The sequence below is a fragment of the Helianthus annuus genome, chromosome 9, assembly GCF_002127325.2.
Source record: "Helianthus annuus cultivar XRQ/B chromosome 9, HanXRQr2.0-SUNRISE, whole genome shotgun sequence".
NCBI classification, from domain to species: domain Eukaryota; kingdom Viridiplantae; phylum Streptophyta; class Magnoliopsida; order Asterales; family Asteraceae; genus Helianthus; species Helianthus annuus.
This window is the reverse complement of record NC_035441.2, coordinates 173,647,472-173,719,067: the sequence shown is the minus strand read 5'-3', so window position 1 is coordinate 173,719,067 and position 71,596 is coordinate 173,647,472. Positions and strand designations below refer to the sequence as shown.

The following is a 71,596-nucleotide window of genomic DNA, read 5'->3' as shown; positions in this document are numbered from 1 at the left end:
ATCTTTATAATTTCTTATTCCTTTGGTCCCTCCTCTATACATACACGGGGTAGCTGGCTTTATCTACGCTGCAACCCTTCTGTGGTTCACACCACAGCTTTCTACAAGATCCATATCCTGCAAAACTCATCTAATTAATTAGTTAGTTATATTTATTTTCAAATTGATTGTAAATATTGATAAAATAATATCTGTCTAAAAATGCTAGCTAGCTTATATATGTACAAAGATATCATTGACCAACCTTGGCACTTTGAAATTGTGCCTTCTATATACTTATTTTGTTTCAACCAATTTAAGAAGTGTATTGTAAGATTATATATTGTTAAAAGACCATAAAATTAGAAAGAACACACATGACACTAATAAGAAATGAATGTACTAAGCCAAAATAGTGTTCAATTCAAACAGAATTTCTTTTCTCTAGATGTGTAGGTATGCATCTTTTTGCATTATGTATTTTTTGAGTGTGGATGATCAAGCATGCATATGTATACCTTAGAATTGACTGGTGAAGTTAGCTATATGTGGTTTTCATTATAGCATTAAGCTTCTTTTTCAAAATAGGGTGGTCCAACGTATAATTGGAGTTTTTTTTATACTGTCTACATATAGATACTGATTGTTTTAATCATACACCATCCTGTATCATTGATATATAACTATCTGATTACTAAAGGAAAGACTATTAGAACTTTCCTCACTAACCAGAATGATCAGTGTGTGGTATGCACTTATCTAACTTGCGTGTGTGTGTCGGCTGACAAAGACATCACATGGTTGCAAATTCACCATTCCTTTTTCTTTACTTCCGCGTGCAACATGGTAAAGATTCTACGAAATGTTATCTTTTCACATTAATAAAAATAAAATAATATGCATTTATTGGAAATTTTAAGAATTATATATATGTAGATCAGTGTGTGACATACATATAATGCTTCCTTGTATTTGCAAATAACAGGAATCAAATTTTATTACAGCTTCCAAAGAACTTGCTTACAGATTCTTCATCAATTTAATTCCATTGGAAGATTGGAGCTTTTTCTTGCTCTACGGAAGAAACTTTTCGATTGAATGCTTCCTGATCTGCAGTACCAAAGGCTGATAGTTTTACTAGCTGCGAGTTAAATTTTATGGCCTTCGGTACCTTTTGATCGAAGTACGACCACATATTGAATTTTGATTTGCAGGTCTTTATTAGCATCACATGTAATAGGATCTCAATTTTACTTTCTTGTTCAATTTTATATTCTCAACTTTTATCAATTGCTACAATAATAAGAGAATAGAATGTTCTAATTTAGATCTGCAAAGAAAACCCTAGTTTTCTGTTAATATATATGTGCAAGGAATATCCAACTCAGATTTCATTCATCTACTTGTGATCTTAATTCTTATCAAGCTAGGCTGGAGAAGCAATTGCTTAAGTTATAAAATGGCTTTTGAAATTCAAAATTCTAGTGTTTAATCAACCTAGCTGGTTTTGTTAGTAACTAAACCTAGCAAAACAAGCCACAATGATTCAGAAAATTGTAAAACATATATGAAAATCATGTACATCTCACATGAAGATAAGTAACCTGTGACAGTTGTGTGCTAATTAAGCTGATTTCTTGCAGCCAGATGATGCAAGAAGTAAGATGTTCAACAATACGTCGTCGTCAGGAGGAAAACACTTTCAAGCAAAGCAAGAAGGCGATAGCAATGAGCCCATGTTACCAAAGTATACATCATCTTCAAGACAATGGGGAGGTTTTAAAAACCCGCGAATCGTAAAGGTATCTAAGGCTTTTGGAGGTAAAGATAGGCATAGCAAGGTTTGCACTGTAAAAGGATTGAGAGACCGAAGAATTAGGCTTTCGGTTCCTACAGCAATTCAATTGTATGATCTTCAAGATAGGCTTGGGTTAAACCAACCTAGCAAGGTTATAGACTGGTTGATTGATTCAACTAAAGATGACATAGATCAGCTTCCACCCCTCCAAATGCTACCTGGAGATTTCAATCAATTTCATCCAGTGCCACCAGCCTTAAATCCACAAGATTCGAATTCAGCTCAGGTTTCCTTCTCCCAGTTTCTTAGTACTCCAAATGCAACATTTGTAAAAGATGTTGGAAATCGAACCTTACTTTATACCAAACAAGGAATCAATCTTGACCACGATAATGACATCAATGGAGATCATCAAAGAAAGAAAGGGAAGGAAGCACTAGTCGAAAACAAGTGGAACGAACAAGAAAATGGAGATGGAAATGGAAATGGAGGTTTGAACTTCTTTCCCATACCTCAATATTCTTATCCAAGATTGTTTCCATATAGTCCTTACTATAATTGGGAACCTTCTTCAAACCTATCAATTTCCCAATTCGGAAATCCTGGACTAGTTTCATCTCAAAATGATTCTTCAATGATTCTACCTTCTGCATCCCAATTTTCATTGTGTCCTCCTGCCATCACACCTTCACCTTTCCCTCCATATCCCATGCCTAGAATGGGAGAAAACCATGATCTTATTAGACAAAACAATCACTTCCATTTGTTAAGCTCAAGTTCCCAACATGTACCAACAAATTCTCTCATGCCACTATTTAACCTGAGTGATTCTCAAGATAAAGTACCCTTTGGTTTGGATGCCCATCTCAATGTTCGGTCGCATAAAAAAGATGATAGGTGATCATCTTCAACAGAGATGACAAGAACAACACTCCATATGCTTATATGTTTAATTACCCAATACATATATATGATTTCTTGTAATAGATACTAAGGGTGTGTAGTATATATGTGGTGACTGTATTTAGTACCTGATGTTTCAGTTATTTGTTTTGGCATCTTCGTTTCCATAAAGGGATCATAAACTTTTAATTTGAATTATTGAAGATATGGGAGATTAATAGCTTGCTTGCATCAATAGCAAGAACTTCTACTTCTGCCATTCTTGTAAGTTCAAGTATTTTATTTACATAAAAGGATTTAATATATATGCTATGCATATCATCTAACTTAAAAAAGATTAGTAATATCTTTATAATCTTGTGAATGTGAATACTATTTTCGCAAGAGTTTCTTGACTCCTTGTTTTTGTGGTTATATTTATTTTGATTCTATTTCAAATCCATCCTCATCAAGCAATTTTGATTTTGGAGTAAAACAGTTTGTTTATAATAATTTGCATTTCAATAAATGTCAGTGTTTGTTAAAATGGTCTCTTAATTATTATCTCTTTGATATCCGTTTATTGATTAACACTCTTTTTCCCCAAGACCCGGATAAACTATACAGAAAGGTATGAAGGATTGAGTAACGTTGCTTGAATGTTATGGTAGGAGTTATTTGCTGATATATTGTAGTGAAGATTGCTCATATCAACATGTCACATAGCAATATGAACTGAAACTTCGTATAAGATTTAAAAAAAAAAAAAACCACAAATATGAACTAATTCATTCTTTGATATTCGTTATTGATTGACCTTTTTTGGGTGGCCTGCAATATAATGCTGTGTAATATATTACTATAGCCAAATACTTAAGCAGCTAGCTGCTACAAAGAAGCTGTGGAAATGCAAGGGCATCTGATCGACTGCCTCGGTCGGTGCCTCCATGGCTTTTCTTATTATCTACACTTATAAATATACTATGGGGCAGACCTAGGTAGAGCCTTGAGTAGGCGGGCGCACCCTTGAAAAAAAAGTTAGTATATTTTACAGGGCAAAATCCTGATCGCATCCCTTGAAAATTTGGTTAAACCTCTCGTTTGCACCCTTTGAAAATTTTTTCTGGGACCGCCTGTATGTAACTGTAAAACTTAACACATCAAAATAATATATGAGAAACTCACTAGGGTGACAGTAGACATATGTGCTAGGGGCCTAACCATGAATGTGTTATTGTGTATAATGCCTATGTGTCAACATGAGATCGCTAATATTTTGCCATCCATCGTGATTTTATGGTGCTTGAGACATTGATGTTGGGCAACATGCTCTCTATTCCTTGAAATCTGAACTAGTTAATTCTCCTACTACAAATTCATTAAAATCAACCGTGATAACTACTGTTCACCCTAACTTCTTTTTTATTGTGAATGTGAATGTGAATTTGTGTAAATTAACTTGGGATATTCATAAGAGTGCAATCTCAAAGCATATTCATGATAGCCACCTCTATGAGAGAATGTTTATACTTGATGATTGTAAGGATTAATGAGATAATGTTTATACTTGATGATTGTAAGGATTAATAAGTTTTTCCGCCCTTATGTGGAGGGAATAAACCGCTGGAAATAGAACAAACTATAATAATTTACAATAATCCTCACAAAAAAGGAACCCGAAGTTAAGAGGTTTAGCAATACATATTCATCAAAAAGAAGTACAAGGCAAAGTAAGATCGTCACATAAAAAATGTAATGTTTCAAGCAGTCACTACTAGAAAACGAGGCAACTGCGATCACAATTTGCGATCTACATGAGGCGGTCGCAAAATTAGCGACCGGTTTGCGACCCAAACCAAAGTAGTTGCAAATTTAAAGACCGATCCGAATCGGTCGAAAAACGGTCGCAAATTTTGTAACCGCATTTTTTCAATCGCGAATCAGATGACTAGTGGTCGGAAAACGGTCACAAATACGAAAAAATAAAAAACAAAAGTTGCGACCGTTTAAAGTAAAGTGGAGAAATATATAAAACAACAAAAGTTGCGACCGTCTAAGGTGGTCGCAAATACGAAAAAAACATATATAGTTTATGGTTTACAATTCGGTATCAAAATTAAGGTTAAATGTCGGTCTGAAAAAACATTAATAATATATCTAGTTTATGGTTTACATATTGTTCCTATATATTAATTTCAAACATCACGAGGAAGATGAGTATATGTTCAGTTTTATGGTAAATTGATAGGCTAAATATCAATTTAAGCAGATTTTGGAATTAATCGATGGCCGCTTCAACCTCCACTCATCCACTCACAATGCAAATTTTGGTTAATTGATTACTCCTCTCACGATGCAGATTCTTGTTAATTGATGGCAGTTTTTGGTACAAATTCGGTATAAACTTCGTCTATCTCATTGATACAAATTTGAAAGATAACTCTGGTCAATACAGATTCGTTGTTTCACGATGAAATTAATCGATAACTCTAATTTATTGATTTTGTAACTCTAGTTGATACAAATTCGTTGATTTTCTCTGGTTAATTGCTAGTTCAGCTTCAAAGGCTTGGAGACAAACTTTCAAAAATCAAGGTACTCGTCTCACTCCAATTCAAGTTTTCTAATATGTAAAGCAAAGATACATTATTTTGGCTAGGGTTTCAAGTGGGTGGAATCTGATGGCTATTTGTACAGCGAAGATGCACTATATGTTGCACGATTTGTGTATTATCATGCTATGCTTCTTCTTTTCTTTTTTCTCAAACAGTCAAACGTATTATCACATTACATGATTTGTGTGTAAATAATTATTTGAATATGGATTGAAGCTCTGAATTATTGTTAATTTAACTGAAGGAAGAGATTAATCGTCACCTACAACTAGAAAAACAACATTATAGGATTCATGCTAGTATCCGAGCAATAGCTCTTTTTTTTTTCATGATATTCGAACTTTTGATTAAAGTATTGAACATGCTTACAACTGTGATATATGGGTTGTTGATGCCAAGTTGGTTATGGAGCATTTTTGGCTTCTTCACTATATATGCCTTCTTAAATCTTTTTATTTAAACAATTAGATTATATTATATGGGAAGTTTGTAAAGCCATAAATTGCGGATAAATCTATTATTGACATTGTATGGGAAGTTTGAAAAGCCATAAATTAGGGATAATCTATGCAATCCGAACTTTAGTCACTGGTCATGATAATTTGAGCTATTGTTGTATATTTTATTGATACAAAGCCATGGTTTGAATAACTAGGTGATCGATTGTGATGGTTGGTTAATTCTCACGTTAGGCGCACCGCATTCAACTAAACATTTTTACTTATCTCATCTACCCTGTTGTTTCCAAATTCAGAATTCCATATTCAGGCTCCTGTTTCGAGTGGGGTGTCAATAAGTGTACTAGTGAATGCCCCTAATGCTAAGTTAGATGGGGCTACCTATAGGGGCGGACCCACATAGGGTGGGTTGGGGTCATTTGTTCATCTTGATGAATGTAATTACAACAAGAATGAAAAAAGCATGTGTTATAAATATTCATATATTATGTTTGAAGCCTCCATATTTAGTGGAACAGAGGTATTACTTTGTTCATGTTTTGTGTTCTTTACCATTCTTCGTATTTTTATATTTTTTGTTATGATGATTGACATGTTCAGTTATGTTTAACATCTAAATGTAAATATCAAGGTAATGGGTTGTTGCGTGTTCCAACCAAACTACGTAGGTCAAAACGGGCTGTTTAAAAAAATTGGTCCTTTTGGTTTGGATCTGGATAGGTTTAGGCCGTCAGTCGGGGTAACGGGTCGTAGCAGGTTAGGGTCTGAACGTGTTCCGACCAATCTGGTAACTGGTCAAAATGGACTATTTTTAAAAGTGGTTATTTTGGTTTTGGGTTTCAGACCAAAATAACTAAGAATGCGTAAACTCATAATCATCATCTTTCAGCACAAAATTTATGAGGGGCGATGACATGTGCGAGGTGATCAAGAAAGAAATCGAGAAGATGTGTCTGAGGCAACAAGCAATGTCTTACGAGGAACAATGAAACGAATGACATCAACACCTTTTTATGGGTACATCATGTTTCACAAAATGGTTACTTGGTATTTTAGTCCTTTGCTATTACATGCTAACTTCTCACTTACATGTAGGTGCTAGTATAAATTTTTTATAACACTTTTGACACGAGAGGTAATTCTTATTTGAATTGCCACATGTTGAGTAAATTACAATTTTTGTTCTTTATGTTTACACCAAATTGCAGGTTGTGTCCTTTAGCGCAAAAGTTGACAAGTTCTGTACTTAATGTTCCAAAATCCTGCAAGTTATGTCATTTGGCCCTAAGCCAGTTAGATTTTTTAGTTAAATCTGGTCATGTGCCTTGCACATAAGGGTATTATTGTCATTTCATCTCTTCAAGGACTATTGTGTAAAACAACCTATAGTTAGGGACTAATTTATAAAAAAACATAAAAAAGATTTATAAATAGGAAACATCTGCCCTCTCTCTCTCTATCTCTCTCTAACACATGCTCTCTCTCTCTCTCATCTTTCTCTATCTCACCTCAAAATCATTCTGACACTTCAAATTTATTCTTGCATATTCAATCTTCAACTTTTAAATTACAATCTTCCACCATTTCAGGTTGATTATAACTAAAAACGTAAATGCATTTAGTGTGATGATTATACTCAAATCATTCTAGCAATTAAATTTACACTTGCATATCTCCATCTTCTAAATTTTATCTTCCGTCACTGTCGATTGATTATCTACAGATTGATTATGACAAATATCCTAAATGCAATTAGTTATGGTTTCAACACAGAAAACCTAAAAAATAGATCAAATCATTCAGGCACTACAAATCATTCTGACACTTCACATTTACTCTTGCATCTGTAATCTACGGAAGAAAGTTGGATGCAGTTGCCAGAGATGGTGAAGAACGACGGTTACCGGAATTTGGTTGGATCCAGATAGGGGAGAATAGTGATATATGCTGCAGCGTTGAACAACTCTGATGCACACATCATACCAAAGTGAGTATTTCGTAGATTTGGATTTGTGTTGGTTAGGAGGCTGAAGAGAGTGGCGGTGGTGAAGATTTGTGTGGTTGGTGGCGGGATTGGTGGTAGTGGTGGACTAGATTGAAGGTGGGTGGTTGATGATGGTTGTTAGCGGCGATGGTGGTGGTGCGTTGGCAGGTGGCAGTGGTGGGTTGGTGGTGGTGGTGGTGGTGGGAGGTGGTAGTGGTAGAGAGAGAAAGAGTCATAGATATAAAATAATAATTTTAAAATATTTTGTTTTATGCTTTTAAATAATATTAAATAAATGGGTTAAAAGACTAAAATACCATTTTTTATAATTTGATTTAATCAAAAAATCTAACTAGGTTTGGTCTAAAGGACATACCGTGCAAGATTTTGGAATATTAAGTACAAAACTTGTCAACTTTTGCGCTAAAAGATACCGCCTGCAATTTGGTGTAAGCATAAAGGACAAAACTTGTAATTAAACCCACATGTTTCCTTCCTCCCTATATACTTTTATTTTTATGATTTTGTATATATGTATAGATTAAAACAACTAGCTTGAATAATGGAACTAGATACTATATTATGTTGGTAACTCCAACAGGCTTTATTCTCTTACTGTCATGTCTTCGAAGGATTTGAATGTTAGAGCAAAAATATTCATCATGACATTAAACCATCCGGCCACCGGTGATCTGTTAAACTGATCCGAGCCTCATAAAGGTGATCTAATAAGCTAATTCGAGCCTCTTTTCTATAACTAATTGTAAGTTTATTTTATTTGTTATTGTTGCTGCTCATTTACCTTCTTTGCTTAAAGTTGTTGATGTAATTACAATTGGGCAATTGCGAGCAATGTTTTTCCAACCGCGTGATCAGTTGCAAAACAGTCGCCATAGGGCAATTGCGAACATTTTGCAACAGGAAATGCGGTCGCAAAAACCCGATTTTCTAATAGTGAGTATTAGATAATGTGTAACTATTAAAAAAATCATATTACGAATATAATTAAGTAAATTCTTAAAACATTTCACAATCTATTACATGAAATGAAAGGAAACACAAAATTTTCATGTTTTATTACTAAACTAAAGTCTTTTTTATAACACTCTTCATAATCTTACAACAAATCCACTTGAATAATGGATATTGTCATTTTTTGATAATGAATCTTCTGAGTTTTGAATTTTAGGGACCGAAATCATTATCTCAACCAAAATTAAACCTGATGTAAACATCTAACAGCTACAAACTTTCTTAATCTCGAAACAAATAATTAAATTGTAACAAAACATTTAACAACTCTTAATCTCAAAACAAATAAGCTAATTGTGATCAACGACAATAGTGGGTTCCCGCCGCCGACGACTACATCAACTTTCACCATTGTCAAAACCGCAATCAACAAACACCATTATCAAAACTGTAAACAACCACCATCATCATCCACCTCGGTTAAGGTCAAAAACTATTGGAAAGTATAAGTTGGGGAAATAAGGTGTTCACCTCGTCACCGACCACTGACCGGAGTAAGATTATACATCGTTGTCGTTGACCACCACCACATCAGTATCATCATCTCCATTAAGCCCTAACCACAGTCATCATCTCTGGCTATATCCACCACTTTTGCTGCTTACCATCAGAATCCTAACACCACCAATACTATTAAACCCCGTCATAAATACCCTCGTATTCCGTCACTCCCGTACACCGTCACTGTACCATTATCAACGCCGTTAACCTTAATCACTAGTGTCGCCTCCATCGCCCACAACTAACCATGTTCTCTACAACAATCTAATTGTTAGGGTTTTTTATTTGTAGCATGATAGAAAGGAAAGCCTGGCTTAAGGGAAATAGGGGGAAACCAAAATCCCGCTCACTCACCAATTCTCTGACTTTCCACCAATGCAACATTGCTTTAGTATAGGAGAGATAGATTTGCTCCCCATATGGAATATTATTAGGAATCTCGGAAATTAGTTCCACAATTTTACCAACCCAATCATTTACATCAATTTGAGATTTTGAGATTGAACCTTCCAAATCCCAAAGTTGAAAAATACTTGTCTTTCCTATTTCTGGGTGACAAGATTAGACTTTCTAACACTGAGCAATTCCGACTACCTCAGCGCCACCCATGGCCACCGCCTTATCACCGATAGCCACCACAATACCATCATTATCGGTTGTTGCATCCCTTAAAAATTCATCAAAATTACCTACAAACAGGGGCGGCAGGGGGCGGCCGACCCCCGAACTTTTCGCTCAGTAGTGGAGAGTATGTAGTTTACGTATAGAAATTTTTAGGTATATACGTTTTTTACCCCCCGGTTTTATAGAAATTTTTGGGTATATACGTTTTCGACCCCCAGTCGGAAATCTCAAGCTTTGCCACTGCCTGCAAATGTATTCGCGTATTTTGTAATTTCTGTCATCAACAGGTTACCATCTTCATCTTCTTCGTGTGCTTTTATTTGTTCGTCCCCTTGCCTAGTAGTCCTGTTAAGAACCTTTTGCACGAACACACATTTTTCCTCACCGGGTTCAATCTCGTCTGCATCGAATTTCGGTTCGTTTTTTGACGAACACTCCGGATAAATCGGTTCGTAGAACCAGGGTGGGTGATATATGACCGGATGCTCCTCTCCGTCAACACCTTCGTCCCAGCGAAGGTTCTCGACTCGGTTTCCATCTTGCGTGTATTCCGCTGTAATTTAAGATCTCGGACTCGCTAATGGAGCCGTCTGATCTCTTCAGATCTTGGACTCGTTGTCAAAGTCGTTTGATCTCTTCAATATCTTGGACTCGTTGTCGAAGCCGTTTGATCTTCAGATCCCATGGATAGGGATAGACTCCATCACTGCCTCGGTCGGCGAATCTACGAGTAAGGTGTCGATCTTCTCCATGGGCATGTGAATAGAAAACACTCATGATGTTGCCTCTATCGGCGACTCTACGGGCAAACAAGTGTTCACCTCCACGTCGAGCCATTTGAGAACTAAAAGCTCTAATACCAACTGATGCAGTTTCGGAAACAATCAAATGACTCAAAAAACAATTGATAATCAAAGACGATAAATCGAACCAAATGGTTCAAGAACAATGTTCTTTAATTCTAAATCAACCAAAAACTGAAAAACAATAAACCCTAGATGCCCTACTTATACTAAATGATTAAAAGATAAACATGGAAAATATAATTCAAATAATAAACCCTCGATGAGTGGCGGACCTAAGATTTCTTTCCAATGGGGTCCATTTTTTTCAGTGTTCAAAATTTTCAAAATAAAACGTTAAAATTTTCAGTTCGGTCCTCATTTGGGTCGGGTCAGAACGTGGTTTGAATTAGATTTATAAAAAACAGAAAAAGCAGACTATGCAATGATTGAACCCATGACCTTTTGTTAAGTAAAGAAAGGGTTTGACCACTACAAGTGTCTTTTTCTTTTAATGGTGTCCACCTAATTGTCTTTATGGGAACCTTACAAAATTTAATATACCGAACCTACTATTTTTTTAAAAAACATTGGGGTCCAGTGACCCCGACCCGCTCTATGTGGGTCCGCCCCTGGCCTCGATCTCTTCCAAGTAGGTTTCCACTTTCCAACCAATGGACATTTACTGACAAAACCTTCATTTCATTTTGTCTCTCTTCTCCTTTTCAGTTAGATTGATTTACAATATGTGAAAAAGGTGAGACTACTATAGGTTATTTTTTAAGTTGGGACCGTTGTTGGCAACGACTAATAATTGAGACTAACTGGACAAAAAAGTTATAATAAAGTTCAGGCTAGGTGATCATAACTTCAAACGAACTAAACACACATAAAATCAAACTATAGTCCCAATTAACTGGACAGAAAAAGTAAGAAGTTACCTCGTGTTTATATTAGACAATATTATTTTCTGGTTCGAACTACATCCCTAAAAAAAATTGTCACCTTCTGGCGCAATCCCCAAGGCACCCTGCTGGGCCCGTTCTTTCCAGCTTTTGGCTGTCTCTCGGCTCCAACCGGCAGCTTCCACGCAGCAGCCAATAGCATTGAGCCCTAGTTAACCGTGCCAAGCCTCAAAAAACTGTCGTATATTATTTTGTGGGCTCGTGGGCTTCTCTTCTCAATATTTTTATTTTTTCATTTCTCTTGGGCTACCAACAAATTACGTTAGCAAATGGGTTAAACCCATTAGTGTAATTTAATGGATCAAAACGAAGCTCATTTGATTTAACTGTTGTTTTCTGATTCGCTTATTTTTTATTTATTTTTCTGAACGGCAAATTGCCAAATTTATATCACTGACGGACCATTAGAGCATCCATTAGGCAAAATGCCTATACACCAAGTCATGAAGAAACCCAATAAATCTAGCAAAAAAAAACATTTTTGTTCGGCAAAATGCCTATATACTAATTCAGGAGGAAACTCAATAACTCTTGAAAAAAAACTTACTTGTGGGAATTGAACACAGGACCTCGTGGTCCCTAAAGCTTATCACACCTTTTATCCTTTTAACATAAATTAAAATGATAAAACAATCATGAAACTAAACTCAACAATGAAAAGATTTTAAGAACGATAACAATTAGATGATGTCATTATAAGGAAGGTTGGTGCTATCATTATATTTGTGCCAACCCACGAAACTAAAACATGTAAAAATCAAATTATTTTGCAAAAAAAAAAAAATAAATAAAAAATAAAAAAAAATAAAAAAAACATTTTATTCATGTTTGATGGAGGCCAAATGCAAATACAAGAATACAAAACTCACATTTATGACATGACTTATTTGAAATTTTCTATAAACAAAAATCACAAAAACCCAATGTTTTAAAATCCAAACAATATATCTTGTGTATCGGATAGTTCAACCGGGTGTACTGTGCGATTTAATCGGTTTTAACAGACGGTTCAACCGATACAAAAAAGTCAGTTTAAACCGGTTTTTAACACATTTGAAAAACCCATTAAATATCACAGCTGATCCAAAGCGGTTCATCAAACTGACCCAACAACTTCTCACCCACACTATTCAACCCCAACTCCTTTTCACCACCACCATGAAACCACGCCGGAATTCCATTCTCATAACCGTTACACGTCAGCCGCCGGAGACCACTACCATCCAACCTCACCACATGCAAATCACCGTACGGTTGAAACTGATTCGGCAATGACACCGGATCCGCCGTCACTCCGCCAATATTCGCCGTAAACAACAACCACTCACCGTCGCCACTGAAACACACATGATTAATCCTCTCTCTATCCACCTCCTCAGATCCTTCCTCTCCGGCAACATATATCCGCCGTACGTCACTCCCGTTGGAGCACATTACGTAGATGCTAAACGCATTAACGTTCGCCGGATTATGCCGATTTGATGAAAACGCAATTAGCTTACCGTCCGGCGACCAGCTCGGCATCGTATCGATCCATTCACCGTAGGTTACTTGCCGGATTCCGTGTTCGTTAAACTCTCCGTCAACAGCGTCTAATATGTACAGGTTTTTGTGTCCTGACCGTCCAGATCTGAACACTAACCGTTTTCCGTCAGGCGAACATGACGGAAACGCATTGTTGCCGGTTTCTTCTCTTGTAAGTATCTTAACCTCAGCTTTTACATCTATTACATCATCTGTTACATCGTTTTCGAGTTGTTCTAGTTCGAACGAAACCCTAGCGATTTGCACAGTAGCTTTAACAGTATCAAATATCGGTCCGATTGATGTGAATATCACGTTCTTTTCAACTGGACTCCACGAATTGTAAAATGTTGTTCGTCCGTTTAACAATCTCCACCGTTTTGAACCGTCGGATTTCACGATATCTAAACCGGCTTTTGAATCGAAATCAGGATTGAAAGCTATCAGATCTCCGTTTGGAGAAAACGACGGAAATGCACCGTTTAGTCTTAACATTCTAAGCTCGTTAATCGGAGATGAAACTAGGTTTAAGTGTGGAACAATTGATTCACAGTCACTGACACTCGATTCAGTTTCACCTCTAAACCGGTGATAACCAAGATAACCGTTGTTCGGAGAAACAAACGGATTATAGTGATGAAATTTAGGGTTTAACAACTTCGTTACCGGATAAAACTTTTCAGAATCGAGGTCGTAGATCTCGATATGCCGGTAGTTTTCGCTCTTCCGCCGTGTCGCGACGGCGATTTGCCGGCGGTTATGCATAGCAGCCGGTGTAAAACAATGAACACCAGGAGGAGTCACACGTCGTGGAGCGGTTACGTGAACGTCAAAACCTGACGGTAACTCTGCAACAAAAATGCTCCACCAACCGTCGTCTGCTTGCCGGTGGAAGTAAATAGTACTCTCGCCGGAAAACGTAGGCCAACCGCCTAGCGAACAAACGTTCCAGCGCTTATTCGGATCACTTAGCCGGAAAACCACAATATCCGTTTCTAGATGATGAAACTCACCGCTCCACCGGCGAGAACCGTACGATGCGACGGCGATGAGGTCACCGGATTGAGAAACTGACGGACTGTAATCAACACATCCGTACGGCGTCAATCGAGTTACCTTACTGTTACCGGAACCGTCTAAATTAACGGTGTAAAGTGCAGACCAGCTTTTGAACGGTGAATCAGGCGGTTCGTGAGCGGATATGAAGAACAGACGGTTGTTTTTGATGATCGGACGGTCGTGAAACAGGCTCGCCGGAGCAGAAGGTAAGAGGTCTGAGTCTAGGTAGATTTTAGGTGAGCCGGTTCTCTCGGAGACGTAGACGATGCTGCTGTGGTTGTTATCGTCAGTTCCAACGAACTGAGCATTGAAATTGATGGAAACGCCGTCGGTGAGGCGGTGTTCGGAGGGAGGAGAGGAGAAGTCGGTGAGAGTGGGAGGTAGTGGAGTGGAGAAGATGTCGAAGCCGTAGTGTGGGCGGCCGACGGTGGTGAAGATGATGGTGCCTGTAGGGTTATCCATTTGTGGTGTAGATAGATGATGGTGGATAATGGTTGAGAAGAAGTTGGAGAAGATGAAATATATGTAGTGTAGACAAGTGAGGAGTGCGTAGGGCGGTTAGTAGGAGAATTCAAATTGCACTTGTTTTCTTTACATTTTTAGTTTTTTCTTCACTTCTGTTTTCTTAACGAAATACATTATCTTTAGGCCATCCGGTCCTTACTCATAAAGGCTCTTTGTAGGCGTTATCCAACATGTGTCGTGTCACGTCACAGGGGTTTTATGAAGCATTATCTCACTTGAGCCCATAGTCATAAAGCCCCTACATCATCATTACTCAAATAATTAATTTTCAATTTTTTTAATTAATTTCTAACTTTTTTTAAATTAAAAAATCATTTCATTAAATAAAAAAAATTACAATAAAATTAAAAAAACAGTAAAAAAATTACACTAGAATAAAATAAAAAATAACATTACACGATCAAAGGTTACATCTTTTTCTATTCGTTCCTTTTGTGCCAACGCCATCTTCAACGCTTTTCCCGTTAGGTAGTCGTGCGGTTTCGAGTAGAACTCAAAGTCGTGAGCCCATTGTCTATCCTGCATAATCTCGGTCATTTCGCGGTTCTCCTCCATACGTTTAGTCCTGAGTTCGTGTATGTCTTGAAGTCATTTGTTTATCTCCGAAAATGCGTTACTCATTTCGGTTCCCATCGACATCGACGACGACTCGGGCCTTTTCGACCAGCTTCTTCTTCCGGGGGGTCGTGGTAGCTCTTCCTCCGGAATATATTCGTTCAAGTCGGTGTTTCGAGCGTCGGAGGTTGGCGTTTCGGGTTCACCCGGTTCGTTTGTTTTGGATCTCTTTGACGGCCTTTTATTTTCCGACCGACCGCTAGGAGTAGAGATGTTGGCCCAATTAGGGCTATGGCGAAGGTTTGCCAACACCTTAGGTACGGGAAATTGCCTTGACCATTTGTATACTCGACAAACGCCGCTTGGGTAATGTCATCGCCCTTGCTTCCACTTTTCCATCCGGCAAAATTGCGTTGGTACACGGTTTGAAAATTCGTGCACTTGTTGTTGATATCAGTCCACTTGCCCGATATCGAGTCCGCCGGCCGGTATTCGTCTCCTTTACCCATGAGATCGAAAAAAAGTTCTCGTATTCGGCTCCAAAAAAAGGGTTTTATTTTGATTGTTTGCTACCAAAAAAAAAATAATTAGTCCGAAATTAAAAAAAAACAGAAAATAAACAGTAAATAAACAGAAAAATAAAACTGTAAATGAACAGAAAATAAAAAAACAGAAAAATAAAACTGTAAATAAACAGAAAATAAAAAAAACTGAAAATAAATATTAACCGAAAATAAATAAAAACAGAAAAAAATGAAATTTAAAAAAAAAGAAAATAAAAAACTTATAATAAAATAAAAAAAATAAATTTACCTATTACGGGGTCCTCCGACACATCGATCCAAGAGCGGGTTAGCGCATATTCCTCATCGGATTCCCACGGTATCACATTTTTTTCGCTCGGGTGGCGGTTTTCGCTTTCTTTTTATGTGTCTGTTTTCCTTTTCCTTTTTGCGTCTTCGTTACTTCGGGTTGTGTTTCCGGAACAACCTCGGGTTCGTGTAGTGGGGAGCCGAAAGCTTGAGCCGACCCGAACGCTTGAGACGACCCCATTCCGTCCGTGTTTTGATTCCGGTTCCACCCGTAGAGATTCGGGTCCCATGAGAGCGGTTGGTTCAAAAGGTTCATGAACCCGGTATTTTGTTGATTATAATCGACAAAACCGGATCTGAAAGGGGTGGGTCGAGTGAGAATCGGAGACACAGGGCGGGTAGGATTACCACTTTGGTTCGGGTCCGCACTCGAATGGGGAGGAATAAAACCACGGTTGAAGGGATGCATTGTATAAAATTTGTGGATTTAAAAAAAAAAAAAAAAAAAAGCTAAAGAGAAAGAGGGTGTGTGGGTTTATAAAAATATGGGAGAAGGGGTCAATTTTTATAGGGAATAATGAATATTAATTGAATTTTAATTTTTTTTTTCATATTTGACCGTTTGTAACGGTCATTTTTTTTAAATCAAGCCCACATCACGCCGCTATCAGCATGATGCCACACCCCATTTTGACCCCCATAGTGCCGCCCGTCGTGTGGCGCGATTGATGAAAAAAAACCAAACATGGTGCCCCACTACAGAAGGTCTTAGCGTTAAACTAAGAAGTTTATTTGTGTAGAAAGGTTATCAAGGCCTAAGATTAAATGTGGTGAGATTGAACAAAAAAGGAGGCGCGTGGGTTACTTTAAGGCCACTTGGTATACTCTAACATCCATAGGTGTTAATCAGAGCTGTTCCCGAAACTCTTGAAAAAATTTAGGCCTCTGTAACACCCCGTGTTTTCGAATGTTAAAGTCAAAGTCAAAGTCCAAGTCAACTTTGACTTCTTTGACTGTTAATGTTTTCGTTTTACTTTTTGTATTATGTGGAGTAAGTGTTGTCTAAATGAAATGATCGAATGTTTAATCAATGCGACCGATTTACGATTGTGAATGGTAGGAAGTAACAATGCGATAAAGTTAATCAATCAATAATCAAGCTAATCGATTCATCAATCGAGCTCGAGACTCGAATTATGTGAACTCTGGTGTTGTTATACGTGTGTGTGTGTCGTATGTGTTACTTGTGCGTGTTTACTTATATGTTTGGGGTGGTATTCAAGCAAATCAATCGAAAAGCGAATCGAAACTCGAAAAGCAATCAAACTCAATCGAAACCGACATCGAAACGTGAAATGTAAATGCTTGTATGTAGATATAGTGATTGGGACTGATAAGTAATTTGACTAGGAACTCTATCGTATTCGCATCATCGTCCAGCGAAATCGAAAACATCGAAAAATCGTCGCAAACGCTCAAAGTGGGTCGCGGATCGAACAGGAGGCATCCTGGTCGAACAGGCCAGCCGATCGGCTAGCATCTTCCTAGCCGATCGAGCAGCCCATTCGATCGGAGCTCCTGGCCGATCGGCTGCCACTTTCCTCTTTTGAAGCCTATAAATAGGGTTGTCATTGTCACACTTTCTATTTTTGGAAAGCTCTGACCGAACCAGCCTTCTTCTTCACTTTTTCTCAGATTTCTCTCAACTCCGGTAAGTTTTCACTCTAATTCTTGTACGTTTTTTATCATTGCATGAATCTACACCTTTTTAACTTTCAAAACTTGATTTCTAACCGTGAAATCACCAAGATCTAAGTGTTCTTGAGTGATGTCATCATGGTGTTCTTGAAGAACACCACACTTTGGCCTCGTTCAACTATGAATAGCTTAGATCTGACCGGTTTCCACATAAACAAACTAAGATTTGTAAGAATCTTAACATTTTTGGGAATAATTTCCAACTTTCTTCAACCTTTTACACCCGAAACCTTAAAACCGGTAGAAACGGAGCTTGAACCGGCTAACTAATCGTTCTAACAAGATTAAGAGGTTCAAGATTCGGATTCTATGTACAAGGTTCACCGACGATGGGTTAAACTCTAAACCGACGTTCCGAACCGCTCACCGGCCGGACTTGGGTGATTCCTGTCCGAGCCGAAGAAACGAGTAGGAACAGAGGAAATCATAGTTCAACTCGTTATCAAAACTACCTCGATATGACAACAAGTAATCAAACAGCCAAGTGTTAGACGAAAGGCCGACCAGGTCAGAAATGCTGGCCGAACGGCTAGGCTGTTCAAACAGCCCAGCCGATCGGACATGCCAGCCGATCGACCGGGCCAGCCGATCGGCTAGCACATGGTCTCACACTTTTCAAACTTTATGAAGTATGCTATTGACGAAGTGTTCGATCGAGTATGCCACTCGATTGGTAAACATTACTCTTCGGATCATGAGTACTATGCTTCAACACTTGATTAATTGTACAACTCGTTCGTAGCAGGGAATGCCAGCCGATCGAACAGTCTGTTTGATCGAGCGACATCCTGTTGAGAATCACTTCAAAAGTTCCCAGCCGATCGGTTAAGCCGGCCGATCGAACGGACCGTTCGATCGATCGACCTGAAAGGTAAGGACATTTTAGTGTTCTCATATACTACAACGAAAACTTCAAAAGTTCAAATCCTCAAACACAAACACACCATAGGAAGAAACAATCCACTCGAATGGCCCAGCCGATCGAGCCTACCGGCCGATCGAACAGGACTGTCCAAACGGACATACCAGCCGATCGAACAGCCCGTTCGATCGAACCTGCCGTTCGATCGACCAGCCTATTCGATCCATTCACACTTGTCTGTTTTTCCACGTTACTCATTGTTGTGCTATCGAACTATTCAGGCTAACCCTACTCTCAGCGCTCCCTTCAATCTATAATCAATCACTGTGAGTATACTCGATCCCTTTTTGCTTTTTAGCACTTTTGGGTGTTACATACGTTGCTTATATCAAAACACAAACAATCACACTACTCAAACTATTTTGAACGCTAACCAAATGCATGTATTACGCGACTTAATGAATGCTTGTTGATTGTGTTTACACGTGGAATGTTGTCTACCTGCCTTAACGACATAGTACTATAGTTTGGACTCAGCACCCGTTCACACGGGGGTTGTTAAGGACAAATTACTTGCATGGATTACGGTGGTAATCATGTATTGCGAACCGTCTCGGACGGTCAACCCGCAGTCATTGGTATCGATAGATCCATGTCGATAATTAACATGCTTCGTTTTCCTCTGTGTACGTGCTGGTTATGCGTAAACTATTCGAACTCTATATGCTGTTATCAAACTTGTATGCTCACCTTTACATTATGTGTATTGACTTTATTTTAACGTATGTGACAGGTATTTAGGATGCTTATTTACTAGAAAAGCGAGGCTAGAATAAGTTTCTAGAAGCCCCCAACAAATGGTTGTCTGCCAAGAACAAGTGTCTGGGGCATAGTTGTCTGTAGATCTTGTCCTCTGGCATTAGAGCCAGAAAGTCATCAGAATAAGGGTCTAGAAGCAGATAAACAATTGCTGTAATAATATTTGAATCTGAGTTGTCGGAACGGAATTTCTTGTTTGGATGATTATCTGTAATGACATGTTTGTTTATTCAGGATACGGTATGGGACGTATCTTTAACTGGATTATATAAATAGTTGTTATGGAAACTTCTGAACAATCTGTTTCGCTCAGTGTCGCGCCCCGATGATTCCGCCATCGGTTGGGGTGTGACAGCCTCGGACGACGAAAAGAATTGGACCCAAAATTATGGTTAAGGGTAAATGAATTACAAAAATAAAAACTCAGTGATGGAGCAAAGACTTGAACTTGAGTCCTTTACATTATTTTGAGATAGCTTTTGCTACTACACCACCAATATTTTTTTGCATAATAAACGGATGAATATACTAAATATATAATTTAATAAATATATACAAGCTTATAAAGACTATTCGGGCCCTTTGAAATTTTGGGCCTCGGGCGTCGGCACGGGTTTGCCGGGCCCAGAGCCGGCCCTGGTGTTAATCCTAGTTGGCATCCGTTAACACTTGTTATACCGCTCCTGAAGGCAGGGTGTTAAGAGGCATTAAAAGCTTCATATGTATTTTACACACACAACATGCTATATATATATATATATATATATATATATATATATATTTTAAATTTTTAATTAATTTAAGGGGCGTTAATGGGGGTTAAATCATTTCCTTGTTGTGAGGTGAAGTGAAAGATGGTCAAGTAGGTGATGTGACGCCTGCATGTAGTTAAGGGGCGTGAAAGTATACCCCACAGCCTAAGGTAATCTAGTCCATCCAAGTTAATAGTTTCCCTCTCCTTCAATTCCCCGCGTTTTAAAAACGGTAATAACTTTTTAATACGACATTATTTTTTTATAAAATTTCACCATAAAAACGAGCGTCTCTAAAACGAGCACACTATTGTTATACTTTTGAAAAAAAAAAGGTTTTCGATAACCCGGATACGTAAAATGCAATTGACAAAAACACAAAAAAAATATGTTTTTTTTTCTAAAACACAATGAATGAAAACACAAAAGAAAGTGTTCGTTCTAAAACGCAATGGACAAAAAAACACAAAAGAAAGTGTTTATCCTAAAACGTAATAGGTAAAAAATACAAAAAAAATGTGTTTTTCTAAAATGAAATGGACAAAAAAACACAAAAAATGAGTTTTTTTTCCCTAAAATGCAATAGACCAATAACACAAAAAATGTGGTTTTTTAAAACGCAATAAACTAAAACACAGAATATAATATGTTTTTTTTATCACTGTGTTGTAAAACATAATAGAGTGAAACACAAAAAATAATGTATTTATCATTGTGTTATAAGAAATATTTAAAAAATCAATCAAAAAATGGAAAAATGTAGCATTTTATTATTGAGTTCATAAAACGCATTAAAGAAGAACATCAAATATTTTTTTAATCCAAAAAACTCATACACAATCAGCACCAACATGTCTAACATGATGGAACCTAATAATGATTACTGAACAACTCCAATCATCTCATTCTTTAATGAATATATTGAAATAATCATTTTTGTTGCATTGCGTTTTATTGACGAAGCACCTGCACATAACGTTTTTCTTGGTTTTTCATGGTGGCTGCTTATAAGCAAAACAACGAGGGGATATAACGGTGGTGCGTACAACAGGGGTGCGAACGGAGTGATGATGCGTACGAACAACGTCCAAACTTCGTCTTGAAACAACGGCGTCTACAGCGGTGGTGCGTACGAAGCGAACGGAGGCTGCTGGTGGTACAGAGGTACGGTGGCAGGTGGTGGTTGCACCGCTGCCGGTGGCGGAGGGGGTGGGTGGTCGAGCAGTGGTGGTGGTGTAGAACAACAAGGATTTGATGGGTTTTTTTAGATCTAGGGTTAAATGAGATTAATTTAGGACTAAAACGTCTCACTCTATGTTTTTTATTATTTGCCACATGTCCTATTATTGTTTGCTACACTTCTTAGCCAAATCAAACTTTCTATTTGATAATCACCCTATCTTTATATCTAAATACCAAACTAGTACACAACCTTGCATTTATAATTTTAACAATTTGAACTTAAGTTACTTTTATTATCTTTATATCTAAAAACCACAAAACCTTGCATTTATTTTATCTAAATACACTAAATTTCACAAAAACGAATATAATAATCCAAAACTAGTGGTGTTTAAAAAGCTCGCGGCTCAATCTGAGCTTGCTCGAAAATAGCTTGAAAAAAAAAAGCCCGGCTCGAAATTGTATCGGGTATTTTTTGTCCTTTGACTAAATTAAGTTACATGTATAGGCCTTTAGCTAACATTTGGCCCTTCCAGTAAAAATAACGGTATTATTATGTCCTTTGACTAAATTAAGTTACAAGTATAAGTCCTTAGCTATATAAAACTGGTAGTTTTTGCTTTGATCGAGCCAATGCGAGCCGAGCCAAGCTTAAGCTCAAGTATTCAGCTCGATTTTTTTTCGAGCTCAAACCGAGCCAGCTCTTTTAGGTTCGAGCCAAGCTTGACCTGGCTCGGCTCAACTAAACAGACAAAACCCCTAGTTGAATAACTAACCAAATCTCAAAAGAAAATAAAAACTACCAAAGACTTAAGTTGACAAACAAAAGCTCCACAGACTAAAAAGAGATTAGTCCAAATCAAGTAAAAGTTGGAATCCATTTAATTAATTGAGGTTGTCGTATATTTGATCAACAGAAATTTACAACTGAAATAAGAAGTAAAGAAAAAGCAAACGATGTTGACACAAATCAATATCGCATAGGGGAGAGTGAAAAAGAGAGAAAAGAAGCGAATTACCCGTCAAAGCAGATAGACGTAAAAAATACAAGTTGAAGATGAAGAAACGTGACATGAAGGGGAGAACATGGGAGAAGCAAGAGATGTGAATAGGTGGCAACATGGTCGTAAAAATCCTAACTAGGCGTCGATTAATCACAACCTGATTAATTCAAATCAATTCCGATTAATCCCGATTAATCGCTAGTCTCCACCTCACCGCCCAGCTAGCGACTAGCGATTACTACAACAGTGTCACTAATATCTTTGAAGTTAATCCATCGAAGTTTAATTTCTTTTTTGAAAAAAAAACATTGACGCTAGTAATTCTATTCTAGTTTATAAGATATACGAACACATAAAACTCCGTAAGAAGCTAATGTTAGATAAACAAATATAAAGTAAATACATGGAAAATAGTTATCAAATGATAAACAAATTTACTAGCTATAAATAAAAAATAGGACATGTTTGTAGTTTTCAATACACCAAATAATTTTACATATTGGATAACCAGTGACGGCTTAACCATTCAAAAGCTAAAAACGGCGTAAAACTCTCGACCCTTTTTCAAATATCAAATTTATAAACCTGTTTCATATCTCTGATTTCGAATTAACATGAAAATAACTATAAAGAAGCTTAATCAATTTAGCACCTAATCATTTTAACACCTAATCAAGTCTTACCAAATTAGTACTTTGTCATTGCCCTTACATAAATACAAAAAGTTATGTTAAAAATAAATAACAAATAAAAAAATATCATATAAAAGCAAAAACCAATTTCGTATTCTCATCGTAATATAAATTAAAATTTAAAGTAATTTCTTTTAATAATAATTTAGACATGTGCTTGGGGATCACGTTGTAGATACTAGGAGTATGAGTTTGCCAACAAAACAGATTTATGAGGAAATTAAAAAAACAAATAATAATTAATTACTTGCAAGGGGAGTATGAGTTTGCCCCATGCTCTTGAGGAAATTAAAAAACACAAACATTGGATTAAGGCTAAAGGTTATAGATAAAAGTTATATGTATTTTTTAATTAGAACTTTTTAATCTGAACCTGTCCAGTGGCGGACCCAGGATTTTTGGACAATGGGGTCCAAAAAAAAAAAAAACACAAAAAAACGAAGAAACAGGTATTGAACCCATGACCTTTTGTGTGTAAACAAGGGGTTTTACCACTGCACTAGGCTCACTTTCATTGTTATGGGGTCCAACTAAATTATTTTATGGGGTCCATAGACAATTTTATATACCGTTTCTACTACTTTTTAAAAAAAGATTGGGGTCCGGGGACCCCGTTCCTCGTAACGTAGGTCCGCCCCTGCCTGTCCTAATTTGTTAACCCGCTTTGGTTTAATTATAGGGTTTAGTTAAGTTATGGTGGGAGGAAAATTGACTTAATTCAGCTCTAACATCACCAATGCATTGATGTATTTAACATGTTTTGTTATTTTTACTAATACATCCGCATCAATCACTTTAAAATGTATAAAGTAGCGATGAGCATTTGGTGTTGGGTATTGGTATCGAACCGTTATCGTACCAAACCATTATCGTTTTCGGTACCGATACCCATTTTTTTGTTTTTCAGGACCGGTATGGTAACAGTATTTTAGTTGATTTGCTGGTAAATACGGGTATTGTACCGTACCGATTTCAATCGTTGATGATAACACTTTCCTACAACACAGAGTCTCCGTGACTCTTCCTCTGTTAGTTAAGATGCTTAAATTTTATAAGACAATAGGCACTTCTCATAGCTTGTCGTGTTTGTATAACATTTTAAGGGCTGTTATTTGGAATCCTTCGATTAGAAAAGTTGTTGTTGTTGTTGTGCCTAATACAGTAGATAATAAGATTTTTAATACCGAGCTCGGGTTTGGGGTTCGTCGTGAGACGACTGATCCTAAGATTGTCAAGGTTACATATATTGATAGGTTTACGGATATTGAAAATGTAACTAGCATCCCTTGGCAGGTTGAGGTTTTTACGTTAGGTACCGGGGCGTGGAAAAGCCCGAATAGCAATCTCCCTCGTAAATCGATTATTTTTGGAGGTCAAAAAGGTGGGGCTTGTGTAGATGGAGTTTGTTATTGGCTTCCTACTGATAGGAGCACCGTAGATGCTGGAATTCAAGCTTATAATATTTAATATGACAAGTGAAGAATTTAGAGAAGTAAACCTCCCAGATAGATTTGTATACCTTGTGTCTATGTGGGATTTGTACATATATAACCTAAGGGAGTCTAGTCTTTTGGTTGAATACTCTCTCGAGGTCGATAATCCAGTTTACAATGTATGATGATGGAAGATGGTGTAACAAAATTATTCACTTTTCACACGCAAGATGCAACAATAATAGACATACATGAATTTAGGAAGAATGGTGAACATGTAATGGAAGTTATAGAGATGATCGGGAAGCACGATCCCTTGTTGTTTTTTAACCTAACTTAAAACGCATCAGTAATTTGGGGATCTCGTGTGAAACTAATGATGTTGGTGATTTTTATGTGCATTCCTACATGGAAATGCTACATTGAAAAATTCATATAGAGAGCTAAAACATAAAAATCACTACTTCTGCTTGATCAACCATCATATACTGTTTTGGACAAAGGTAAACGCTACATTGAAAATTCATATAGAGAGCTAAGAGCAGATGGCTTTTGACAACCCAAAATTTACATATAAAGAACTTGTTGATCAAGTCAACTGGATTCGAATATTAGGTCAATCGTATACTACTGTGTCATATCATATTGCTTCTAAAGATGGGCATAAAATCCAGACCCGGAACCCGTTCCTACCCTACCCGAACCGCGGATATAGACTAGTTCGGGACCTGGCTGAAGAAAAAGAAACCGGACCGGTTCCTTCTTTACTCAGTAAGGTATAAAGCAACAGCTTGAGCCTTGAAAATACTTCTTGTACTTTATTTATGCAACACTAGATGATCCTCAAATTTCAAGATGATTTGGTCTCATAACATACATTACTGCATATTTGGTATCTTCATAAATCACCCCATGTTTCCAAAACCTGAATTTTACTTATTCTAGTTTTATTACATTTTTTTTTTCAATTGTTTGCCTTTTGTGTATAACTAGAACAAACCTCATATTATGTGTTAGTTGTCGTAAAGTTACCGAATAAATACCTAAATGTCATCATAATGATCACATCGGCTATTTTTTTGCAAGATGCTTACATTCTTTACCCGAACTGGTTGATACTTTAGCTTATTAAAAAAAGAGTAAATTACGATTTTGGCCCATGTGGTTGTATCACTTTTACTATATTAGTCCAAAATAGGATTTTTTAACATCTATACCCCTATGGTCTCTATAACTAACTATTTTGGTCCCTGAGTCTAACTCCACCCCTTACCCTGTTAATTATTTGTCACATGCAAGGCACATGGTGGGTATATTTGTAATTTCTCTTCCCCCTTTGCTGACTTTATAAACAAAACCCTAGCCATTACTTTATCACTCCATCTTCTTCACCATTCCTTCTCAAACCCTAATTTCACACAAGTCAGTCATCTATACAATAAAAGCAGAGCTCAGAGAAATGAGGGTTTGGGGCAGCCCATGATCTCCGATTTCTCCCCAATATTTAACAGCCCTTACATTTGGGATCGAACTCAGATCATTTGATCTTCCGATTGCTTGTGCTTGTTGATTGTACTGCTTTGTTTCTTCTGTTATCTTTTCTTTTTTACCAGATACGGTGAAATTATAAATCTCCGTTCTGACACGTCACCCACATCCTTCAACTCGTCACCGTACACCACACGACTAAACACTACCCACCGGAAAACACCCTCTTCATCTCTCTTAGCCGGCCAGATCTTGAGGCCAACGATGGTTGTGAGGAGAGAATGAAGGTTGAAGGTGTTCGGGTTCGTGATTGTTGATTCTGGAATTTGAAGTTTGTATGTTGAAGATTGTTCTTTTTGAAGAGGATAGTAATTTGTTGATCCTGAAGATCTGGAATTCCTACTTAATTTGTTGTTTGTGAAGAGGATATTAATTTGTTGTCCTTGAAGAGGATATTAATTTTGTTGATTGTATGTGGGAATTTTGCAGATCTAGAATTCGTATTAATTTGTTGAAGATCTGGAAATTTAATTTGTGAAGAAAAGATGTTCTTGAATTTGGGTTTTGTTTTTGATTTGTTCTTGTTCATGAATATCTGAAACTGAAATGTGAGTTTTGGTTAGGGGATGATGATGATTGAAGGTGGTCATCTTCTTAAAGATCTGGGTTTGAAGATGATGTGTTCTTGAAGATCTGGGTTAGAAGATGATGATGTGCAGATGATAATGATAGAAATTAGATTTAAGTTTGTTTTTTAATAGGGGAGGAGAAATTACAAAAATACCCATCATGTGACTTGCATGTGGCAAATAATTAACTAGGGTAAGGGATGGAGTTAGACTCGGGGGGCCAAAATAGTTAGTTATAGAGACTATGGAGACACAAATGTTAAAAAATCTTATTTTTGGCTGATATAGTAAAAATGATATAACCACAGGGGCCAAAATCGTAATTTACTCTTAAAAAAATATATTGTTATCAATATTGTTGCCCACATTAACATTCTTGTTGTCAGAAACTATGTTTTGATTGCAGAATTCCAAAGGGTTTGACCGTTTGAGGGTTAGCGTTGAGGTTGTTGCTACTTTGACTAAAAGTGTTGAGAGTAAACAAAATATAACTTTATTACTAAAGTTATATCCAAAAATGTGAAAACGACCTTCACAAGTGTAAAATGTAAGTGTGATAAACGATGAATTATATATATATATGGAACCCATTAAGTCTAACCACCATCCAAGCCAATATCAACCATTAGATCATGCTGAGATTAAATCTCAGCCCTATAAACTCATAAAAATAACTGCTGTGATGGTAGTTTAGAGAGCAGTTATTTTAAGTTTCTCAACCGATGGTAATCTCCACCTCTCTCTACCCGCGTCTACGGTAACCTCTGTATGGTGTGTCCTATTTTTACTCCCCACGTAGCATCTAACCTTCATATAACCTTCATATAGCCTTCCTTTTTAGCAGATCTGATATGTACATTCATACAGTGATACAGACGAGCATTTTTCTATAGCAATCTCAAACCTTCGTTCAAGCAATATTTAATCGCAATCTGGTAAGCATTAGGGTTTCTTATGATTGTAAATTTTGTGTTTGTTATCAAAATTTCTTCTACTACCCACCAGATTTGCCTTCAAAATTCTAGCCCTTTTCTCCATTCATCAAATATATGGTTGATCTCAACACAACAACCACAAATGGCGTTTTCCTGCAGCGGCTTAACCCTCAAGCTTCGTGTTCTAGAGCGACCATGTATGTTCTCTTTTATGATTTCCATTCTAAACGATTTTTGTTTTGTTTTGGATTATGTAATTTGTTTTGATTCGTCATTAGTTCACGCACAAAGATTGTGCGAAGAGATGGTGTGATGAGAAAGGAACCACTAATTTGAGTTTTTTTATGTCTTTATATACAAATTGTTAAGATCTTAGAAGGATTGGTTGAGGAAGGTTTCACACTAAATCATTCCCCTCCCCCATCGGTGGGTGGTTAAATCGGCGGAGTCGATGTTTATTCTTCATAAGTTCCAGTCCCTAGGGTTTGCTTCTCGACGCCTGACCTCTTATCTTCGATTCACCGCCCTCCGCCTCTACTTGGATCGTACTCAACCTTCAACTCCTAAAAATCAAGGTATTTTTATAAATCTATTTCTCTCTAATTTGCATATCTGTTTAACTTTCTGTTTAATAGTTTAAGGTGTTTGCTAATTGATGAGATGAAATCTGTTTTATGAATGTGTTTCTGTTCCGGCAATAAAGAACCTGATTCTGACACAATTTCATCAATGTTGTGGTTCCAATAGTTTAAGGTGTTTGCTAATTGCCTAATAGTTTAGCATCTTGGACTGTATTGGAACTGGCAATGGCCTCCTTCAAGAGCTTGCCAAGCAGGGGTGTATATTTTTTTTTCTTTTCTTACTCATTTAGTATTACTTTTATTTTGGATATTGATGAAAAAAATTCAATTTAGTTGTATGAAGTACATAGTTGACATTTATAAAGCCATAAATATTTGTTTCCTTGATGCAATAAAAGGGGAAGAGGTTGAAATTGGAAAAGAGTACTGTTTGGTTTCGTGAGTATTTCCCTAATATCTTAAATCGTAATACTGTTATGTTCAAGGATTCATGTCTTACGAACTAATATTTTATAACTAAGCATATAAACTGTTGTTACAATATTGGGTGTTGGTTTTTGGCGGGTTGCATGGTTTAAAAGTTTGGATAAAATGTTGGAATATCCTAGAAAGTGCACACATACATATAGTTTCTTAGTATTTTCTCTAATTAGTTTCTATATTGCAGGTTTAAGGGGCTGCCAATGAGGGTGGTAGAGGTCTTTTATTATTACACAAAGCAATTCCATTTATCTCCTTCAATTCGGTCAAAATTGGTTCTCGCGATTTGATATGGTTGGGCTATTATGACCATATAGACTTTTGTTTATTTATTTTATGGGCATCTATTATGCAAGTTTAATCCTTCAGTGATTGGTTATTCAGGCATTTTATTTCGGCATTGCATTTTTTGATGAGAACTGTAATGAGCGCATTCAAAGGCTCGCTAGCTAGAACGGAGCACATCATTAGGAGGTTTCTCTGGTAACAATTACTATAAGGCAACTGTTCTTCTTCTTTTATGTCCGTGCTCTACCTGAAAATGGATGTCATAAGATTTCACTTAAATATTTAATTTAAGTTTTATGAAATCTTAAATATATGCAGATATGAATGTTTATTTCAGTTTGTTTAACGAATTTTGTTATGTTCAATAATGTTCTGCGAACCAAAAAACCCTTATCTCTTATTCTTTTTCATGAAAACGGGCCAATATGCTATATTTGATTCGTAACGGGTCAAATGTGTATAGTTAAAATAGCTAGCTAAAAGAGCCACGATTTAATTGGTTGAACGCTTTATTAAAGTTGCTCAAAGTATGCTCATGTGTTTACAACCTCGTGAACTTATGTTTTTAAATAAAATGAAAAATTATTTTATATACATATTTTCCATAGATTATGGGTAAAATGGCCACTTGCTTTATGCTATTTTTCCAAGTAAAGTACACACATCTACTAGCCACAGCTAATACAAATGCTTAGATTCCTTCTTCCATCTAGCTTTTGACATGTTAATGTTTAATTGATGAAAAAAGAATTTTGTTTGGTTATCTGAAGTTGAGATTTTTACTGTATTATTGTCAGGTTAGAGTTGTACACATCCGTGAAGCCACATTGACAAAGCGATTGATTATGTTTGAAAACACAAAAGTTTTGTTTTTTCTCTTTCGGGGTAAGTATGACCGCATGAGACATTATATTTTAAAGTGGACCTCCATGCGGGATGTGTACTAAAATAGTTGTGTGATTATTATAGTTTATTTTAAGTTTGCTTTCTGTTTTTATCTAAATTCTTTACCTAAATTGTCATGGAATCTTCAAGATTTATCTCTAAATGAGATGGTTTCTTAAAAAAGATCTTATCTTTTTTGTTAAACATGCTTAAAATCTGGTGTTAAACAGAAAACACACTTTCGGTGATGAAGGTTGTAAGTTGCTTAGATTGTCCTCTTAATTTCTTCGTTAAGTAATCATTTACAAATTACCAGTACCATTTGTTGCTTCCCACTAAATATGCATGTTTGTTTATGCTTGCAGTTTCATTGCTTCGATACCTCAGGAGGTGTTTGGTCATGCTAACTGCTACAACCACTTTTACATCTTGGGTAAAAGGACAGTTGGGTAACGGGTCAAACGGGTAATTTTCAGTGTATGTTGTATTAGTCAAGTTGAGATAGGAAAATGGCCGGGTGGATAACGGGTCAAATGGGTAATTTTCAGTGTATGTTGTATTAATCAAATAGAGATCGGAAGGGTAATTTTCAATGTGTGTTATATTTGTCAAGTAGAGATAGGAAACTGGTCCAGCTGGCTAGCTGGCTAACTGATCTGTTTGGCTCACCGCTCACTTTTCATCTCCTTACTGCATTGAGTGAGGTCGTGATGCTTCCAAAGGATATGCTATTAAACAGTACCATCTAAAAAGCGGGTTTTAGCTTTTTTATAAAACCAAAACTATTTTTTATAGATGGTTATTTTTATTGGACATGCGAGCCAATTGAGAAGTTAAGGCAATATATGTTATATGTTATATTCAGGTATGTTGACATTTTTTTAATATTTCTAATTATTTTATATTCAACAAATGCAAGGACAAGACCCATGAGTTTGTCGGGAATTAAGGCAAACATATTACCTAGTCTGGTATGATTAGTACAGAAAACTTAACTTATATGTCAACTAACATCTAATGGTAAATGGAAAATGAAAATAATTATTATATTTGTGTTATAGGGTGATGTTAGTCTCATTTATGGTGGTCCTCCATGCCAAGGAAGGCTTTTTGTGGAGAGTTTTAAATACAAAGTGTTTTTTGGTTAATTAACTTTATTTTACTATAAAATTTTATTATTACAGTCGATTTTGGTCAAACGTTTACACAAATTGTTCGACGGTATGTTTTCTCTAATAACTTTATTTTACTATAAAGTTTTATTATTGCAGCCTATTTTGGTCAAACGTTTACACAAATTGTTCGCGGTATGTTTTCTCTAATAACTTTATTTTACTATAAAGTTTTATTATTGCAGCCTATTTTGGTCAAACGTTTACACAAATTGATCGCGGTATGTTTTCTCAAAAAAGATTATACGTATGTTTTGCCTACTGTTTACCTTTGCATTAAAATAACACAATTTTAGTGCTCTATCAGTTTTATTTTCTATCGTTTTGTGGTTGTAAATTGTTGACGTTCGTTTTCCTCTTATAAATTAAAGAATGGTGCTTTTGTTGTAAAGTTGTTTAAATTTGTCGACACTTAATATAGGTTAGCTTTGTTTGTTACGCTGTTCAACCCGTCCACCGGACGGGTATTAAACTAGTTAGTGTTGCTCTTGTAAAGTCCCGTTAGGGGGTTATTTATCATTTTCATTACCGTTTTTGTATACAAGTGTTCGATTTAAGTATCTGTGTGATAAATATAATGATGCAAAGCCACAACGTTATTGAACATTAGAACATGGTAAATTGGTAACTATGAAAAAATTGAAACCTAGAATTTTATAATCGGTAAAAAAAACCAGAGATGAAGGAGAGAGGGGGGGGTTAATGGCGGGCCCCTTCCTTTTTCAACCAATCACAATTAAAAAAAATGTTTACCACTCTCCATGTGTTTGAGCACCCCTAGTGTTTAGAGTGCAAATTGGGAGTAAATGGTGAAGTTAACATGGCATGATATTATTGGTTAAAAAAAAGTTTACCATGCCTCATTTGGGGAGCACACCCTTCCACCCTAAGGGTGGAAGGGTGTGCTCAAACATATGGGGAGTGTAAACCCTATACCTAGCCAATCACCTCATGTCATGTCAACTTCCCTCTTCACTCTCCATTTTGCACTCAATCACTAGAGGTGTTTCTCCCAAATAATTTTTCTTTAAAAAAATAAATAAATGTGTGATTGGTTGACGGAGTGCGGCGGCGAGGTTGCGTACGAAGAACTTGACGTCGGTGTACGGGATACGGTGGCGTGTGGTGGCGTCGATTAGCGATCTGGCGGTTGTTGTGGTGGTGTTGAGGAGAGAGAAGATAAAGGCGGTTACTGATAAATGTGTGGCTTGTGGAGGAAGAAAAGATAGAGATATAGTTCCACGAATTCGCCATGTCCTCTGTCCACGTAAGCTTGTTTGTGACACGTAGGATCAGAAACTAACTCTGTTAGTAATGAGTTAACAGAGTGGTGTCAGCATAAACTAAAAGTCAAGTTGGAGGTGTCGGGTGTCAAAATGTTAGTTGGGGTTGGCAACAGCCAAAAGCCGATAGTTAGGAGTGATAAAATCCAATAACCCTTTAAAATAAGAGTCTCATTTAATAAATAATTTACTTGATATAATATGTCTAAAAATGAACCGATCAAATGTCACTAACTTAACTCTTTAACATACCAGAAAAGGATGAAAATGAAAACACAATTAATGTTCCATTTAAGTAGCAATGAATCAATGATGTTGAACTACAAACCCTCCCAACCTCAAGGATTCATCAAGTAACACGTAAGTGTTTTATTTTATACCAACACATTTATGCAAGGATAAACTCTTAATATTTTTTTTAATAAAGTATGGGATCGTTTAATTTAGATTCTCAGGATCGTCATTTTGATTTCAAATCGCTATTAAAGATACTTTACCCCATAATATGTTTCTACTTTCTTTTCATTTGTTTCTTTTAATATGAGTGTTTCCGTTAATATAAAAGATAAAATAATTTTAGGTTGCCACAATATAACATCACGTGTAACTTACATTACATTTTTATACAATTAACTGTATAATAAAACACACACTTTACGATAAGGCTATATGGTCACATCAACGCCGTGTATGCGCCACATAAGTAAGAGACTTTATCCTTAGCTTGCACGATGTGAAATAATGTTCTCCTTTAAAACCTCTTTTAACTATATTAAAAAAAGTAAAAAAAAATAAAAAACAAATCTGATTGGATGTTACAAGTGGGGTCATCACCTTCTTCCTCTCACGCCCACCATGGCTTTGGCAGAGGCCAATTATAGCGCCCCCTTGGCGGAGGCGGGGCGGTATTAGGGGTGTCACCCAGCTGAGGTGACTGGGGGTGTTAGCCCACACCGGTCAGTCTAATTATTAAAACTTACAATATTTATCATTAGACAAATGCAAATTGGATTATAATAATCCCAGCTTTCTCAATTTTGCTGATAATAATCTCAACTCAATTATTGGCCGATAATAATCCGAACTGGTCCACTTTTGGCCGATAATAGTCTGCGTTAAATATAGCTTAACGGAGTTAAATTTTTTTTCCGGATTACAAACTGATGTTTTAGGGCTTTTGATTAGAACGAGGATACGAGTTAATTGATGTATATTTACCTCAAAATACTGCTTCAAACGACGAAAACGGTGCTTCAATTCGGGTGTTTAAACTTCCAATTAACAAAAATCAAGCCGTTTGAAGCAACGTTTCGAGGTAAGTTTTACATAAATCGACTCGTATCCTCGTTCTGATCAAAATCCATAAAGAATTCGTTTGTAATTCGGAAAAAGGCTTAACTCTGTTAACCTATTTTTAACGGCGGACTATTATCGGCCAAAAGTGGACCAGTTCGGATTATTATGGGCCAATAACTGAGTTAGGATTATTATCGTCCAAATTGAAAAAACGGGAATCATTTAAATCTAATTTGCCTAAAACAAATATATATTTCTCTAAAATTACTTTAAAAGGTTATTTGTTTTTAAGGTCCAAGACTAGTTTAGTCCCTTGAATTTGACTAACTAGATCATATATCACTCTAAAACAACTTAATAGCTAATCAAATAAGCCTATGCAAGTATGCAATTAATTTAGGGGTTAATGGATTTAAACACCCCTAACTATGGCCATTTGGCCGATGGCACTCTCAACTTTCACTTTGTCTCAGAGCACTCCCAACTTAACACATCGATTGTCATGGCACCCCGTCGTTAAATATTCTCTAACCAGGTTAGTATAATGAGCCTATGTGGCAATTTAATTTGATGTGGCATTTCATACGTGGCATAATGAGCTTATGTGGAACATCCCTGTCACTATTTAGTTTATAATCCCAAAAAATCATAACACTTCACTCTAACCAAGATAATATCATATCAGAAGCTCTCAAGTTCATCAATGGCGATTAATGGCGATCAAACCCTAATCTGATCGAGGTAAGTTTTCTGTCAATATTTCTGGTATTGTTCACTGATTGCACTGATGGAGGTTATCGATGTGATGCTATGGTATGGTGGATCATTGGATTTTAGTTTTGATCAACCTCAATATATTGGAGGTGAATCTAGGTTGATACGTATGGATGTTGATCACATTGCATACTTTGAGTTGTTAGAGTATGCAATGGATACTGGTGTTATGAAAGTAGGGATTTTTACATGTATGGATTAAATGCTGATACTGGCAAATTCAAGATTTTTGGGAATGATAATGATGTTATGAAGATTGCTTTAAAGGCTCGAACATGGTCTGAACCATTCATGGAGGTATTTATTCAAGTCTGTCCAATTACCCATGAACAAGAAGTCCAATTCAGGTCCCAGCCCAGTAAACCCCAAGCCCAATCTTATTCACCACCCAGTAATCCACAAGCCCAATCCAGTTCCCAACCCATTAAACGAAGAGGCCGGCCCAAAAAACTTGTAATCCAGTCCAAAAAGAAAGTAGTCCATGTCAGTAGAGTGAGTAGGGCATCTGACAAAAGTGGTAACCCTCCTGTACTTGAAGTCCCTAGATCTAGATCCACTGCCTCAGGAAAGGAGGCTGTTGCTGATAAACCAGTTGGTTTGAACAATCAGCCTAGTGTAGAAGAGGCTACATGGGCATTTGATTTGGATGAGGAGTCTATTGTTCAAGAGGGTGTATCGAAAGAAGCCTCAGGAAAGAAGCCTATTGGAGAAGAGGTGTTAGTGGAAGAAGGGAGTGGTTTTGATAAGCAGCATAGTGTAGAAGAGTGTGCAGATGAAGATGACAATGAAGACAGTGACTATAAAGCTGACTTAACTGGGACAGAAGAGTCAAGTTCAGATGAAGATGATGGTTTTCTTAAAGATGGTAATGAAGATGAGGTTCATGATGAAATAACTTTCTCAGATTCAGACAGAGAAGATGTTGAATGGAGACAGTCACAAGATGCCATTAAACGAGCTAATAAGGATGAACTTGAAGCTAAAAAGAAGTTAGTTGAACAGTGTACTAAACCTTATGAAAAAGAAGGTAAGTTGAGTGAGTTTAATGATGCAGGGATTGCACATGTAGAGGGATACAGTAGTTACGAAGAATCTGATGGTGATGTTGCTACTCCTGGTGAGAGTGAGGATGATGATATAAGAGGTAAGAAGTACAAAGAAACTGCTCCAAGTGTAAATGAACAGACCAACTGGAAAAAGTCTACATGGAAAGTTGGAATATGGTTTGCATCAAGGGATCGTTTTAAGGAGGCAGTGAGAAAATATGATGTGACTAACGGCAGGAATCTGATCATTGCAAAGAGTGATAAAAAGGAAGAAGGTCGTTTAGCTGTGAAGTGTGTACCAGGGTGTCCCTTCTATCTATATTGTTCACTAAACAAAGCCAAAGAGTGTTACATGATTAAAAGTGTGAAGAACAAACACAACTGCCAGAGAAACATGATCAAGAATAGACAGCTAACTGCCAAGTTCTTAGGGGATGAGTTCCTTCCTTTGTTTAAGGCCAAGCCAAATTGGTCTGCTAAGGAGATTCAAGCAGCAGTTACACAGAAGTTTAAGGTGATTATAACTAAGTGGTTAGCTTACAAGGCTAAATCAAGTGCACACAAGAAGCTTCATGGTTCAATGAGAGATCATTACAGTAAAATTGGTTCTTACCTGGAAGTTCTAAAGAAAGCAAATCCATCATCAACCTTTAGGTTAGAAACTGCTCCACCAGGTTTCATTAACCTAGATCCAGAGGCCACTTGTGAAACATTCTTTAGACTGTTTGTTTGTTTTGATGGAGTCAAAAAAGGTTTTTTAGCAGGATGCAGGAAGGTATTGTGCTTAGATGGGTGTTTTCTTAAAACATTCCTTGGAGGGATGTTGTTAACAGCTGTGGGAAGGGATGGTAATGACCAAATGTTTCCTTTGGCATGGGCAGTAGTTGAAGGGGAAAATAATGAGAGTTGGGAATGGTTTATGGATGAGCTTAGGCAGTGTTTGGGAGTAACTGATGATGGTGAATCATGGACATTTATATCTGACCAGCAAAAGGTAGATCTCCCTAACCAATAATTAGCTTATTCATCACTTATCTGTGACACTGTTGTATTGGTTTTGCAGGGTCTGTTGAATGCTGTTGCAATGGTATGGCCAAAGGCAGAGCATAGAAACTGTGCAAGACACATCTATGCTAACTGGCACAAGACATACAAAGATGAAGAGTTGAAGGAGCTATTTTGGAAATCAACTAGTGAAGCTGATTACTTGCAAGCCATTGAAGAGATGAAGGGCATAAACCCTGATGCAGTAGAGGCCTTACTGAAGCAAAATCCCAATTGGTTCAACAGGTGCTATTTGAACACTCACACAAAATGTGATGTTATAGTAAACAACATGGCTGAAACTTTTAATGGCTTTATCATCAATGCAAGGTCCAAACACATTATACACATGTTAGAGGACATAAGGATTCAGGTCATGAGTAGGCTGGTTACTAAAAGAACAGAAATGAGTGCTAGGGATGTTGTTATATGCCCTAAAATCCAAGAAAAGCTTGATTTTTCAAAACAGGCTGCATATAGATGTGAGGTGTATCCCTCATCATACCATGTGTTTCAAGTCAGGGATTTTGATGATGTTTCAGTTGATCTAGATAATAGAACATGCACATGTAGGAAATGGGATTTGAGGGGGTATCCATGTAAACATGTTTGTGCAGTAGCTGGGTTTTTACATAAAAATGCAGAAGAGTTTGTTGATGTGTGTTACCACAAAGACACATACATGAAGGCGAGCATGTCTTCGGTGATACATTATTATGACCCATTTACTTTGATTAGTCACTGCGTGTCGTTTGTTTGTTCGAGGTAACAAACGAATGATCGCCTTCCTTGTGTTTTGCCGATGTTTTCAATACCTCTTTTGTTTTTCCAATTGTCGATCTCACTCGTTTCTCATGTTTCTTTGTTCTTTTTAGACAATGCCTCCTCGACGTGATGCACAACTTGTAACTAATGAAGAAGTCGCAGCCCTTGTCGCTTAACAAATGGCTGCAGTACTTCCGAATGTAGTAACCCAGATCCGTCAGTTATACAACAACAATATTTATGCTAAAACACTCCGAAAATCTTATACATGTATTCTGATCATTATTCAAGTATTTAGCGGTTAGATTCCAAACACGTAAATAAATAAACAAGAGGTCTATTTATTTATTTATTTACGCGTTTGGAATCTAACCACTTATTTAATTATTTAATTATTTAATTATTTATTTATTTATTTACGCGTTTGGAACACTCACCGAAGACATGCTCGCCTAAGAAGAACTTGCAGTCTGATCTCTGCAAAAGCCAACAACACTGCAGTTAATCAATCATTTCAATTCAAGCAACATACTTGGAGTTAAGGTAGAACATACCGGCCAATGAGAGCATCCATAAAATTGTTGGCCTTGCCGCACACTTTTCCGTCCAACAACTCGAACAACTGCTACAACATCATGATGGCAGTACACATTACCCTCCAAATCAACCTTAAACAATTTAGGGTTTCTGGATACTGTGGATGAAGACATAGAAGAGGAGCTCATTTTGATTCAAGATTAGGGCTTGTTCTTCACGGAAATCAACCTGATCGTATGTTGATGATGGATTTGCTCCAAGGTGCGTCTGATTTTGTTATGATTTAGGATTAGGATTTACAGAGAATGAGTTTGTTAGGGATTGGGGGTTTTAAAGAAGGTGAATGAGCATGTATGCCATGTATGAAATGCCACATCAGATTAAATTGCCACATAGGCTCATTATACTAACCTGGTTAGGGAATATTTAATGACGGGGTGCCATGACAATCGATGTGTTAAGTTGGGAGTACTCTGAGACAAAGTGAAAGTTGAGAGTGCCATCGGCCAAATGGCCATAGTTGGGGGTGTTTAAATCCATTAACCCTTAATTTAGTTAGTCAAGTAAGTCTATGCAAGGATACACTTAAGCAAGTTTAGGGTATATATCATAGGGTTAGGTTTATTTGTGAACAACTTATTTGATAGTGAACTGTGTGAACTAATCCTAGCCTTTAATTTGATGATGAAAATACACAAGTGTAAATCAATGGCCAGGACTTGATGATGAAAATACAATAGTGTACTTTACGATTTGATAATGTAAATCAATGGCTGGGATTTATTCACTCAGTTCACAATACACTACTATTCACTTTAGAACCTCACCCATATATCATATATTATATCATATATGATGCATCTTTCATAACTAGAAGTAGTTCGTTTCAAGTAATATGCATATTAATCTTTTTTGTCGTTTAGATTTTTTTTAATGCTGCCTATCACTAAGCAGAAATGGAAATAAATAAGTAATGTTAATTTTCCACACTTGAAACAACTATAAATTAATTATCACTAAACTCTAGATAAAATATCATCAAGTGTAACAACAATTTCTTCATACAAATTCCAGACACGTGGCACATCCTTATCCCTTGCTGCATAATCCAATCCAGTGACTCCATTGAAAAGTTTGGAATAGAGATTCCGGAGTTGAGCTCTTTCCATTCCAGGCTTCGCTTGAATTATGGTATATATGTCTTGTTTCAATAAAGAAGCACTCTTTCTCAATTCCTTTTGAGCCTCTTTCCATGATTCCAATTCCAATAGCTCTTTCACTTGTACCAAACTCATTGCATGTTCCCTGATTCCATTCTCCGCTTCTTCCACCGTCTGGTCGGGAATCGTCATTCTAAACATGTCTAGAAACGAGGATTCGGTTGCGCTTGCGGGTTCGGCATGGAATGGAATTGGGGAACAAATGAGGAGGAATAATGATGATGCTTTTCTTCTTGTGATGTGAGTGTGTTTGGACTTCAGTTTCGTTTCTTTCTTGCGGTTTTCATTCGGGTATTTTGCGTATGAGCATGACAACGCATAAGTGCTCGCCGCGCTCATGTGGGTTTGATTCGGTTTCAAGATAAATGGCTTTGAGAGTGTTAGTGATGGAAAAAGAGAAGAGGATAGACAGGATTTGTGATATTTGTAATCAGTGAAAAGATATCAATATATTTTGATAAGAAATTAATAATCAAAATTACATAAGTAATTCGAGTGTTTGTATATGAGAAAGAAATGTAAATGTGACGCTCTACTTTACATGTATGATGATATAGACACCTTTGTTTGTATATTATATTGTTGGGACCATGGGCCAAAACATTGCATGTGGTAGAATGTGAAGGAATATACATTTTAATATTTTATTATTAAATATAATAAGGTTTAAAACATCTTGTTTATTTCTTCTATCAAATATTGTTTTGATGATACTAACACTATCTTAGATCATATATAATTTAATGCTAGGAAACATGCATCATTGACCAAATCTTATATAATCCCCTTTCTAATAAGAGTTAAATGTCATTTTAATTCATGTGATTTGGGCTGTTTTGCCAGTATAGTTTAAATATTTCATTTTTCGCATCTGAATTCAAAAAGGTTTCATCGTTGCCATTTTGGTCCAACTGACTTAACCCCGTCCATTCACCTCTGTTAACTCAAGGGCATTTTAGTCTTTTACATTTTGTACACACTTAAATCATTTAATTATAAACAAAGTCTCCAGGATTACGTCAAGGTGACCCGTTATCATCCTTTTTGTTTGTGCTAGCCCTTGAAGCATTGAATTTTGTTATGCAAAAAGCTATAAAAAATGGAACCTTTACGAGAGTTCAACTTCCAAACGAGGGACCAATGGCGTCGCACTTGTGCTATGCGGATGATGTTATTTTTTGGGACATGGTCTGAATGAAATATAAAGAATCTCAACTGTATCCTACAATGGTTCTACCTATGCTCGGGTTTGAAGGTAAATTTAAGCAAATCTAATCTTTTTGGAATAGGTGTGGGGGATGAAACGGTAGAAAGGATGGCGGAGAGCTTAAATTGCAAAGTAGGTAAACTCCTGTTCATATCGTGGAATGCCAATTGTAGCCAATATGCATGGCCTGCTTTGAGGGTGGGCGGAGAGGACCACCGGTCAAGGTCCGATATTTCAAAGGGGCACGCTGTTCTAAAAAACTCCGATATGTATATGTAAAAAAATAAATTAATAGTGTATACCCATACAAACACCAACACAGACCCACTTACAAAACTATTTTTATGGTTTATATTAGTTATTAGCCCATTGGCATTAGGTTTAGACCTTTAGTGAGCCCAATACTCAATTTCGTTAAGGCCTAAGGGCACATTTTTTCGAGCTCAAACAGGGTACACGAATTCTCAGGGTCAGCTCTGCCAATATCAAAAGGGTAAAACATTGGAAACCAATAGTGGATCGATTTTATTCGAAATTGTTCTCATGGAAAGCCTGATGTTTGTCGTTTGCGGGTAGGGTTGTACTTGCAAAGTCGGTTTTAGGGGCATTACCAAATTACCAATATTTTATTTTTTGGCTCCAAAGAAGATCATAAACAATCTTGAAACAACAAGGCGGGATTTTGTGTGGGGAAAAGAGGGAGTAAAAATAAAGTTAGATGGATTTCATGAAAAAAATGGTGGTGCCAAAGAAACTTGGAAGATTTGGGCTGGGCAACATTCGCAATGCGAATCTGGCACTATTAGCAAAATGGTGGTGGGCATAGAAAGAAAATCCGTTAGCATTGTGGGCAAGAGTGGTGACGTCGATTCACACTAGTACGAAAGTTCATAACTTTATACCAGTAAAAAAAGGTATAATGGTGTATGGAAAGATATTGGTGGAGTTGAAAAAGAATTTGGTTTATTGAATTTATCGTTGGAAACACAAGTAGTAGCTGAAGTAGGAGAGGGTAGTCATGTAAGATTCTGGTATGATAACTGGTTAGGGGGACCAATAAAGGAGAGATATGCCACGCTGTTTGCGGTTGCAAATAACAAAAAATGTGCAGTGAAGGACTGTATAAATAGGCTGGGAAACGAAAGGTGTGGGCATAGGATTGGAAACGTGAGTCGAGGAATACTCTAGAATAGATGCAGTTGATGGATTTGATGAAAGAGTTAAAGGAGTACAACTTTACACCTGGTAAGGATAAATGGAGATGGAAAAACCAAACAGCTGGAGGGTTCGATGTTGCTGGAAAAAGAATGGATATTAGTAAGGCATTAATGGGAGAAGAGGATGAGGAGTGGAACTTGTGGAACTGTTCGGTGCCACCAAAGGTAAATTACCTTTGTTGGTGAGCAGTGCTGAATAAAATTCCAGCAAAAGTAGAGCTCCAAAAAAGAGGTTTGGTGAAAATAAGGGTACTATGCTCCAGATGCGGGATTGAGAATGAATCAACAAACCATTTATTAGTACAATGCCGGGTTGCAAGAAGCATTTGGAAGTCTGTGTAGTTATGGTTAAAAGTTCCTACGGTGCAAAACATCAGCAACTGCAGGGAGGTTTTGGAAGCAGTAAATACATATGATGGATCGAAATAATGGAAGAAAACTATCACCATGGTATATCTCACAACAATGTGGCATGTTTGGAAGGCACAGAATGATCTAGAGTTTAGTAAACGTGATTCTCAAGTCAGTAAAACGGTGGAAGAAATCATGGAAAGTTCGTTTTTGTGGTTAAGAGAACGATCAAAGATAAAGAACTTACTCTGTTGGGTTTTTACAGCTATGCTGACCCTATTCTATAATCGTAGAATCTTCCGCCGTTCAAAAAAAAGTATCTAGTAAACTATAACAATAACAAAATTATTTGTAGGATCTTAGAGAATATGAGATGAGGACTAACATTTTATTTGTCCAGAATAGAAAGTTTGCCCCTGCATAGACCCCTGACTAGCCAACTCTTACCTGTGTAATTGAATCTCTATACTGATAAATATAAATATAAATACAAATATAACTAGCAAGGTTACCCACGCTTCGCAGCGGGCTGGCGGAATTTAGTTGGTACCGTTTTGCTCGTCGTGGTATCCGTGTCGATGTTTTTCGGTCAGAATCAGTACAGCTTTTTAAGGTATCGCCACGGTAGCAACACTTAAATATTAAAAAAAAAAACATTCAACGTTTAATACAACTCTGTTGTTAGCAAAGCCACGTATTCAGTGTTTTAAAGTTAATGAACGTAACTTACTGAAAAAACTTAAATTAAAAGATTTAATAATGTATATTATTTATAGCATAAGGGATTCAAAAGATTAAAGGATAGCATAAGAAGTTTATAATAATAATAATAATAATAATAATAATAATAATAATAATAATAATAAATCAAGTCGCTCTAGAAAAGTTTTATAACAAAAGGATTTCAAATTGCTTTATGATTTTTCTTTTTCCGGTATGTATCAGACTTAAAAAAATTATCAAATAGAGTTTAATGGTTTTTAGACTTTAATCAATTAGGCCATACGGTATGGGGGACGACCTTGGAACGTCGAGCCCCGTCCAGGCCAGGCCACACCACCCCCTGTGGGTCGTTGTATCCTCGTCGCCCTCCACCTAGTGCCGCTGTCGACATGCCACAAATCAAGGGGGAGGTGCTCATCCTCCACAACCTTGGGCCATCTCTTGAGGCTCATCCTCCATCAGTGATGACGTAAGGACTGACGTAAAAGCCTATCCTAAAGGATAGGACTCCTCCACACCTTATAGCCTTATACTAGGCTTCAGAAAGATTTTTTTGGTTAACTGTTCTTATTTTCTTTTTCCAACTAAAAGTACAAATTTACTCTTTCACTGTAATATATAATAATTATTTTAAAATTAAAACTTCTTTAAATCTTTGTATTGATCATTGTCATCTACTTTTCCTTTTCTTTAAAATAGAAACTTCATCTACTTTTCTTTTTCTCTTAACTCTCAAACTGGTAAAGTTTTGTTATTATTTCGTTTTCAAACAATACATAATAAATTTTGTTGATTTAAAACGAGAGAGTTGAATGTGTAGTTAAAACCAAGTTCAGAGCCTTACCAAAACTACACTCATTATTCACAGCTGTATTCCTCAAAACGTAAAACACAATGCAATAAACGATTGTACACCTTGTTTAATAAATAGTACATCTCACTGGATTTAAATAATTCATATCTGGCATAAAAAACAACCCGATAAACCGGAATAAATCAAATAATCGGAGGATCCGGTTTTAAATTCAAGTTTTATACCTTTTGTATGTCACAATATATATTATATACACCGACAACAGTTCTTCTCCTCTATCTTGGCTTCGAATCTAGATCTGATCCAAATCGCACTGAGGTCAGTGATTTCTCTCTCTACACTCCACTGTAGCTGTTCGATTATTGTTTTAGATTATTCTCTCACCTTTTAGACAAAATCGTATTATACAACTGTTAGCACTCATTTTATTTTTCGAGTCATGTATGGTTACATATACACACGGATCTGGCATTCTGTGTAGTTTTAGAGCAAATGTTGATATTGAATTTCGATTATCTGTTGGTTAATTCGTTTTGTAAGGTGTATGTTGCTTTTTTGTTCTGGGAGTTAATTGTTTTAGTATTTGGTAGCTGTGTTGGCTCTCAAGTTGTTAAGATCTGGATGTAGAGTTTAATTTGTGCTTAAAAACTACTGATCTTGTTCTAAAGTAGCTGATTATGAAGAAAATTAGAAAAATAAGTTTAGCTACTTAAGCAGAACCAGGTGTGGCCTAATTATCTTGTGGAACTAGGTTTTGATCACTTATTTTCACTCTGGGACATGTAAAAAATGAATTAAAATAAGTTTGTGTAAAATTTGGAGTTTCTTTTGTTGTTAGTAGAGGGATGTTCAGAAGCCGAGCCGAGCCAGGGCAAGCTCGGGCTCGGCTCGATTATAAACCAAGGTGGCTCAGCTTGGCTTGGATTTGAAACCGAGCTGGAAATCTAAACTCGGGCTCGGCTTGGTTTTAAACTGAGCTGACTCGGCTCGGCTTGGTTTGGCTTGATTTTGAAAATAGAATTTAATACATAGCTCTCAAAATTTAGTATTCTAAAATATTTTTCAATAGTTCAAAAGAACATATCCAAAATAAGCTCAATCTAATAGTTATCAAGCCAAAATCAAGTTCAACAAGACAAAATAAATTTCAAATTACAAAGAAATACAATATAAGTTACACTTCTAAATATGCTATAGATATCAAATTACACTTCTAAATACATGTAAATAATAATAAGTTTTTTGTGATATATTATAATGTATATAAAAATAAAATATATTAGAAGTAAAATAATCCGAGCTAAGCCAAATCGAGCCAATCTGGCTCGTTACGAGCCGAGCTACGCTCACTTTCTTGCCGAGCCGGCTCGCCTCAGTTTCAAATCGGCCATATCGAGCAAGCTTTTTCCGAGTTAAATCTGAGCGAGCCGCGAGCTTTTTGGACACCGCTACTTGTTAGGTTGTTTTTGAAACACATACCTACCTCACAGGGATGGTATTCAACTTTATATATGCTGTATAGGTTGTGGTTGGTGCTCCAAGTGTAATATTAGATGAACAAATTATATAACAGATTATGCTATTAGTGAAAAAGCAAGATTTCAACAAATAGGTTTTGGTCTGCGTTTGATCTATGCGTTTATCTTATTTGAGCAATTACTGTGCTTTAAAGTTTGCGAACTGAATCTTGTTGATGAATTGATAGGCAGAGTGATGGGGCGTGGAGTCAGCAGCGGTGGGGGACAGAGTTCACTTGACTATCTCTTTGGAAGTGGTGAGCCAAAGCCCACCACAGGCAAGGCAGAGGTGGCGGCTGCAGCTCCACCTCCGCCAAAGCCCACTGCTAGTGAACCACCTCCTAAGCCTACAGCCGTTGTTCCCCAGCCAGATATTACAAAACAGATTCCTGCTGGGATCCAAGGTACCCAGACCAATAACTATTTCCGAGCTGAGGGCCAAAACACTGGCAACTTCCTCACGGTATGATATATCCTATCGCTGTTGGGTTATGATTTTATGTTATGTGTTCTTTTATGTGGTGGATTTACACATGGTGGTGATTCTGTGCAGGATCGACCTTCAACCAAGGTTCATGCAGCACCAGGTGGTGGCTCGTCTTTGGGCTACCTGTTTGGTGATGGTAGCAAGTGATACTATGCATTCCAACAAGTGCTAAGTGCTGTTTGATGTCAATGTAGACCCTGGTTATGGCTTAAACAAATTCTACTTTCCATTTCTTGGTACTTGTTGACTTCAGATTTGTAATATATTTTATCAAACCATTGCAGTCATCCCCTCTTGTGTTCTTTGGTTTAAATGTAGTTATTGTGTTAACGATTTTTGCTTTCCACCAAAATATGATATTCTTTCATTTTTTTTAACTTTATAAAATGCCAAAACAACAAATTACATACAAAGGGCATGTAAACGAGCAACAAGCTGCGCCGTAACCCTCTTTTGAATTGCAAAACCGATCCTACTAAAGACGAGGTGACTCTTTAAGGGTTGAGAAATTACTGTTCATGACCCCCTGTTTAGGAATTCCATAGCCTCGGAGGCTAGAGATTTTCATGTAAATATCGATCAAGCTCAACAAACTGTTCGATGCGGTAACAAAAACAAGAATTTGATAGGTGATCCTATGACAAGACTTAGCTAGAAAATTAAAGTCTACATTTTTTATGTATAGCGGTGAGCTTAGTCTGATGGCGCCTCATGGGTTTCGATATCAGGGGGGGGTAAGATAAAAATGCAAATAAACTGCTGCCATTAAGCTCAAGTAATGAAGGAACCTAGACAAGCCCAACATAGAGACTGCACACAGGGTTAGAGAAGTTGGTGTTTGTTTACTGACCATGACTCGTTGGCAACTTCAATGATAACCTACAAAAGAAATACTTGGGTTAAACCATAACTTTATTCAGGTGGGTAAAAACTATGCAAATTAATCTGGATTTTCCCAGAGATTATCGATTGGTTGCTGGATACCTGTGCTTGTTTTTGAGTCTCAACTAACCTTATAAAACATGGCTTGATCAATTCCGGATACAGAATCATACTTGCTGTGTCAGAGGAGTCCCTTGTAGACCATGTTCTTCAGTAGTCAAGGGTTGATATTGACCTTCTGCAACCACAAAAAAAAAACACATCAATCATGTGCAGATTAGACCATATGTATGAGCATAGCACGAGAAAACATCTCAAGCTCCCTTCTGAAATGTAATGTATGAACATTATGACGCGTAACTAAAAAAGAAACAATAAAGGGGCATAACGAAAGGAGCTATAAATTTGTACAAAGGTATAACGATTACCATGGTTATGAAATGAATTGGCAGTGTCTTCGGCTGCTGCAGCTGATGTATTCATCTTGTTAAATTCCATAGACGACTTTTTATCTACTGAAACCTGCTACAATAGCATATAAAAACATCAAAATTTGTCAAACACTCACACAACCAATAGCATATAAAAAATCAAAGAAAGAGCGGGAGAGAAATAAACCTTTTTTTTTCAATTTTACTCATTTCATTGAATTACTATGTACAAGTTGCTTATGCAGTTCTCAACATAATATTGGTTCTGAAATTAATGTGCCTCTATATATATATAAAACATCATGTCTTAGAACTTATAATATGCATTACCATCACTTTAGATAACCCTAACATTTCATTAACAAAGACCTAAAATATACAATAATAAAAATGTCCACCTCATGTAATGGAGACACATTAGAAGCTGCTGGAGTCTTCATATCTGAAGCAGCTGAGGTGGCACCTGGAGTCTGCTGTTCAGAACTTCTTGTGGTATCTGCCATAAGTTGCTCAAAATCCTTTTTCCCACTGTCAACTGCAACTCTTTTCCTATTATTTATTTATAAAGCACAAATCCAACTTGATTTAATATTCATAAAGTGAATTAAGTTATCAGATATAAGTTTATTCAGTTTATATTAGAAAAATTGACCTTCTTAAATCATCAGCTGACTTTTTGGAGCCGAAGTTGTTAGAGAATAGAACTCCACGCAGAGGCTTCCCATCTATAACCGTCTCAATTGTATAGCAATTTGTGATGCTTTTTGTGACCTTTGCATGAAATGTTCTCTTCCCATTTGCATTATGATTATTATTTAAATAAATATTCATTCTGTCCGGAACTTGAGTATGAGTTGGCACGGTCATTGGTCGTTTACTATCATTAAAACTTGTCTCCATGCCGAACACTGGACTCTCACACGCAGGATTCAAAGTTTGCTGTTCTTGACTTTTTAATCTCAACTGCTTCCTTAAAGATAACTTCTCCGGTTTTCTTTCATCTCGCTCATTTTCAATTACAAGCCCTAAAAAGTAAAATCCACACTATTTACTATATATTAATATACATGCATATACGACACACGCACAAAGTTAATAAAACCTGTGTGTAGGTAGAACATGTCATCAAGTGCCTCGAGACTCTTATTGCAGCCGCCCATGAATATAAGAACGCCTCCATGCTGCGGATGCAAAGTGCTTCCTGCCATAGAAAATCTGGCAGATGGGCCCACTCCTAAAGTAATAACCTTGGTCCATCTAAACGTTTCTGCACAATAATTGATAAGATTAAGATTGAACACATAAAGGTAGTGCTTTTAGTATCATGTTAAACTAAATACAAATACTCAGTAGATTACCAAGATCAAACATATACAAGTCATCATAAAGATCTTCAGCGTCAGTAAAACCTCCAAACACAAGCAAGTTCTTGCCCAATGCAACGGTTGTATGACCAGCTCTAGGTGGCAATAGCTCGCCATTGGTTATCAACTTTGTCCAGGTAAGCGTATCTACGAAGAAGAGGAAGAAGAAAGTAGATATTATTAGGTAAATTCAGGTCAATTATAAGTCTTGGTCAACAAAGTCAAACTTGAGACCTGTATCAAGCATCTGAACATCGGACATATAATAGTTCTGGGTATCTTCCCCGCCAATTACAATAATCTTGTTTTTCCATGAAACACAAGTATGACTGTTACGCTTGGCTGGTGGAATTCCCGTTGTTGCCACTCGTTTCCATACCATTGTCTCTGAAAAAATGGATAAAAATGTCATTTTACACTACAATGCAATGCCGATATCATGTAAAGTGAAAAGATACACAAACGGCGAACACTCACCTGTATTCAATATGTATAAATCATCAAAATACTCTTCAACAGGAGTATCAGAAGATTTCCCGCACCCCCCAAATATAAAGAGTCTTTTCCCAACAACCGCAGCACTGTGTCCTTCCCGAGCTTCTGGACCCTCCCCTCTTACACACGGCGTCATCCATGTATTCGTGGCTGAAAATATCACATAATTATTTTATTAATTCGACATTACACAGGTGCTAATGTAGAAGGCTAGCACAACTCACAGGTGTCCAAAACATGCAAATCTTTGAGCGATATGTTCCCATCGGTGCCCCCGAATACAAACAACTTATCACCAACCGTCGTGCAGCTGTGGCTATCTCGAGGCACAGGCAGTGTACCTTGCATATCGGGTTCACTCCAAGTTCTTGCAGCTTAACAAACACAATTCAATAAGCATAATAACTAATAAGCAATTAATTATATAAGCTCCTGAATCAATTATATACACAATTGAACATATAAAAATGAACCAAAGAATCAAAAACAATTCACTTTAGCAACATATAAATATGTGTTTACTAAATGTGATTTATTATTATTATTATTATTTACTGCAACAAATCAGACAAGAAACAATAAATATGAAAAGGGGGGAAATGAAAAGTAACCTACTGGTGTCGTAAACGTGAACCTTATTGGTCTGGGTGTTATGTTGACTGTAACCACCGAAGATGTAGAGGAGTTGACCACCGCGAACGGCGTTGCAGGTGTGGCCCCATCTCTTGCCGGGGCCTCCGTTGTGTGTGTCCAATTTCTCCCACCTCATCATCTTGGAAAAATGTGGTAGAAAATTAGGGTAATGACGAGGGTTGCTCTTGGCGGTTGAAGTGGGAGTGATGTGTTTGAATATGTGGTGATTTGGATTTTGGGGGTTTAGGTTAGGTTATTTGGTCGGATATGGGAGAAGTGAGATCGTGTTCATGCAGGGGAGACTACAAGTGTCGTGTTAACCAAATAATTTGTCTTATTAGACCACTCACTCACTAAACTTTTTCTTTTTTTTTTTTTTTGATAAAAAAAAAAAAACAAGGATAAATTACACTTTTCGTCCTTTATGTTTATATTAGGTTGCAATGGATGACCTTTAACTTCAATAATTACAGTCACAATCCTTTATTTAGAAAACTTTGTACACCCTAGGTCCTTTGATACTAACCCAATTAAAATTTTTAGTTAAATCATATTACATAAGGGTAATTTAGTCTTTTTACTGATTTAATTAAAAATAGTTTAATAAAAAACAAAAACTTAAAATACATATATACTTAAACACCTACCAGATCTAAACCCTTTCTTCCCCAACAATTCTTCCCCAATAAACCCACCACCATCTGCCACCACATCTAAACAATCACTGACCAACGACCATCCTCAACCAAGAACAATAAACCATGGCCGCAGGCCACCCTCAACCATCACTGACCATTGGCCACCATCACTAATGGCCGACCTCTCTCTCTAAACGCACACACATACAAAGTCTCTCTTTCATTTTCGACCACTACCTCCAAATCCGAGTTCAGATGGCAGGGTTTTAACTATTAACCGTCATCTCTCTCCCAAAAACCCTAGATGGCTAGATCTAGCACTGTCATAGTGGTGGTGGTCGGAATCGTTGGTCATGGTCACATCGGTGGTGGTCGGAATCGTTGGTCGGAACCGTCATCTCTCACATAAAAACAACTGAAAACCCATTCTTCTCTATCAATTTTTCATCACAGATTTTCAGATCATTTCACCATCAACATATTTGTTTCTGATTAGTTGTTTACCATCTTACGTTTCAAAAAAAAAAAGTTGTTTATCATCAGGAATTTGAGAGAAAGACAGAGAGAGATTGGTCCTTGGGATGCGGGTTTTGAAAAGTCAAAAATAATTTACTTTGATAATGAGCAGGTTTTATAGAATTGAAAGATAATTATGGTGGGTTGGTGGTGGGCGGGTGCTGATATGGGTTGGTGGTGGCGGGACATGGTGGTGGGTGGTGGTAGATGATGGTGATGGTGGAAGAGAGATGGGGAAGAGAGAGAAAGTGAGTGAGATTTGTTTTTAAAATTTTTTTTTTCATTTATTATAATAATTTTATATAAATAGGTAAAAAGACTATATTACCCTTATGTGATCAAAGTTAACTTGAAAACTTAACCAAGTTAATGTCAAAGGACCTAGGGTGTACTGAGTTTTCCAAATAAAGGACTATGACTGTAATTATTAAAGTTAAAGATTATCCATTGCAATCTGATATAAACATAAAGGACGAAAAGTGTAATTTACCCAAAAAACAAACTAAAAACTAACACTATAATAATAATAATAATAATAATAACTAGGTTATATGCCCGCGCGTTGCGGGCCACTTTATCGCAGGCATTCGATCAATGTCAGTTTGGTTCGTTACACTACTGGTATGATACATGCACTCAGTATAGAAATCAATACGTGTTTTACATCGATCGAAAACGATAAAAACGAACACTGGTACTGACACCGATGTTGTTCGAATGGTATCGATCAGTTCAAATCGTCAGGTACTCATACTGATATTCGTTTATGGTCGCATATAGATTTGTATAAATGAAAATTATCGAAACAAGAAACAATAAAAATGAATACAGATACCGGTATCGATGTTGTTCGTTAGGGTACGGTACTGACATGGTGTTAGTTTTTTGAAAACAAAAACAACATATATAAATACGGTACTAATACATATATTGTTCGGTCGATTACCGATCGGTGTGGCACGATAGCCGTCTTCAATGAAATTTATATCACAATGTTGAAGAAAAAACAGTTTCAGTTCGGTTTGGTATAATACGACACAATATACGTTATTAACAAAAAAAATTTCTATCGCGAATTTGAAGAAAAAATAAACATAGAATGCAATTTACTAAAATAATCAAATTACATGGTAAATAAAATATAATTGAAAAGTTTAAAAATTCTATTTAAAAAATATATTTACTATTCATCACCACTTTGAATTTGAATTAACTAGGAGTTTTCCTCGCGCGCGTTGCGCCGCGCTTCATGTTTTTTGTCAATGATTTAACAATAAAACTACATAATTTCGTAAAGACTACCTTTCTCTCCTCTCTTGCGAACTCTTTATTGGCTCCTTGTAATGGTTCTCAATATGCTTCCTAGCAACACTAACCTTTTGCTTTGTCATATTTGACACTTCTTCCGAAATTGAGTCATTTTCAGTGCCATTCATGGAGTCCCTCTTTACAACCAATCGAGTAATCTTCTGCCAGCGTGTGCGGCGGGATACTGTCCGGTCTTAACCAAAATCTATACCCTGAGTTGTATCAAAGTCGTTAACTAAATATATACCCTGAGGCTAAAAACTTTGTTTTGAAACTGCTACCTTTTCAGGGGATTGTGGGTAAATTTGTACCTGGTGAAAATCTCTTATTAATCTAGACCAACTTTTGGTGACAGAAGTCAAATACAAATACATACTAAACTTTAGCAATCAGAATATTTGAACTTTTCAAAAATACAAACAAAGACCATGTTGGCCTGTGCTCGTTGAAAAAAGCTTAACTCGTTTAATTGCTATGCCATCAAGGACATGAGGAAAACAATTTTAAAAGGAGCAAACATACCCGGTTCTAGTTAAGATAAAAACATTTGGCCCCATTGATATTAATAATAGGGAAGTCCCTAAAGTACATTTGACTCATATCTATAGTAGAGATTGCAAAACCATTCATCGCTTCATCGGAAAGAACAACGTTGACATCTGGGGTGCCTTCAGTGATGGCTGCATTAATGCAATACCTGTTGCAGATTTGAAATTTATTACCAGTGAGTATCAGGCTAAGATAAAATCATTGTGTATGGGCATTGTATTTCAATTTGAGCGTATGTTATAATAATATGAATTCTGATCAGGACTTGTGTTTGTTTGGTGGTATACAAAAATTTCCAAATATTTGGTTTTCAATTTTATACAATATACTTGCTGCACAATTCTAGACAAAAAGGTCCATGATCAGCGAATTTTTGCTAACAAAAGAACCAAAGTTAGATTGTGAAACAATCTTTTTTTTAATCTTCTTTACAGCAGTAAACAAAAGTCATCGGCCACGTAAACCAAACTGCAAGTATGGCGTATCACATAATCAAGTGATGAGAGACGTTATAAGCAAAACTAAATTAACCTGATGTGCTTTAAATTAACTCGCTAATACATTCAAACTCATATAATTTCGACCACATGCTAGTTGTTTAGTTTATTGTAGTAGTAAATAACAGAATTAGCATGTTAAATTAGGCTAACATATTTCAAGTTAATTGGATAATACCTTCAACTTAAATGATTCCAGGTCACGTACAGGTTGCTCGGTTCGTGTCCCCTCACATGCAATTAGCCTGCAAGTAGTCTTCTCAAAGGTTTATTATAAATTGGCACTACTTGTGTAGACATGTATTCTTAGTTATCAAGAGCAAACAGTTGAAGTTTAGTGCACCAAGAAACAATAACACATACACAAAAACAATAGGGCATAGTAAGACACACTTATGATAAAATTTGGTATGAGACATTAGCAAAAAAATACTATGGCTAATAAATCTGGTTCAAGTGCACTACAGAAAGTTGCGAACACAGTGGCATATGCCCAATTCAAGTCAAACTGAAGGACGTTTTTAAGCACACTATAGCAATGTAGGATCATCTATATTCATTTTTTAAAGAAAAGCACACACAGACAACATTTCAAGTCATTAGTAACTCTGTCGACAGATCAGAAATATTTTATTACCCATCACATGATGTAGGGTAGTAGAGACCAAAACATTATGATCTAAGTTAATTCTCTTTTTACTCAGGTTTCGGGTGGGTTAGGGCCGGGTTCAGTAATCGAATTTGGATAAGTCAAGGTGTTGATTACCCAGTCTTCGAGCTGGCGCTAACAAAAGTACAAATGAAGGTGTAGAGAACCTGTTGCGCTTGTTCTGTTTATCATCCGCACACCAAGCAACGAACATCTCAGATGAGACTATTCTCATCTTCACCGATTTAAAATTCCCAAAAAACATAAAGTCTCAAACGGCCAGAAAATTGAAAATCATAAAGTGAGTTAAGAAACTGTCATCCTCAAAGTTGTGAACAAATCGACGACTAAACTAAGTCATCTACAATAGCCAATATAATCGGCTACCAGAAACAAAGAGAAATATTTAAATTAACTATAACAACTATTGCCTTCACATCGTCTCTTTGTAAGGCTTGATCAAAACTTTCTTTTAAGCTATTTAGTACTGGGGATAAAAGGGCCAGATAGTTTAATCTAATTAGAAAATACAATTGCCTAGTGCTTCAAAGTTAAAATCGATAGACCTAATTAGATGATCCATGAGTTTCGTAGTAGTAAATATATGATGAAAAGAAAAACACAAAAAGAGAAAAACAGCCATGATTCAAGTAAACAAATCATTACGGCCTAAAACAGTTGAGTTCCCCAATCACCATTCGTGTCATAATCGATAAGAAAAAACCTAAATGATAGACATAGAAAAAAGTAAAAGCACAAAAAATACACCCTTCTTAAATTCCGAATCAAGTAATCAAAACTACATTACCTGATCACTATCATGTTGAAGGCAAAGAAGAATCACGCCGAAGTCCGGCGTAAAAACCCCACAACCATCGACTGATAATTACCGGAGAAGAAGCATAGCCGGCGGAACCCTAGGTTAAACCTCGGGGCATAATAACCGGGGATAGGCGACGGAGAGACACCCGCATCGCCGCCAGTGAGGCCACCGACCTAGCTTTCTCAGCCTCTTGTGTTGGAACTTTGCCCACCCGATAGCGATTCTGGTAAAGAAAACACCGCCGATACCATGTTTCATGGCGGAACCCTAACCGCCGCCGCCGCCGCTAACCACTGAACCTTATTGTAGCCATCTCCATCATCATCATCATCGCTTTGTAACCAAATTCGCTATCATCGCCGTCTTCCCTATCCCATGTCTTTCCCCTTCTGTCTCGTACATGTGCAATCAGAAATTGATGATTACTGGGGAGTGAGGATGAAGATAAAGATAAATAGCAAAAGTAAAAGTAACTTTTTTACAGTTTTTACTGTTCATAACGTTCGTTTATTAATATATAGGATAATGTTCGGATGATATTGGTTCGGTTCATCATGGTATCGGTATAGATATCGGTTTTATTATCGGAGATGAATTTTATAATAATTATCAAAACCGATACAATAAAAAAATATGAGACTGATTTTAATGTATATAGAACAACTAAATATTTATAAATCATATTACATTAATTATTTTAAAATTATTGTATTCATGGAATTATGATGAATTTATCTTTTTACGTTTACAATCTATATCGTGCTTTATAATTGTTTATTATTAAATAAATTCAAATTAGAAACACTATTCATGGAGACTTCAAATTAATAATAATAATAATAATAATAATAATAATAATAATAATAATAATAATACAACCTACAACAAAAAAAATTACTTAAATTTAAAGGCTAAAAACAAAATTTTAATCTTCGTCAGAATCGAGAAATTAGATATCTAAACCACCAACGTGTTCCGTTAGATTACAACGTAGTCGAAAATGGGTGTTTTCAACCTGCAATTCCAAAAGAATATCCTTGTTAACATAGTCTGGAGATATTGTGTGTCCCTATCATTTATGATCATATTGTGCAATATTGATGCATGCGTACACCACACTCTTTATTTTCGTTTGTTTTATTACATGCCTCGGTCGATTAATTACACCTCATTTGCCTTTCAAAACACCAAACGCTCACTCAACGTCATTTCTCGCCGATTTTTGTTACTTCCTGAACAACTTCTCTTTGGCGTCGATCGGATACGAATAAGCTTTTACAAAAACATACCATGTCAGGTAAATGTCATTAACAAGATAGAAGTTGTGTATAATGTCTCCTGTTAACCACAAGCGGGCACGCACGAGTAGTTCCTTATATTTTGTTATTGAATAACCATAACTGATGTAGAACGTTAATTTCGTTGTTTGAACAGGGAACACCAAAGTATGCATGCCTAATCCAAAAATCATTCAACGCAACCATTTCGTGCATGAACGTCGGCTTTTCTTATCACCTCTTATAAAACGGGTTTCGCAAACTCGTCAGACAACTTCTCCAAACGATATGCGCACAGTCAATGCTATCAAGCATCCCTGTAATGTGTCATCTGGCTTCAGGTGCGACATACAAACGTTTTATGTCGTGTCCAGTCAGTCTTTGTAGAAACTATGTACCGTATAACTTAATAATTGCATTGTAGAAAAATTTCAAGAGACTCACTTGAAGTCCGAGAAGAAATAACTAAATATTCATCATATCCATCATGAATGTTACCATTTGCAAGTTGGCTAATCGGGATGTGCATTTTTATAGCACCATGAAACTTTTTCCCCCTACCATCGTAGCCTTCTTGAAACCATTTAAATTGAGCTTCGATATCTCCCACAATCTTTAAAAATATATCTTTCGATAAACGGGACCTCGCTCTTAACGTCTCAACAGTGTACTTTAGGTTTTCAATGAAATAATTATTTATTAGGTGCTACCTGATCACAACGCACAATTTGTTTTTTCTTTGAGTGTCCTGTGTCTTCAAGTTCCACAACTTGGCAAACCATTGCAAAAAAAAAAAAAAAAAAAAAAAAAAAAAAAAAAAAACCAAGAGTGAAACCCGTTGAGTCAGATGAACTAGATGAGTCGAGTGGAAACATGCTTGGACCCTCCATTGGTATTTTTAAAAGTTATGATAAAAGTTGTCGAAGATTTATACAAGTTGAGAGAAAAATTGTGGAGCGAGTATGTTTGGAAAATGGAAGAAGGTTAGATATTTAATGGGGTATAAACTATTTTAGGTTCTAACTGTCATATGACCATTTGAATTTGGTTTCCACGACCGTGATGTACATCATGGCCATAAACATCACCGCCATGAAACAACCGCTTATGCCGGTGTGTCACATTCATCACGATCAACACGTGGTTTTTCAGGGGGGGGGGGGGCACCCTGACCCCATTTAGTGTGAATTGAGTCCATCCTAAAAGTTCCATCCAAAAAACGTCCACGTCGAACAGACGCTCGAGAAAAAGTTGGAGAATCGGGAATTCGGAAATACTACCCGCGAGATCTAATCGCTTGTGAGAGAACGAAAAGTGAAACTGTAAGAAAGGAAAGTGATCCAATGAGCCTCTCAACACCACGTTAGGGCGCTCGAAACTCAAAAGCCTCTTCCTTGGAGATGGACTTAAAGTATTTACTTTTATTTTGTTTGGTGAAAGTTGAAAAGGATAATCGATTAACAAATTATTTCACGATATAATTACTTGCAAAACTAGGTGTGTAAATGAGTCAAGCTCAGCTTGTATAATCTAACAAGGCTTGAGTTTGGTTCACTTTGAGTTCTACTTTTGAAAGCTTGAGTTTGGTCATGAGTAGATTTCAAAATCTAACATAGTTAGAATTCGATTTGTTTATTACTCGATAACAATGCATATATTTATTTATATACATTTACATTATCATTTTCTTATAATGTATGTATAATTATAAAATTTTATTATTAGAGTAAAATACACAGATAGTCCCTGTGGTTTGGTGAAATTTCACCTTTAGTCCCCAACTTTTCAAAATTACACTCTTAGTCCCTGTGGTTTGACAAGTTGTTACTCGGATAGTCCCCAAAGCTAATGTAGGTTAGTTTTTCTAGTTAAGTGGGTGTGAAATGACAAGGACTATCCGAGTAACAACTTGTCAAACCACAGGGACTATCCGAGTAACAACTTGTCAAACCACAGGGACTATCCGACTAACCTTCATCCGCTTTAGGGACTATCCGAGTAACAACTTGTCAAAACACAGGGACTAAGAGTGTAATTCTGAAAAGTTGGGGACTAAAGGTGAAATTTCACCAAACCACAGGGACCATCCGTGCATTTTACTCTTATTATTATTTATCATAAGTTTCTACATAAAGATATATTTAATAGATTAAATCACAATTATATAAATAGTATGCTCGTTTTGGCTAACGGATCTAGTACAACTTGATAAGTGAAGCTTGGGATCAAGCTTTTTAGTTAAAGGAATAACGTTGTAAAATAATAAACAAATTTCATAATTGTTTTAATTAGGTCACTCATTACATGTTTTGTTTTAATCAGGTCACTCAAATTACTTTGATGCTTCAAATCATATATATTTTACTCAAATATCATGTAACTAATCTGTATGATATTTTTTATTTTTTTTATTGTTATATAATAGCATGAATTAAAAAATGCCAACATGGATTAAAAAGTTGCAAAGAAAAATTGAAAAATTACAAAACAAGAAAGTTATTACAATGAAAATAAATAAGTAAAACTAGTATTAAGCACCCCCTCGTTGAAGCGGGGGCGAGCACTGATGTCACACTACTGTCAACGACCACTGACACTGAAGTTGCGGTGTTAATGTGATGAAATTAAACCGAAACGTAAAACATAGAATAAAACAACTAAGTTGATCTAGGACTCGCGCGTTCCGATGAACCCGCGTCTATTTTTTCCCGTTTGACAGGTTCATCGTAATCTATATATGATATATATCATTACCGCTGTACAAACCATAATGCATACATTACAACAACCATTGCATCAGTATGTTGCAAATTATATTTATACAAGATTTTGGCTAAATTAATTAGATTATTGTAAATAATAATAATTTACAAATAAAACAACACAACTTTGAATGGATCAAACCCATTGAATATGGTAAGATAATGAAACCAGTATTTGATTAGGATACAACCATTTAAGCACAATTTACAATCATACATGCATACAAACCAGATTGAATTTGGTAAGGTAATGAAACCATTATTTGATTAAGGTACAATCACTTAAGCACAACTTACAACCAATATTTGATTAAGGTACAACCACTTAAGCACAACTTACAACCAAACATGCATACAATTGCTTCAAATTGATAGTATATAAATATAGCAAAACATTTCCATACTACGTTTTGGTGCTTGACGGTATTGTACCCCGACGGTATTGTACCCCGACGGTATTGTACCCCATGTGTGGGGGGTTTTCAATTTTTTTTAAAAATTTTTCACTTCTAACCAAAAGGTTTTAATCTTTTGTATTTTTACCCTTTTGATTTTTTTTACTTTTAACCTAAACTTTTTCATCTTTTGTAATTTAACTTCGAACACTTTTTTATTTTCAACTTTGGTCCCCCAATATTTTCATCTTTCACAAGTTTTTCGTTTCGTTATAAATTTTGCGAGTTAACACGCCGCAATGTGCGTGTGAGGTTCAAAGTTTTTTTTTTGTCTATTTTTCCCCCTTTGACAGACACGTCACAACACTCTATTTTTCATTGTTTGACAAGGTCGTCACAACGCGCAGGTTCTAGACCTACGTAGTAATTCCTTTCTATGTTTTACGTTTGATCTAACTTCTTCGCATTAACACGTTGTAACGGGTGTGTTTGGTTCAACGATTTTACATATGCATTTCGTTCAATGTTATTTTTTATTTTTTTATTTATTTTATTTTTATGAGCTTTTAAGGTGTTGTAAGATTAGTGATATGGTTTTCAGGTAAAATATATAGGATTAAAAAAATCAAAATCAACTTGAATGATCTTAATTGAACAAATTTTTTTTTATAACTAACCTAAGTAGAAAACTCCTAAAACTTTATTACTATCTTACTTCGTATCTTTTTATATCATTTATCAACACTCACAAAAAATATGAAGAACGAAAACTAGTTCTAAATTTTTATCCTTATATTGAAAGATAGGTTTGACTCTTAAATAGTTAAATTAGGTTAAACCCCAACTTTTGTTCTTAAAATATAAGGATTAAAATTTTGTTCTTAAAATATAAGGATTGAGTTGATATTAGTAATGAGATGTGAATACAAAAATTCAATTTTACAAAATTAAGAATTGGGTGGATAGAGGCCCAAATGCCCAACATATGTTGGGTAAGCTTTTAGGATAGGATGGGTTGGGTGAAGTTTACCTTATGTCTAAATTTTTATAATGCTTCTAAAGTTTAAACAGAACTATGGGTTGGGTGAAGTTTACCTTATGTCTAAATTTTTATCATGATTCTAAAGTCTTAACAGAACTAAGCAAGAGTGGGAATAGACGATGACTTTCCAACACCAAATGTGGGGCAAATGGTGAACCATGATGTTTCTGCTCTATGGCTGATTAAATTACTTTCAATTATCATTTATTAACTTCATAATTTAAGAAACTTATAACACCAACTTATAGGGATAATGTACATTAATTCAAAAGTGTGAGAAGTGTTTTAAACTTATTTTAAATTGATCAATAGGGACCAAATTATAAATTGTGTTTTAATTATTTGGACTGATTTGAAAATTGTAGAGTTAATAGTGTCTTTGTATATGTTTCAAATTAGGTAACCTCTCCTAAATTCTAGCGATTCACTCCTAAATTCTAGCGATCCAATTTTAAACTTATTTTAAAACTCGGACATTCTAAAAAATCCAGAAATATGTAACCGCTACAAGAAATATATAACACTATACATCCATCATATAACACTATATAACACCATATAACACCGTATAACACTTTGTAACACCATATAACACCATATAACACTATATAATAATATATAACACTATACATCTATCATAGACATGCTATTAGACGAATATAACACTATATAACTCTAAATAACACTATATAACACCATATAATACCATATAACACCATATAACACTATATAACACCAAAAAACACTATATAACACCATAAAACACTATGTAACACTATATAACACTGTATAAAAATATATAACACTATACAGTTCTGAACGAGATGACACAAATTCGTAGATTAATTCTTAATTCATATTCCTATAATTATGGGTGGCGGTTATGGAAGGTTATCAATTAATTAAATCAATAAAAAAATTACTTGTTTACCGTTTTGAATTAATTTAGATTGAGGACACATGTCATCACCACAATATTTCTCACTCTTCTCACACTTTTCGATTAATGTACAAGATCCTCTACCTACTTTGACTAATTTTAGATCTATAAGATCTAATTAAGGAGGTAATTTAATTAAAAAATTAATAAATACCAATCAAGTTATTATACTTATAATGATTTACATTTATACCGTTTGAAATTTATATTTAAAACTTAAATAGAATCCTAAAATAAGTTATTTGCAGTCTTATTCCAAAACTGTGTATTAAATTTTATTAACTAAACCGAATCACCAGTTAACAACACTGTAACACCCTGAAAATACAAATTTTTATATTTAAAAATTTAATGTTAGTAATAAACAAAATAAACTAACTTGGAATAAATAACCTAGTTAGTTAGTTGTCTTGTAGTAATAAAGAAATTGGTTAGTATAACACTCTATGCAACTTGGAAAGTATAGGGACCAAAGGGTACAATTTTGAAACAAGTTTTAATTTAATAAAACTCCAAACACCAAAACACACACCTTGAGTGTGTGTTCTGGTCGACATAATCACAGGAGCCAAGAAGCTCTCTAGCTCAAACCCTAACAAGCATAAAATCAACAAATTGAAGGGGTAAATCTAACCCAAAACGAAATCCAAGCACGAATTCGTGATCACCTCGGTGAAGGGATCATAAGGTATGCTAAATTACATCATTTAGTTCCATCTCAAATTCTTGATGATTTGTGAAATCGAAATCTGAGCTTGATTAATTGATTTTAGATGAAATTGGTAATGAAAACATGTCTAGGAGTAAATCCTAGTCAATAACTTGCTGAATTTGTGTAAAAATTTTGAAGTTCATGATAATCCATTTATAGGTAAAATGGGTTTTGTAGAAATAGGATGAACACAAGAATTATGACTACCAAAAGTAGTGTTACTTGATTTCTATGGGATGATTCAGATTATAGTATGCATGCTTGACATAATGGAATTAAAATGTATGTTTATATTTAGCAAAAATAACAAGTTACGAACTTGATTTTAAATATGTAAAATTATACCCGTTAGGTGTTCGTTAAAATGCCTAAGTGAAAAATAAATGTTGAAAATCAGACAAAAACGCATGTTTGATTTATATGGAAAATTATGCGTTAAGACTTATGAAAAGGGTTCTAAAACGGTTTGTGAATTGAACTCTTTAGGCAAGGAAACCGGGTCGTCAAGCGGACAAGCCAGTGACGATACACGCTTGAAGGGAACGCTCTAAAGGTAAGCGACTTGTCTTTTGTTTATAATTGTGTAGACAAGCTTAGTCGTAATTATGCTAAATGTTGATATAGTGAAATTGTAAGCGTTTGGTAAATCTATGAAGTGATGAAATTCACTCGACAAACCAAAACGGGTCAAAACAAATAGTTGGAATATGTATGATGTTGAAATAGTGAAATTGTAATCGTTTGGTAAGTTTAAGAAGTGATGGAATTCACTCGACAAACCAAACGGGTCAAAATAAATTGTTGGTTAGATATGTTTATTGATAACATTGTTTAATTATTCATGTTTGGAATGTAAATAAAGTGATGTAACTCACTAGATAAAGAACGGGTGAAAATAATGGTCGAAATGGTAGTGATCGAAGTGACTTGAACGTCACTCGTTAAATTTGAGTTATAAAAGCATAAACCATGGAATGGAATGGAAGTGATATGCTAAGATGGACAAGCCCGGGAATGGGTAATTGTGGTTAGAAAATCAATGACGACGAATTATGCAAGTATGTAACTTGGTTCCGTTACATTATGTTTGTATACTGAATATAGTTAGTTAACTTAAATTATTTTAATAGTGAAATTGGTATAATGCCGAAATGAAGAAGTTCATTAGGCATGGCATTGAGTCAAAATGTTTGTTGGAATAAGTTAGCATGATGATAAGAATGGAGGTTTCCATTAGATGACCAAACGGGTCAAAACAAGGGTAAATTGGTAATATTAAAGTGACGTGAACGTCACACTATAATTGAGAGATATGAAAGCGTAAAACCATGGAATAGTAGTAATACGCTGAAGTTCACGAGCCCGGGGAATGGGTATGTACACTTAGAAGTAAAAAAAATGAATGATTAACATGTTTTGCAAAGTATAAAACAAATGGGTCGAATAAATGAAACAAAAAATTATAAACTATTCGTTTATAATTCAGGTTTCATATGTGGAAAATAGGATAAATTGATGCGTATTTTTATTACAAACCCGTAGGAAAAAGAATCGCCTCATACGGACTTGTAGATAAAAAGTTATGGCCATTTGAAAAATCTATTTTTGTAAAAATTGGAGCTGGGCAGATATGCATGTCAAGGGAGTGGAGCTGCTGGAAAACATACTCCCCCGCAGCATGCGGCGGGCGATACGGAGCTAGCGCGACACGCGGGGCCGCTCGCGCCCGTGAAGAATTTAATGAAGTCTCTCGCGTGGCGCGAGAGACTCAGTTCCGGAAAATTTTGTTTGTTTTCATTTGTTTTATAGTAGAACTTGATTATACTTGTTCCAATGTTGTCAAAACTAACTATTATGTTGGTTTTGACATTAGGTGTAGTTGGTGTTATTCCGGATGGTGATCAAGCAAGAATTCAAGAACCGAACACAAAATTTTGAAGCTTCCGCGTTAATTTAATTTTGTTTTAGACAATGTTCATTTTGTAAACACCTAAATTAGCATTTTAAATGTTTTAACTAGTTAGATAGTTAACTAGAATACTATAACCATGTAAGCTTAATATCATAACTAAGTTTATGCAAATGATGCATTTGGTATAAAAATGCGTACTTTTATATAAAAATCTTAATTATATGAGACGGGTGTTACAAACACCATATTCAGTTGTGTATAGTTTTTAAATTTTGAATTTTGAAATATGTTTATTTATGGCCGATTTCAAAATCAATTTGAATTAATCTTTAATTTGTTATTATCATTTCTTAACTTCATATAATCTAAGAACCTTATAACGGAAACTTATTTTATCTGTTTATTGTAAATATAAAAGATGTAAGTATAGTGGTAATATAATTATTGGGCAAATTAAAACCAATCAAGTTATTATTCTACTAACTTTTAATTTTAAAACATAAATGTTCACCTAGTACCGTAAACATTTACCAAGGTACCATATTTAATTGAGTCATATTATTACTACTTATTGAAGAGATTTTTTTATTGTTTGTTATAATAAATATTAATGATATTTAAATTTATTCCATTTAATGTAAGTAAATGTGGTGTTTTCTACACACATGGTGTTAGTAGACTATTCATTAACCCAATATTGAAAAAATTAAATCATTTAAGACAAGCTATACATTTTTTTTTATTTATGATGCATTTTAGTTGGTTTGGTTTGTTATGTTTTATTAGAAGAAGAAGGTCTTGGTTATTGAGACAATTTCTACCATTTCCATTGATAATATATGATATTATAATTGTTGCGACCATTGTAAATCCCATGTCGAGGAAACATTTGAAACAACTGAAAAGTAGGATGGTCCAGGTGATGCATCGATGATTTTAGAATATTGGGCAATTGTAGGATGCTTAAGTTGTAACTTTTGTTGTACCTAGGATGCTACATTGATTTTAGAATATTGGGCAATTGTAGGATGCTTAGGTTGTAACTTTGTTGTACTTGAGTAAATAGCTTGATTTTTGTAGCGTTGTGTTACCGAAACCAACTTCCAAAAAGTTGTTTAGAATAACATCTACATTTCATTTAATCACATTTTATTTAAATTCTCTTTTGACCACATTTTATGTCAGAGAGTTTTCAACGTAATGGCGGGATCGAAGACAATACATCTTGGCAGGGATCGAAGGTTACGAAAGGTTTATGAACAAGCAAGAAACTCTTGGCAAGTGATCTACCACCTAATGTTGTCTTTGACCTACCATTTCAAGCTCTAAAAAGACAAGTTGTCTTGGTATATTTGCATATATGTTTAGTGAGTAGTATTAGTATTTTATTGTGGTTATTATGCGGTTGTGGAATTATTTTAATATCTTTAGGCACATCTATGAAGAAAGATTAATAATATAATTTTAGACCGAAAAAAAAACTAAACCCAAAGAAGCAGAAGGTGATGAATGTTGAACTAAATGTCAAAGGAAACAATGGAGAAGATAATAATAACAACAAAGTAGAAGGTGGCGCGCTAATCGCGACTTTGAGTTCTTGCATTTCTGAAAAAATTTTGAATAGAGGTACTACAATAAACTCTAGGTATAAAACTAAAGCTGGTAGAGGGGTAGCAATTGATCCTCAAAGCAAGGGTAAGTGTGGATGATCACTTTATAAATTTTTATTGTTTCCGCGTAATTTTTCGCGACCGCCTTAAGAAATGATGATATGTTTAACATTCGTTTTGTTCGATTTACAGAAAAGAAGTAGGATAAATGGGAGATTGAAAGGCCTTTAGAACCTTGTGCCAAATGAACCAAGGTTGACATGAGTACAATGCTTAAAGAAAGTGTATAATATGTGAAATTCTTGCAGAGGTCAAATTAAGGTATATATGATTAATCAAGCTTCCATCTTCAATGTATAATAGATTTTGATGTAACAAAGATTGATCAATGGATCTGAATTATGATTTTCTTAGGTGTTCTGTTTATCAAGATTAAGAGAAACAATAGGATAAAATTGTTTGAATTTAAGGTTGTTGTTTGTGTATTCACTTTGTCACCTCATGCATTTTCAACGTTGGTGTTTGGGTAGTATTATGAGACAAGTTTTATGTAACAACATTTGATGATGTAAGGATTTAGGATCTTCTTAACGCATAGAAAATCCAATATTCAAAAGATGCCAAAATGGATAGGTCAAAGAAGTTTTGTTTTAAACAAAAATATGTGATTTTTTGTTGTGTTGGGTCAAACGGGTTGTTCTGAAACATATTAGTTACATTGTAAATAATATCAAATATCAAATACGATTGCAAAATTTATGTTGCCGAAATACCTCTAAGGTTCACATTTCAAAATACAATTACAAAATATTGTAATATTAAACTTTCAATAATTAGTATCTCTTTGATCTATACTATAGTTATTTCCTCACACAAAATACATTTTAAAAAATCACATTTGTTCGTGTTCGTTTTTTACTTTTTCAATGGTTGCAATGTTGATTATATATTGCATGAAAATATTTTTAAACCGCTTCAATTTTTATACAAGTCTTGCTGTCATTTTAGCTTTTGGTAGCCCCTAAAGAGCGTTATCCACAAAGAATTACTATATTAACAGGAAACCATGAAAGTCGCTAACTACACTTTATTGCTGTGAATCCCTATTATATATTTTCTTTAGGTGTTTCTAACTCAAATTATAGCATTTTTCGTTGTCACGTGATATCTTTTTCTTAACAATTCATCTAATAAAAAAATCGTCGATGTGGTTTCTACTAACTTGGTGGATACTCTGCAAAAATTGTTGTTTTTGTATTATGTTTGTGTAGCTATATGTAGTTTTTTGTTTTACATATGTTGTGTATATAAATTAAATGGTTCAACCCCGTAAGTATTTAGAGAGGATAACGTAGTGGTATACATACTTGATCAAAAGATTAAAATGGCTATTTGAATTTTTTTTCTTAACGAGTTGTACGTTAACCTGCGCGTTATGGCGGGATGTTGATTATGAAAACAATCTTTTCAAAAAGGAAATCAACTCAATACGTACATAACAAAATGCAGCAACGATACATTCACACCATTAAAATATTTCTCATTTGATCTGATTGTTTGTAAAAACGTATTCCCATATGAATGTCTAAAAAGAAAGAAAGGCAACATTAAAGCATCAATTATCTATAATTTTTAGAAAGAAAGAATGGCAACATGTGTGTGCAGTCATTCTGGCTCGACCCTTTTCATCCATGCTGAAAATGGCAGGTTTCAATCCAAACTGGTTTTAAGCCATAAATAAGACAAATTGCTCCATGCAGTTCCTTACTGATTATTTTTTCCTTCCTAACTGGTTATTTTTCCTTGAAATTTCTTTACATAAATATGACTTTTTTTAACAATGGCTTACATAAATATATAATGGTTTGGTATGACGAACACCTAGTCAAGTGATAGTCTAAACGTAAGCGTATATTAAACCATTCAACTATTCTTGTTGTATAGTTATTATATAGCAACAACATGCCTAAACATAAGGTATAATGCGCGTAAAGGCTACTGTTTGTTAGGAAAAAAATACTATCGGATTTCAGAACCAGAAGCACAGTTTCGCGTGAAGCCTATACGATCAAGTATACAAACGAATCAATACGCAAAGTTTCTTAAAAAAAAGAATGTCAAGAAATTCAAGTATATATATCGGAACCGCGATAACGGTTTCTTGCAAAGCCTACTGTTTGGTACAAAAATACGTTCAAGATATCGGAATCAGAATCACGGTGTAGCGCAAAGCTTATTGTTTGGACGAAACAATTACAATGAAGATAGAAAAATGAACCAATCCTCAAAGTTTCTTAATAAAAGATTGTCAAGAAATTCAAGTATACATTCACATATAAAAATCGGAACCGGTATCACGGATATTTACTTTAAAATTTAAACAACAATTTGCATAACGTAAAGTCCTAAAACAAATTTCAACAACACAATGAAATATATACTAAAAAAAAAACCCCTAGACGATAAGACATTAAAGTCTTAAATCAAATTTCAACAATTCATAAACTAAACACTAAAGTCCTCGATTACTTATTTTCATGCATCTTTAGGGTGAAGGACTGAAGGTCACAATTTTGGCTTTTCGCTCCACTCCCACAATGTGTCAGTTGCACTTCACACTCAAGATCACAGACTCGTAACTTTGTTATTGGAGTTAATTGAAATTAAACTAATAAAATTTTGAAAAACTAAAAAAAGCATAAGTTGGCTCACCCAAAAGTGGACATGGGTATGAAAGGTTGGGCGGTTAATCAGTTTTGAGCCTTCACCGAACCGAAACCGAAATGTTTAAGTTATTGTTGTCTCAAAACCAATCGGCAACCCGTTTTGGTAAATAGGTTCGATCCGGTTGATGATGGATGCAATTATATATATATATATATATATATATATATATATATATATATATATATGTGGAACCCATTAAGTCTAACCACCATCCAAATCAATATCCATCATTGGATCATGCTGAGATGATATCTCAGCCCTATAAACTCTATTTTTTAACCGTCATTGTGGCAGTTCTTGGCGGTTTATTGGCATCGTCAGTTCACCCCACTCTCCTTTTTCTCCTCCTAAATCCTTGCTGCTACAACCGCACCTCCAGTAGGTTATTTTATTGATCCTCTCACCAAACCTTCCATTCTCATTCTCATATTTACATTCTTTGAATGTTCCCCCAAATCCTTCCAACTTTACAATCAATTGGAGTCGATTGGTAAACCCTACTACTTCATTGCGAAGTAGTTAATCAAACCTGCAAATCCTCAGTGATTCTGAACCAATGTTATTCAGCCGTCACTACAATTTCTCATTTTCTTCCTTCATGGTGCTATATTACTTATCTATTTTCTCATCTTCTCCGTTTAATCTCTGGTAGGTTTCTGTTCCATCTCACCTCGAACATTCTCTATCATCTAAATTTCATCACTGATTTGATGTATTCATTTTTTTGTTAGCGAATCATCAGTCACTCACTGCTTGCAGCAATTGGCGGTATCACTTTGCCTGAAACGGAATGGATGTGGTGTACAAAGGGACTTCTTTGACGTACAAAGTGATTGGGGGGTATTTATGAGTTTTACTTCTTTTTTGGGTCATTCGTTCTTGCCATGGTCGCCCTGTTTCTATGCCCTACTCGGTGAGTGCAATCTCTCGTATTTCAATGGTTTTAGTTACTAATTTAACTGTTTTTTAGGTTTTATGGAATTCTTAGTTGAAATAGCCTAATACGGATGTTTATGTGTAGGAATTGGTTGTTGAGTCATGTTTGCTGGATGTTGCGAAACATGAAAAGGATAGAATGATCAGATCTGGGTATATAAATTTTCTAATGATGGAAATAACTCAAATGCGTAGGATTTGAGTAGATAAATTTACTACAGTTTATAGTTATTCTCTATTGTACACTTCTTTTAACTTATATGATTATTAATTGTGGGTAATATCAGAAGGTACAGGTTATGGTGAGTAGGAACCCAAGAGTGGATATTGAGAGTCTGAGTTCCGAAGGTAATTGTTTACAATCAATTAGATATAAGCAATAATCACTAATTATGCTAATAATCAAGATTATGTAATTCCATAGGTATGGGATGTTGCAACTGGTGCAAGGTAGTACACTTTTGAAGGTCATGATGCTCCTCTTACTCTGAGCTTTTAAGGATCTTGAAAATTGCGAATTCCACCACCAGCATTCTCTATCCTCATGTCATCGTGGAGGCGGCTGCGGTTGTGGAGGTGGAGGTGGTGGTGGGACTCCATTTGGCGTTTTGAGTGCGTTGAACACTCTTAGTAAAATATGTGAGTAGAGAAGACTATGGAGGTTAGCCAGGTTGGGTAGTGGGTCAAACGGTTGAATAAAAAGATATATCACTTTTTAGTATGTGTCTCGAAGTCAAAACGGACCGAGATAGGGTGTCAAAAAGGGTTGAGTTGAACTTGCTAACACCTTTGGCACAATTGAAGGTTTTTATTTTTATTTTTTAAATATGTTAAATTTGTTAAATTTTATTATGAAACATGCGTTAATTATTAATTTATTGTTACACTAATAATTTAAATTCTTTAATATAAACAGTGTGATTTGAATGGTTCCCTTTTTATCTAATTATCTTGATTTGACCAACTTGAGTTGTTTGAGATGCTAACCAACTTATCGACCTATTAATAACTAAATGGGTCGAAATGGCCACTTCTAAATCTCAACCCATTATTTTTTAAACGTTATCATCTTACGGATATCATGTATTTTGTAGGCGTTGATCCATGGTTTGAACAACCATTATTACTCGATAGCCAAGTATCATCTTCAAAAAGTCATAATGATAATGTTGGGGTTCTTTCAAATTATGGTCCTGCCTTAAAAAGAATGCAATTCTTCATTTGAATCACACATTTCTTCTCAGCGTATCAATCACTCTATGTATGCATCCCATGTGCTGTCCTTAGTAAATAATAAGTTTTATCTTCAACCATCAATGGATACCTTGCGTTAAGTTTCAATATCCTTGGTAAATAATAAGTTTTTTTAATCTTTCCGTAGGTGTTCCACCTCGATCTAAGGTCATTTTATATGAATTATGAAAACGTTAATGAAAGATGGAAGATTTGTGTTCGTCTGAAAAATTTGTCATATTTAATTGTTACAATCATTCTTTTAATAAGGATCACAGTTCGTTTCGTGTCCACATGTAGTAACTAACCAACTCAACTCATGATGATGTGGCATTTATGTTTATTAATCTTTTTTTTCAATGGTTTTGTTGCAGGTATATCAATAGTTTGCTAATTTAAAATAGTGTAGATATAAGTCCACAAGACTCCATCCTTTTGTATGATGCTGTGGAAGTTGGGCATATGAGACGTCATACTCAAGAAGATGTGGAAACTCGATATCATTTTTACATAGTAACTCACCAGGGATTGAAATTTAAATATGCTCAAGTGCTTCAAAACTGCAGGTACCACCTGTTAGTATAAAAACATCATATATTTAAAGATTGGGTAATGTTTTATCACTACAAATCAAAGGTATGCTTTTTATCTGATGGGTTTTGTTTAGAATGCAATTATATATAGTGATGCCATTATGACATTAAAGCACCCGGCCACTGATAAAAAAACATTTTTTTACCGACTGAGTATCACACATTTTGACTCTTTTTAAAACAAATAATATTGTTGTTAAAAATGCAAAGAAAAAAAATACTTGAACCCATGTTTTTTCAAACTTTTAATGCTACAAGGAAGCCATTCACTTATTAGAAGTCACAAGTCATCACCAGAGGATTTAAATCAAAAAGGGTGTTACATAAATGGCATCATAAGCACCAATACCACTCCTTTTTAGATGTAAAAAAAGTGGTGACCTATCATTTTGAGTAGTTTATGAAACCTTGGTGCTGGTAAAAGGAGTTGAGGCTACCTCTTCAACTCATATGTGAAGTGGAATTGAAAAGTACAGTTGCAGATGTAAGTATGTTGTTTTCAATACATGGCAAATTATTAACTCATTTTTTATGATATTATATTGGTGTTTACTAACTTAGATGATATTAGAATTCAGCTGTTTAGTTTCGGGATAAAAAATAACCATTAAAGGCATGGTAATAGGTCCATACATTTTTGACTGAATACACAGACATGATTGGGCTTTGAAATCAGTAACATCAACAGGCATGATACATGGCCCAGTTGTTGATTTTATAAGGATGCCCATGAATGAAGAGGAGCTCAGTTGTTCGGATCATCCAACACCCCGCTGTAATCAGTCGTGACCCATTTAAGCAGTTCTTTTTTTTAATGGTTTTGCAGTCCGTGATTCCATTTTAGCCAATTGTTACGTTAGCGTGTCTGTTACCGTCTAATAAATCTACTTTTGTTAAGTGTTACGAATGAAAGAGGTGGTGGTGAATTTGTTTATGAAATTATCTTGGTTATTTTCTGTTTGAATCCAGTCATTTGTCACTGCTAACTCGAATCTGGCAATTCGAGAAGGTGATCTTAGATACCAAGTTTTAGTGTTGGTGACGAGTTTGTATCCAGCAAATAATATTGCAGCCCTGTTGTTTGTAGAGTGGTGACTTTATGTATCTCATTTGTTATTCGAAACATAAAATTTAAAGTGAGATATTTTCTAAGTTTGTAATGGGAGTAGTTTTTAATATGTGTGTTATTTTGGTAACTGGTCTAACTGGATAAATGGGTATGGGTCATGCTGATTCGTTTAAAAGATATGAGCATTTTAGTTTGTGTAAAAACGGGTTTCTTAAAATGGATAGGGTCGGAATGGGTTTTGTGTAGACTTATAAAATATGATGGAAA

At 35.7% G+C, this 71,596-nt stretch overlaps 5 protein-coding genes and 4 long non-coding RNA genes across 25 annotated transcripts in view; 5 read left to right on the top strand and 4 right to left on the bottom strand.

The window, feature by feature from the left end:
• Positions 1-825: 825 nt before the first annotated feature.
• LOC110879669 (transcription factor TCP5) lies at positions 826-2,875 on the top strand. Of its 5 annotated transcripts, none has more exons than XM_022128181.2 (2): positions 826-1,162; positions 1,623-2,875. In XM_022128181.2, exon 2 carries the CDS (start codon positions 1,644-1,646, stop codon positions 2,676-2,678), a length of 1,035 nt encoding a protein of 344 aa, XP_021983873.1. In that variant the 5' UTR covers positions 826-1,162; positions 1,623-1,643; the 3' UTR covers positions 2,679-2,875. The 5 variants fall into 5 exon arrangements, with proteins under 5 accessions (XP_021983873.1, XP_035833778.1, XP_021983875.1 ...); XM_035977885.1 differs by having other exon boundaries at positions 897-1,193; positions 1,627-2,875; XM_022128183.2 differs by having other exon boundaries at positions 897-1,212.
• Positions 2,876-12,416: 9,541 nt separating this feature from the next.
• LOC110879668 lies at positions 12,417-14,767 on the bottom strand. Its single transcript, XM_022128180.2, has one exon. It carries the CDS (start codon positions 14,663-14,665, stop codon positions 12,686-12,688), a length of 1,980 nt encoding a protein of 659 aa, XP_021983872.1. The 5' UTR covers positions 14,666-14,767; the 3' UTR covers positions 12,417-12,685.
• A 12,668-nt stretch (positions 14,768-27,435) lies between these two features.
• On the top strand, positions 27,436-30,751 carry LOC110879667. Of its 2 annotated transcripts, none has more exons than XR_002558869.2 (7): positions 27,436-27,649; positions 27,740-27,846; positions 28,019-28,224; positions 28,898-29,004; positions 29,095-29,193; positions 29,796-29,883; positions 30,249-30,751. It is a non-coding gene; the product is annotated as an uncharacterized LOC110879667 (long non-coding RNA). The 2 variants fall into 2 exon arrangements; XR_002558868.2 differs by having other exon boundaries at positions 27,720-27,846.
• An 8,043-nt stretch (positions 30,752-38,794) lies between these two features.
• On the bottom strand, positions 38,795-39,573 carry LOC110879666 (psbQ-like protein 3, chloroplastic). The gene has a single exon (XM_022128179.2). The coding sequence runs from the start codon at positions 39,357-39,359 to the stop codon at positions 38,817-38,819; it is 543 nt and encodes a 180-aa protein (XP_021983871.1). The 5' UTR covers positions 39,360-39,573; the 3' UTR covers positions 38,795-38,816.
• A 3,924-nt stretch (positions 39,574-43,497) lies between these two features.
• On the top strand, positions 43,498-45,671 carry LOC110879665 (protein SPIRAL1-like 2). 2 transcript variants are annotated; one of them, XM_022128177.2, is made up of 3 exons: positions 43,498-43,650; positions 45,038-45,312; positions 45,403-45,671. In XM_022128177.2, exons 2-3 carry the CDS (start codon positions 45,046-45,048, stop codon positions 45,481-45,483), a joined length of 348 nt encoding a protein of 115 aa, XP_021983869.1. In that variant the 5' UTR covers positions 43,498-43,650; positions 45,038-45,045; the 3' UTR covers positions 45,484-45,671. The 2 variants fall into 2 exon arrangements, with proteins under 2 accessions (XP_021983869.1, XP_035833777.1); XM_035977884.1 differs by having other exon boundaries at positions 43,559-43,650; positions 45,042-45,312.
• A 180-nt stretch (positions 45,672-45,851) lies between these two features.
• Positions 45,852-49,451, bottom strand: LOC110879663 (rho GTPase-activating protein gacHH). 2 transcript variants are annotated; one of them, XM_022128174.2, is made up of 11 exons: positions 49,124-49,451; positions 48,733-48,882; positions 48,491-48,658; positions 48,248-48,400; positions 48,008-48,160; positions 47,752-47,916; positions 47,302-47,674; positions 47,048-47,198; positions 46,647-46,743; positions 46,349-46,456; positions 45,852-46,215 (listed from the first exon to the last, which is right to left on the bottom strand). In XM_022128174.2, exons 1-10 carry the CDS (start codon positions 49,278-49,280, stop codon positions 46,386-46,388), a joined length of 1,638 nt encoding a protein of 545 aa, XP_021983866.1. In that variant the 5' UTR covers positions 49,281-49,451; the 3' UTR covers positions 45,852-46,215; positions 46,349-46,385. The 2 variants fall into 2 exon arrangements, with proteins under 2 accessions (XP_021983866.1, XP_021983867.1); XM_022128175.2 differs by having other exon boundaries at positions 46,647-46,740.
• Positions 49,452-51,976: 2,525 nt separating this feature from the next.
• Positions 51,977-54,579, bottom strand: LOC110879662. Its single transcript, XR_002558866.2, has 3 exons — positions 54,107-54,579; positions 52,828-52,894; positions 51,977-52,300 (listed from the first exon to the last, which is right to left on the bottom strand). It is a non-coding gene; the product is annotated as an uncharacterized LOC110879662 (long non-coding RNA).
• Positions 54,580-61,086: 6,507 nt separating this feature from the next.
• LOC110874967 lies at positions 61,087-63,352 on the top strand. Its single transcript, XR_002556390.2, has 3 exons — positions 61,087-61,225; positions 61,736-61,802; positions 63,123-63,352. It is a non-coding gene; the product is annotated as an uncharacterized LOC110874967 (long non-coding RNA).
• Positions 63,353-67,716: 4,364 nt separating this feature from the next.
• LOC110879661 overlaps positions 67,717-71,596 on the top strand; it is a 4,961-nt gene continuing 1,081 nt past the window's right edge. For 2 of the 10 annotated variants that reach the window (XR_004867861.1, XR_002558864.2), the window contains exons 1-7: positions 67,717-68,146; positions 68,230-68,411; positions 68,520-68,587; positions 68,722-68,782; positions 68,859-69,073; positions 69,529-69,695; positions 70,042-71,596. The exon at positions 70,042-71,596 is cut by the window's right edge and continues 80 nt beyond it. This is a non-coding gene — a long non-coding RNA (uncharacterized LOC110879661). Of the gene's footprint in view, positions 68,147-68,229; positions 68,412-68,519; positions 68,588-68,721; positions 68,783-68,858; positions 69,239-69,528; positions 69,696-70,041 lie in introns of all 10 variants that reach the window. The other 8 variants (XR_002558860.2, XR_002558859.2, XR_004867859.1 and 5 more) reach the window with 7 other exon arrangements.

Excerpts from the sequence above, each read along its gene's own strand:
- LOC110879668 (XM_022128180.2), bottom strand. The coding sequence starts at position 14,665 with ATGGATAACCCTACAGGCACCATCATCTTCACCACCGTCGGCCGCCCA.
- LOC110879663 (XM_022128174.2), bottom strand. The coding sequence starts at position 49,280 with ATGATGAGGTGGGAGAAATTGGACACACACAACGGAGGCCCCGGCAAG. Across the intron at positions 48,883-49,123 it reads GGTTCACGTTTACGACACCA|CTGCAAGAACTTGGAGTGAA; the intron begins GTAGGTTACTTT and ends GTGTTTGTTAAG. Across the intron at positions 47,199-47,301 it reads TCAGCTGATGATTTAAGAAG|GAAAAGAGTTGCAGTTGACA; the intron begins GTCAATTTTTCT and ends AATAAATAATAG.
- LOC110879669 (XM_022128181.2), top strand. The coding sequence starts at position 1,644 with ATGTTCAACAATACGTCGTCGTCAGGAGGAAAACACTTTCAAGCAAAG.
- LOC110879666 (XM_022128179.2), bottom strand. The coding sequence starts at position 39,359 with ATGAGCGCGGCGAGCACTTATGCGTTGTCATGCTCATACGCAAAATAC.
- LOC110879665 (XM_022128177.2), top strand. The coding sequence starts at position 45,046 with ATGGGGCGTGGAGTCAGCAGCGGTGGGGGACAGAGTTCACTTGACTAT. Across the intron at positions 45,313-45,402 it reads ACACTGGCAACTTCCTCACG|GATCGACCTTCAACCAAGGT; the intron begins GTATGATATATC and ends GATTCTGTGCAG.